We start from the raw sequence: 72,089 nt of genomic DNA, 5'->3' as shown, positions 1-72,089 counted from the left end.
GAAAAGGACAAAACAGGGAAATGGACTAAAAGTGAATAATGTCGAAAAACGAAAAATGTGGAAATGACTCGGTCCTCAAAGGAAGTTGTCAATCCAAAGGAAAGTGTCTCAGAAACCATTTTTGAGCACTCGAGACGACACTAAGCAACGAGAAACTGAACTCAGAAAGGAAATTTCAACGAAAAAAATTTATCCGTGAAATTCTGAGGAAAAAGAAAAGGAAGGAAATGACCAGGTCATTACACATCTTTTAAAGATATTTTATTTTAGGAGTTTTTAAGAAAATATTTTTGGTAGGTCCTCTTTGGAGTTTAATGTTCACGACGTTGTACCTGACAAAACCCCAAAGTATTGTCGGATTCGGAGCCATTTCATTTTGGTGGCTTTTGAGATTTTCATCTCAAATTGAGGTAGGGGATGTTTTAGGATTATGTATGTGTTGTATTGAGTATTTTCCATGATTATACAACTTGTTTGCATGCCTTGTATCAAATCTAGAAAATTAGTAATATTTATTTCTTTATGTAAGATTTAATTTACAAGGATGTATATAGCTTAGAATTGAATTGTGGTATGATGATAAATTAGGCCTTAACATGTTTGTTAACATATATTAAATTGAGATTAATTGAATAAGAATTGCATTTTTTATTTAATAATTATCTTTGGTAAAAGTTTAATTCTCATGGCCGCACTTTGCATGGAAATAACTTGTGATATGCTTTTAAATTGAGTCTTGGCATGTTCTTTAACATACTTTAATTTGAGAGCATTTGGATAAGTTTGAAAATCTAGAGATTTTAATTAAAAGAATTAATTAAAATATATCTAAAGGTTCCATTAGCTTAATTGAGTTTTTAACTTGATATTTGTGATGACTACGACTTGTATACTAGCATATATTAAATTGGGACCATTTGAAATTACTTTAGAAGTTAGGGATTTAATTATGATGATTTAATTAAATTCCACTTTATTGTTTCATGTAATACCCCAAATTTTAAAAGGATAGTCCTAGTATTTTATTTAATTGTTTAATTACATTTTTTAATTTATTTATTTGGCCATTTGCTTTATTGTTTTAGTTATTGTTAATTAGTTAAGGTAATTGTAGTATTTATTAATTAATTTATTTGTTTTATTTAATTGTTATTATTTATTTGTGTATTGGTTTACTTATTTTCTTCCATTGGTGTATGCTTATGTGGAAAATGAATTGAGTGTATTATTTATTTTATTTGAATTAACTGGTATGTTTAATTAAATTAGTTTTGTTTATTGCAATTTTTTAATTAGAGATCTTTTAGAAGTCACGGTTGTTAGCCGACATAGATTTTTAAAAAGGTTTTCTATGGGCCGACTAGGATTCATGTGACGGCCCAAGGTTTTTTAACACTGTGTGTCAGTGATGAACCGAAAGATGACCCAATAACGGATCTGAATTGCAGAAGCAAAAGATGAAATGACATCCCTAGTGACACAACATGTCTCTAGGACACCAAAGAGACCCTCAATGAGATCACGGAACCCAAAGAAACAAATGCGGAAACAAGATTACAAAAATAGACAAAAAGGAACCCAAGGGTAAAATGGTCATTTCCATCCTAAAAGCAAGTACTACCAGACACGCCGTTGGAAATACAACAAAAAATAAATAAATTTAGACTCAAGAATCACTTGATTCGGAGCCTGGACGACAAAGATATCAAGTCTTGAAGTCGAAGGAAGAAAAACCCTATCCCGGTTCGAGCCAAAAACTGACACCCCTCCACTAAAACTTGAATAACTTGAGCTACCAAAGGAATCTAAAACTCTAATTAGTACCATTGGAAATCTTATTTCGATGCTGTCAGTTTAAACTCAAGAACGGACCAATTCGGAGTTTAAACAAGGAAGATATGACAATTTGAAGTCGGAGGTACAGTGTTGAACCAAGACACATAAACACACCTATGGACAGTACTTCGAGAGCTTGAACTAGTACTTCAAGTGCTTGAATAGTACATGCCCAAGGCCAAAACTTTCTGCCCAAACTTCGAGAACTCGAACTCCCCTTTAGAGCGCTCGAACTCCTGTAGCTGCACCTGAAATGTAACCTTAAAATGCCATTTTGAGGACTTTCTGGGCTTTTTTTGGAAAAAAGTTGTGAAGTAACCCCCCTTAAAATCATGTTTTCTAGTCAACCATGTCAAGTCCAACATTTATTTTTCAAGTAAAATACCAAAAATGCCCTTGAGGTCTCATTTAGCAAAAATATGTAAATGAATGCTACTCTAAGTGTTCATTTCTTCAAGAATGGTGTTATATGCCAAAGTAAACATGCACACATATGTAAAATGAGTAATTTCATGTGTTCCAATAGCTCATGGTCACATGACATGTCATATACAAAATACAACCTGTCAAACCTCGAATTCTCATCATTTCATAAGACAACTATGGGATTAAACTAGCATACATGTGATAGAAATGTACATGGCACTTGGCCTTATGTTATGCATACAAAATAGACATCTTCAAGTGTTCTTAGATATACATTACACATCAAGGAAGCCATTTTAGCTTCTACAATACCATACATCCATGGTATACAAAATTAACATCCAAAAAGGAAGGCATGCTAAACAAGTGCATGTCAATATACAAAAATGCTTCAAATAACTCAAAATCTTCTAAGGATGATGAGCATCCAAGAACATGGTCTCTTTACCTGAAAAACAACCCAAACCACTAAGGTGAGTAATCAAGTTACTCGTAGGAGGAGCATATGCGTATACCCTAAAGTTTCAATATCATTGCAAGATTAATATAGACGAATACAAGGGAGCATTCCACTTAACGTCTATATTCAAGGTGTTCTAAGGGATCATCTTAAGCTAACTTAAATGTTTCTTAGCAACACAATATCAAAATGGATGTACTTAGCAACATCAAACCGCATATAACAAAATTTACAAGTTACAAATAGCATTGATTGTCAACTTGGAAATGAATGCGAAATCAAAAAAAGTAGAATCCTTGGACACCTAAGCTCGGAATTCTGCCGAGACCTCAACGGTTATTCCGGGCATTAACCCGCAGGGAAGACCACCCTAAGTGTGCATTATCTCGATTGGGGAAAACTCATACCTCCCGCACTAGAGCCAAACTCTAGCCATGTTACTAGTAACCATATCCCAAGAGAATCTAAAATATATATCAAGTTCAAAACTTATATATAGATAACAAGGCATATAAACCACCTTCCATCCACAAGTACTTTGAAACCATACAAACCATGTCTTAGGGTTCCAAGTCTAGAATGGCATGATAGATGACAAGTTCTTAACATGATATAATGCACAAAACAATATCATTAACTTATCAATTTAAGCATGCCTCAACAATAAGCCATATATACTAAATTTTTGCATTTTAGCAAATAGCTTCTAAAACAATCATGATTATCAATAGTAATATTCTAGAATGTAGGATTTCCATCACAATAGCATAGTAACTCAAATCATTAATAATTCTATACAACTTCAACAATCCTACTCAAGATATATACACAGCATTCATGCTTGATCAATGAAATCCTAAGTCAATCATAAGGATTTCCTATAGTATGCAATACCACAATTCTAAAAGCATGTATACAATATATATTAAACCCCAAAGGATTTTAAAACACTTAGAAAATAAATATACTACCACCCTTACCTCAATAGAGAATTGTATCTCTGTAATCTAAGCTATCAAGCACAAAATGGAAAACAAGTTTAGGGTTCTTGAAGAGGAAAATGAGAGGAAACTTTTCTCTCCCAAGGTTTTTAGTCTAAGGTGTATGGAAGTGAGCCAAATTGAAGGGGTAAGCTATAAACTAAGCTTTCCTCCAATGGTGGATTTGTTAGGGTTCATGTGAGATAATGAAATGAAGAAGTAAAGTGTAAAAATGGTGAGTGGAAGGGCTAGAGATCCTCCACTCACTATGTGCTCTTGCACTACCTCTCACACACACACAATGCAAGACTACATCATGGCTTTACACTTGTCACTAATCCAATGCCTCTTCCAAGACTTAATCCTAAGCTTACACTTGTCAACAATCCAATGCCTCTTCCAAGACTTAATCCTAAGCTTACACTTGTCAACAATCAAATGGTTACATGTGCACCAATCTAAGGCCAACACATGGATGAATCTCCACCCACCAAATGTCAAGAGGTCATGGTGCCAAGTCTCTTCACCTAAATGCCAACAAATGGCCCCATGAGAGTGTGACACTTGTCACACTTTTCAAAAATTGCAAAATGGTCCTTTTTTAAAATATCTTCTAAAATAAATTGCAAAAAGGTCCCCCAAACGAAAAATAATAATTTTGCAAAATTACACTAAAATCCCAAAAGTTATGAATAATTACACTAAAGTAAGCATCCATGCCCGTTATGAAAAATAAAAGCAACTAGCATGCTTTTCAACAAAAGTGAAAATACCAATGTCATGAAAATCAAGTATCATGAATGCATGCAAAACTGGAATCAAATCCGAACACCCGAAGTGAGGTTAAGCGGGGAAAAACGATAAACGAGTAAAAGACGAAATAAGAAAAAGACGAAAAAAAGAAAATCACCAAAAATGAATAAGGTGGAAAAAGTCAAAAAAGTCCGGGTTATTACAATTCATGGTAGGGTTTGGATTGAACTTAGGTTTTGTATAAACCTATAAATATATGTATTAAGTTTTGCCTAGGGTTTTAGAACCCTATGCACGACAGTGGAGACAGAGAAAGAACAGAGGAGGATTACAGTAGGAATTGCAGATGAACTTAGGAAGACGGCGTTGGGATTTTGAACCGAAATCTCAAAGGTAAGTTCTAATCCTAGCTCTTTTCCTTTGGCTCGTGTTCTTTTCATGTCTAACACAACTCCAGGATTTCATAAGGATTAAGATTAAACTGGGTTGCATGTTTAGATGCTTAAAACTGGACGTGTTTACAAGTTGTTTATTGTTTGTTTAAAATTCTTCCTTGCGTAACTTTTGCTTTAATTCATGTAAATTGATGAATAATGAATATAATTAGTCCTTTTAACATGTTGGGAAACACTGGAAGTAATTTGGTTTTCAAGTTTGATTTGCTAAAACAGTTGATGTTCAGGAATGCTTAAATTGCTCGTGTTAAATTCTTCTTGCAATAATTCATGTTTTAACTGATGTCAGTAATTGAATAAAGAATTTAATGGATTCTAAAACACATTGGAACCTAATTTAAACATGTAAGAACCATAGGAATGGAAGTCAGTTCATCAGAAACACGCCTAACGTGGAAGGGATGAAGGAACAGAGGAGAGACGGCTCGCGTTTACAAATAGCAAGCTCTTTGGAACAAAGAGCAAGCTCCATGGGATCATGGAGCAAGCTCTAGGGGTCTTGGAGTAGGCACCAAGCTTAGTAGAGCCAACTCCAAGCTTAAAAGAGCAGGTTCCCTCTTTGAGGGAACAGGCTCTTTCGTCGAGTTTTCGTTTTTTCATTTTTCGGCGATTGTTTTGGCTACGATACTTGGAATTTGGAGTTTTCAGATTCTGCTAGAAGCTATATTAGAGTGTTTAGAGATGTTCTAATTCTTGTTAAAATTTCAGAGAGTAGGGTGATACAAAAATAAATAAATCAACTGGAGTTTACACTTGAACCGTAGACAATGTTTAAATAAGCTAGTTTACTGTTCTTGGTTGTAAAGGATTTTAAATTTTGCTTAACTTGGAAGAGCAATTCTCCGTGATATATTAAGGATAATATACTTCAATAATCTCAAATAAGCATGCGAATTTACAGACAACTATTGGTTTTGATGTTTGAATTTGCACAGTAGATAATTTTAATAAATTAGGTTACTATTTCTAGAATGAAAGGATTTTAAATTGCTCAATCTTAGTTCCAGTATTATAAAACTAAGCATGTGAAATTATATATCCTTCCGTGCTTACTTTGATTTAATTGATTTACATGTATGGCATGTAGTGTCAATTATTGGATTTTGCGGAGTAGTGTTGAATAAGCCTGTTAATATACAAAATTTTATCATGCTTAATATGAAACAGTTGACGCTTATGTTTAATATTTCTATTATTAATTTTGGAAATTATGGAACTATTGATATTTACATTTATAGACTGTATTATCAACTGCTTGATATTTAGATTGTATGCACCGGTATGGGACGGTGGCATACTAGGTTTGGATTAGCTCAAATTGCTAAGTCTTACCTATTTTAGAATAAAGGTACGGATTATAATAAATAGAGTCCTCCTTATATGTTAGTCTGTACGGCTGATTACACTGAACGACTAACTGGATTTCTTACAGATGGATAGGAACGGATTTTAAATATATTTTTATGGTACCGTGATTTGAGCTTGAGTCTCAGAGTCGACGGTTAGGGAGCGTATATGCAGTAGGACGCATAGCTAGCTATGTTGGTTGAGGTATACCCTGTTAGGCTTAGGTAGTCATGCCCCCTCAGGTGCGTTTTGCATGTTGCCTTCTATTCAGGTTGAGACCCGCATCATAGTCCAGTGAGAGTCTATAGTGTGGATATATATATATATATATATATATATATATATATATATATACGGATTATATAGTTATTATTGAGTTGGTTAGAATGTAGATGCGTATCGAGTCTCTGCATGAATTATAGTAGGATAGAACTTGTTCATGGGCCTGACCAACTCCTATTTTTCAGGTGTACGTCTGTTCCAGGCTTGAGCTTGTTCGTGCTGAACAGAGACGGTCACTCATTCTTCCAACAACGTAGGATCTCTCTTCATGACTTAGTTATGGATTTCTTTTAATTTTGCAGTTCAGTTGGGATTTTCTTATTTAGGGGTCCACTGGATGGATTCTCGAGTTGTTAAACAATTGAAGGTTTTGGATTTTAAGTATTTAATTTTAAAGGATTATATTTTAGATTTCATTCAGCTTAAATTTTATTTCTTAAATTTCATTTTTGTATTCCGTGTTCGTTTTAAAATATTATTTGTCTGATATTTCCCTCGGGTTTAAGCCTAGGCCTGATCAACCCATGTCTCGGATCCGAGGGGTATCATAGTTGGTATCAGAGCACTCTAGGTTTAAATGTCTCTTGGATGTTTCGTATTAAGACTTCCGCGTAGCGTTTTCTCTTTATTAAAGCTTAAGATTAGGATTCGTTGTATTCCTTTACGGTCCAGTTAGAAAGTGCTAATGTCAATCTTAGTCTGTAATTACAGAATATTTGGCACTAGGAAAAGGATGTGGTCCACAATGAAAGCAAAGAAGAACCCACAGAAGAAGAAGGTTACTCCGATGATTCTCCTACGAAGGCCGACCAAGAAGGCAGAGTTGCAGACTAAGGAATTGATTCCAATGGGTGTTGCTTCGAAGTACAAGGCAAGGAAGGTTTCTGCTGTGCGAGATTGGCCACCATAGTGTAGACCTAACACAACTTCGGTGGTACTCGAAGCTGAGCCAAGCGAAGAGGAAGACCCCAAAGAAGATCAGAATGGAGGAGATACCGGAGCATCTAAGATAGAGGGCACCGGTGTTCGAGGATGAATGCTTTTTTAAGAGTACTTTTAATTACTAGTAGTAGAGGAGGCATTAGTAAGTGTAGTATGGATTTAACCACGTACACTAGGATTATGTTAAAGAATATTTTATGGTTATTCGTTTAACAGTTTATGGTTTGGAAAAGTTCTTAATAAAGTGAACTAGCAATTTTTTGTTATCTTTACTGTATTTTGTGATAGCATTTTTGTATATATACACATGTGGTTTTATCATACTGTATTGGGATGTGTATGTTGTGATAATTGATGATTATCACAGTGGAGTGATTGGGTTTTTGAACAGGCAAACAGATAATTGCTTATAAGTACATTGTGTTGAGATAGGATGATTACCAATGAGTTTATAAAAGAACTTGTGTAAGTCAATATGGTAGGTTTGGTTTAGATGGAGGAATTCCTATAATAGAACAATAATCTAAGAATGGGAAGATTGTGGAGCATTTTTGTTTTACCTTATGGGTTTTGCTCTACGGAGTATTCAGAAACATGGGATTTTCATGGATTGGTTGGTGACACACATATGAAATAGACCTTAGGATAGGATTGGTTGGTGACACACATATGCAATAAACGTCAGGATATTTTTACACTGTTAGGCAATACTGCCATTTTTCATGAGAGTGATGTGCCTGTGACACTAGATATTGGTAGACTTAGATTTCTAGTCAATCTTTTGGTCCTAGACATGCACATTTATGACGTGATACTTGGGATGGGTTGGTTATCACTACCATGCTCAAGTTATTTATTTTAGACAAGTCTATTGTGTTCACCATACCTGGTCAGGATATTTATGTCGTTGCTATGCCAAGCTTTAACGAGGACACTAGCACTTATTTGTTTCGTATAGAGGAGGAGACGAAGGAGGGGATTACTGTATCATTGGATAGCATGCCAATTGTACAGGATTTTTCGAATGTATTTCAGGAGATTCTAGGGTTGCCATCAAGTCGCGAGATCGACTTTGTAATTGACTTAGCTCCAGGAACTACGCCTATTGTTAGGGCACCGTATAGGATGGCACCAGTGGAGATGCAAGAGCTGAGGGATTAGATTCAGTAATTACTCAGCCAGGGTTTTATTCGCAGGACTACTTCACCCAGGGGAGAACCGTCTCTGTTTGTGAAGAAGAAGGATGGTTCACTTTGGCTGTGTATAGATTACATGGAGTTGAACAAGGTTACTATTCGTAACAAGTATCTGTTACCCAGGATTGATGATCTTTTTGATCAGTTGAGGGAGCTACGTACTTCTCTAAAATTGATCTGCGGTTTAGATATCATCAACATCGGATTCGGGAGTAGGATGTTCTGAGGACAGCGTTTCTCACTAGATATGGATCTTATGAGTTTCGGGTGATGTTGTTCGAGTTAACTAATGCACCAGCGATTTTCATGGATTTAATGAACAGAGTCTTCAGGGCTTACTTAGATCAATTTGTCATTGTCTTCATGGATGACATTTTGATTTACTCAAGGTCAGAGGACGATCATGCTAGACATCTTCGGATAGTCTTATAGACACTTCGTGAGCACCAGTTGTATGCCAAGTTTGAGAAATATGAATTTTGGCAGCGGGAGATGAAGTTTCTAGGTCACATGGTGTCAGAAAGAGGAATAGTGGTGGATCCAACTAAGGTTTCAACAGTGGTTGAGTGGGGACAGCCTACTTCACCTACTAAGATTCGGAGTTTTCTCGGGTTGGCAGGATACTATCATAGGTTCATCCAGTGGTTCTTCAAGATAGCGGGACCACTCACTCATTTGACTAAGAAGGGTGTATGATTCGTGTGGGATGAACATTATCAGAAAGCTTTTGATGAGCTGAAGACTAAATTGACTTCTGTACCAGTTTTGTCTACCCCACAGAGCGGGATAGAGTATCTTGTGTATACAGATGCTTCATTACAGGGTCTTAGATGTGTGTTGATGCAGGAGGAGCGACCGATTTCGTATGGATCTCGGAAGCTTAAGCCTCACGAGCTTAATTATCCAACACATGACTTGGAGTTGGCAGCTGTGGTCTTTACCTTACGTTCTTGGAGGCATTATCTGTTGGGTGAGTCCTTCAGATTGTTCAGCAATCACAGGAGTCTACAGTATTTGTTCACTTAGCGGGAGCTGAATATGAGACAGCGCAGATGGTTGGAGTTTGTAAAAGACTATCACTTTTCTATACAGTACCATCCCGGGAAAATGAATATGGTGGCAGATGCGCTTAGTCGCCGACCTGTTGGTAGTCTTTCCGCTCTATTCACTACTGAGTGGAATGCATTGAAGAAGGTGGATGAATTGTTGGATGTTTTCATGGCTTGCATGGTAGTTACACCTTCTATCATTCACAAAGTTTTGAAGGTGCAACTCACGAATCAGCAGTGCGTTGACAAAGTTGCAGAGACAACTTCCGGTGAGGTCCTATTTTACTATGTTAGGACTGATGGAGGTTTAAGGTACAAAGGACGGTTAGTGGTACCTTCTGCTGATGATTTGAGGAAGGATGTGATAACTGAGACTCTGTCTCTGAGTTCTCTGTTCATCCAGGAGGAGACAAGATGTATCAGGATATGAAGTGGCAGTTTTGGTGGGCAGGTATGAAAAAGGACATTGTTATTTTTGTCTCTCGATGTAGTACTTGTCAGATGGTCAAGATTGATCATCAGAGGCTGCCAGGAGCTCTATAGCCACTGCCGATATCGGAGTGGAAATGGGAGAGCATTTCTAGATTTCGTAGAGGGATTGCCTAATTCCTTTAAGGATCACAATTCCATTTGGGTTATTGTGGACAGATTGACGATATCAGCTCATTTCTTGCCTATTCGCACTGACTTCACTTCGGAGCAGTTGGTGAGACTTTACATTACAGAGATTGTAAAGCTGCATGGAATTCTGTTGTCTATTATATCGGATAGGGATTTGAGCTTTGTGTCAGAATTCTGGAAGATTTTTCAGCAGGCTTTGGGTACAGAGTTACATCTTAGCACTGCGTATCATCCTCAAACTGATGGTCAGACTGAGAGGATTAATCAGATCTTGGAGGATATGCTTCGGTCATGTGTTCTTGATTTCAAGGGCTATTGGGAGGATTACTTGCCACTTGTGGAGTTTGCATATAACAATAGTTTCCAGAAGACTATTGGTATGGCACCATTTGAGACATTGCATGGTCGACCATGTCGATCGCCTGTTTGTTGGATGGAGGTTGGTGAGAGTAGATTATTAGGTCTTGAGTTCATTAAGGATACTTCTAAGAAGATTGCTCTTATTTGGGATCGCATGTGCACTGCTCAGAGTAGGCAGAATAGTTATGCCGATCATCATACTCGTGCTTTGGAGTTTCAGGTTGGAGATCAGGTTCTACTCAAAGTGTCTCCTATGAAAGGTGTGACGACCCTGAATTTTTCAACCCAGTGTGTCCTGTGATGACCCAAAACGGATCCAAAATGCGGAAGCAAAAGATAGAAAAATGGTCTTTAGAGATACAACACTCCTCTAAGACACCAATGTGACCCTCGACGAGGTCACAAAACCCAAAGGAAGAAAATGCGGAAGCAACGTTTCAAAAATGGAAAAGAATGAACCTAGGGGCAAAATGGTTATTCTATACTAAAATGGGTGCCACCGTGCACACCATTGGAGAGACAATGAAAAATTAATAACGATAAACTCAAGAATCACTTTATTCGGGGTCCGGACGACAAAGATATCAAGTTTTGAAGTCGAAGGAAGGGATACCCTATCCCGGTTCGAACCAAAAACAGACACTACCTTACTAAAACTTGAATAACTTGAGGCACAAGAAGAAGCTTAAGCTCTAATTAGTACTATTGGAAAGCTTATTTCAATGCGATCAATTTAGACTCAAAAATCGACCAATTCGGAGTTAAAACGAAGAAGTTATGATGATTTAAAGTCAGATGTGCAGTGCTGAACCAAAGCACACACACCCGTGAATAGTACTTCGAGGGCTCGAACAAGGACTTCGAGAGCTCAAAAATTGTCCTAAGAGATCTGCCCAAAGTTTGAGAGCTCGAACTCCCCATTTAGAGCGCTCGAACTCCTGTAGGCTGCTCCTGAAATGCTAACTTGAAATGCAATTTTGAGGACTTTCTGGGCCTTTTTGAGAAAAACACAAAGCAACAACATAGGAGCATGCTTACACAAAGCAACAACATATAGATTCTCAAGGTAATCAACTTGAAGTCTAAAATGCAACATCAATTAAATATAACAATTTAGCATAATTAGAATATCTAATACCACACATCAAGACATAGGTTCTCTAGGTTATCAACTAGAAATCTAAAAGTGTGAAATCAACTAAATATATCAATTTAGTATGGATGTACTTAACAACATCAAAATCACCAATAACTAAAACCACAAGTTACAATATAAACATGATTGTTAACTTGGAATTGAATGCGAAAACAAATAATGGAAGACTTGGACATCTACGCTCAGAATTCTGCCGAGACCTCAATGGTTATTCCGGGCACTAACCCGTAGGGAAGACCACCCTAAGTGCGCACTATCTCAATGACTTAGAGGACTCATGTCCCCGTACTAGAGCCAAACCCTAGCCATCTCAACTCAACAATGTTCCAAGATTCCAAAATTAAACCAAATAAGTTCACAACTTATACATAACTTATATAATGCATGAAAACACCTTCCATGCACAAGTAGGTTGAAACCACACAATCCATACCTTAGAGTTTCAATTCTAAAATGACATACATAATGTCAATTACAAAGTGTGCAATTCACTACACATGGCATCAACATATTCTATAAAGAAAACATGTTCTCATGAATATAAATATAACAACAAAGTTGTCCAATGCTCAAAACACAATCAAGTGAATACATAACAAGTTCATGTCCATGATTTGAATATAGAAACAACTTCTAAAATAACAATAAATCCATGGAGCCATTAGATAGAATTTAATTAAACAAGGTGATTAAATTCTCTAGATTTCAAATAACCTCAAATTAATATATGTTAAGCAACATATCATGGTCTTCACATATATCAAATCAAAAGTGCAAGATAAGCAAGATATCATCAAATAGAATTTAATTAATTTAAATCAATTAAATCTCTAGATTTCAAAAGTTGTCCAAATGATCTCAAATTAATTTATATCAAGCACTAAGTCATGGTCATACCATATATCAAGTCTAAGATAGATTACAAGCAAAACACAATTTACTATAATTTAACCCAAATTAAATCCATTTAATCTCTAGATTTGAAAACTTATCTAAATCAACCCAAATTAATATATATCAAAGATCAACTCATGGCCATGCCATTTACCAAGTCTAAAATGAGTTATAAGCAAACTACCATTAATCATGATTTCTTAAATTAATACACTACATGCATACAAGTTGTATAAGCATTAAAAACATACAAGACAACAAACATATAACCCTATAACATTCCCTACCTCACTAGAGAAGTGTCTCTCTAGAATCTAAGGCAAAATCAACACAAAATGGCAAACCCTTCTAGGGTTATGAAGAGGAAGATGAGGGGAACAAAATGTATTCCCAAGTTCAAGCTTGGAAATCAATGGAAGGCTCTCAAAAATCAAGGTCAAAGCTTAAGGCTTTAGGCTCCATCCATGGAGGCTAGGGTTTTCTTTACAAAAGAAGAAGGGAATGAAAAATGATGAAGATGAAATGTGAGTGGAGGGGATAGAGATCCTCCACTAACTATGTGCTCTTACACTACTTCTCACACACACACTAATGCAAGATCAAATTGTGAGCCTACACTTGTCACAAATCCAAGGCTCCATCCTAGGCTAAATCTCAAGCCTACACATGTTAACCATCCAAGCCAACAAGTGCACCAATCCTAGGCCAACAAGTGGTTAAATCTCCACCCTCCACATGTCCTCATCCAAGGCCTCAAAGTGTTTCCACACACATCACAACAAGTGGACCAATGAGAGTGTGACACTTGTCACACTTTCCGAAAATTGCAAAAAAATCCTTTTTGAAAATATCTTTCAAATTAAATTACAAAATGGTCCCTAAGACGAAAAATAATTACTTTACAGTAATTACACAAAAACCCCTAAAGTTTAGAAAATTATAAAAAAAAATCATGCATCTATACCCCTTACAAAAAAAGTAAGCACTTAGCATGCTTTTCTACAAAAGTGAAAATACACATAGCATGGAATTTAAATATCTTGGATGCATGCAAAACTGGAATCGAATCCGAACACAAAAAGTGAGGTTATGCCAACAAAGTGACAACCGAGAAAAAGACGAAAGTGAATAGTGTCACAAAAGTGAAAATATAAAAATGACTCGGTCCTCAAAGGAAGTCGTCAATCCAAGGAAAAGAGTCTCGGAAACCATCCTCGAGCACTCAAGATGACACTAAGTGATGAGAAACTGAACTCAGAAAAGAAAAGATCAACGGAAAAAAAAAAATATCCATGAAAATCTGAGAAAATGAAAGGAAGGAAATTGGCCGGGTCATTACAAAAGGAGTAATGTGCTTTGGGAAGAAAGGAAAGTTGTCACCATGGTTTGTCGGTCCGTTTATGATTACGGATCGAGTTAGAGCTGTAACTTATCGGTTGGCACTTCCAGATAATTTGGATCGAGTGCACAACATGTTTCATGTTTCCATGTTGCGAAAATTTTCGCGAGATGAGAATCGATATCAGCATATCGATGTTGGGGAGATTGAGTTACAGCCGGATGTAACTTATTTGGAGTCACCATGTCGTATTGTCGACCGTCGGAATCAAATCCTTCTTAATAAGCTAATTTCTTTGGTTCGTGTTCAGTGGAGTCATCACAATGAGGCTGAGTCTACTTGGGAACGGGAGGATGTCATTCTCTTGCAGTTTCCTGAATTATGAGAAGAAGGTCAGAGCGAATTCCGAGGACGGAATTCATTTTATTAGGGGCGAAGAATGTAATACCCCTAATTTTAAAAGGATAGTCCTGATATTTTATTTAATTGTTTAATTGCATTTTTTAATTTATTTATTTGGCCATTTGCTTTATTGTTTTAGTTATTGTTATTTAGTTAAGGTAATTGCAGTATTTATTTATTTATTTATTTTGTTTTATTTAAGTGTTATTATTTATTTGTGTATTGGTTTACTTATTTTCTTCCATTGGTGTATGCTTATGTGGAAAATGAATTGCGTGTATTATTTATTTTATTTGAATTAACTGGTATGTTTAATTAAATTAGTTTTATTTATTGCAATTGTTTAATTAAGGTTCTTTTAGAAGTCACGGTTGTTAGCCGACGTAGATTTTCAATAGGATTTTCTATGGGCCGACTAGGATTCATGGTAGGGTTTGGATTGAACTTAGGTTTTGTATAAACCTATAAATATATGTATTAAGTTCTGCCTAGGGTTTTAGAACCCTATTCACGACAGTGGAGGCAGAGAAAGAACAGAAGAGGATTACAGTAGGAATTGCTGGAGAACTTAGGAAGACGGCGTTGGGATTTTGAACCGATATCTCAAAGGCAAGTTCTAATCCTAGCTATTTTCCTTTGGCTCGTGTTCTTTGCATGTCTAACACAACTCCAGGATTTCATAAGGATTAAGATTAAACTGGGTTGCATGTCTAGATGCTTAAAACTGAACGTGTTTACAAGTTGTTTATTGTTTATTTTAAATTGTTCCTTGCATAACTTTTGTTTTAATTCATGTAAATTGATGAATAATGAATTTAATTAGTTCTTTAATATGTTACGAAACACTGGAATTAATTTGGTTTGCAAGTTTGATTTGCTAAAACAGTTGATGTTCAGGAATGCTTAAATTGCTCATGTTAAATTCTTCTTGCAATAATTCATGTTTTAACTGATGTCGGTAATTGAACAAAGAATTTAATGGATTCTAAAACATGTTGGAACCTAATTTAAACATGTAAGAACCATAGGAATGGAAGTCAGTTCATCAGAAACACGCCGGACGTGGAAGGGATGAAGGAACAAAGGAGAGACGGCTCGCGTTTACAAAGAGTAGGCTCTCTGGAACAAAGAGCAAGCGCCATGGGATAATGGAGTAGGCTTTGGGGGTCTTGGATCCAGCTCCAAGCTTAGTAAAGCCAGCTCCAAGCTTAAAAGAGCAGGCTCACTCTTTGAGGGAGCAGGCCCTTTCGTCGGGTTTTCGTTTTTTCGTTTTTTGGCAACTGTTTTGGCTACGTTGCTTGGAATTTGGAGTTTTTAGATTCTGTTAGAAGCTATATTAGAGTGTTTAGAGATTTTCTAAGTCTTGTTAAACTTTTAGAGAGTAGGGTGATACAAAAAAAATAAATTAACTGGAGTTTACACTTGAACCGTAGACAATGTTTAAATAAGCCAATTTACTGTTCTTGGTTGTAAAGGATTTTAAATTTTGCTTAACTTGGAAGAGCAATTCTCCGTGATATATTACGGATAATATACTTCAATAATCTCAAATAAGCATGCGAATTTACAGACAACTACTGGTTTTGATGTTTGAATTTGCACAGTAGATAATTTTAATAAATTAGGTTACTGTTTCTGGAATGAAAGGATTTTAAATTGCTTAATCTTAGTTCCAGTATTATAAAACTAAGCATGTGAAATTATATATCCTTCCGTGCTTACTTTGATTTAATTGATTTACATGTATGGCCTGTAGTATCAATTATTGAATTTTGCGAAGTAGTGTTAAATAAGCCTGTTAATATACAAAATGTTATCATGCTTAATATGAAATAGTTGACACTTATGTTTAATATTTCTACTATCAATTTTGGAAATTATGGAACTGTTGATATTTACATTTTTAGACTATATTATCAACTGCTGGATATTTGGATTGTATGCACCGGTATGGGACGGTGGCATACTAGGTTTGGATTAACTCATATTGCTAAGTCCTACCTATTTTGGAATAAGGGTACGGATTATAATAAATAAAGTCCTCCTTATATGTTAGTCTGTGCGGCTGATTACGCTGAGGGACTAACTGGATTTCTTACGGATGGATAGGAATGGATTTTAAATATATTTTTATGGTACCGTGATTTGAGCTTTAGTCTCGGAGTCGACGGTTAGGGAGCGTATATGCAGTAGGATGCATAGCTAGCTATGTTAGTTGAGGTATACCCTGTTAGGCTTAGGTAGTCATGCCCACTCAGGTGCGTTTTGCATGTTGCCTTCTATTCAGGTTGAGACCCGCATCATAGTCCAGTGAGAGTCCATAGTGTGGATATATATTATATACCGATTATATAGTTATTGTTGAGTTGGTTAGAATGTAGATGCGTATCGAGTCTCTGCTTGAATTGTAGTAGGATAGAACTTGTTCGTGGGCCTGACCAACTCCTATTTATCAGGTGTACGTCAGTTCCAGGCTTGAGCTTATTCGTGCTAAGCAGAGACGGTCACTCATTCTTCCGACGACATAGGATCTCTCTTCATGACTTAGTTATGGATTTCTTTTAATTTTGCAGTTCAATTGGGATTTTCTTATTTAGTGGTCCACTGGATGGATTCTCGAGTTATTAAACAGTTGAAGGTTTTGGATTTTAAGTATTTAATTTTAAAGGATTATATTTTAGATTTCATTCAACTTAAATTTTATTTCTTAAATTTCATTTTTGTATTCCGTGTTCATTTTAAAATATTAATTATCTGATATTTCCCTCGGGTTTGGGCCTGGGCCTGATCAACCCGTGTCTCTGATCCGAGGGGTATCACATTTCAATGACCTAACTATGTTTTTGATGTGGTATATGTAATAACCATGTTATGTTGTTTAACATGTGTTAATTAAGGGGTTATCTAATTGAGATTTGAAACTTAGAAAAATTAATTAGGTTATGTAAGTAATTTCCGTTTCTATTGGGTTAATGATTTAATCATGTGTTTGACATTGATTGTATATTTAAATCATGATTTTGGACTTGTAGTAGATTCTTCAGTTTATGTTTTCAATATTGAATTATATTGTTATAGCCTGTAACGAATCGCACACTGAAGATTCGACATGTGATGTTATTATAGCGCGTAACGAATCGCGCTCTGAAGATTCGACATTTGTCATGCTATAGTAGTTGTGGATTTAGAGCATGAGCTGTGTGGTTACAACCTACTTGTGCATGGAATGTAGTTTCGTGCTTTATATATATTTCATATATAAGTTGTTAACTTATTTATTTTGGAGTCACTTGGGATATTGTTACAGAGACATGGCTAGAGTTTGGCTCTTATGCGGGAGGTATGACTTCTCCCCATTTATAGTGCGCACTTAGGGTGGTATTCCCAGCGGGTTAGTACCCGGAATAACCATAGGTCTTGGCTTTATCCAGGATTTGATGTCCAAGTATTCCACTACTTGATTTCGCATTCAATTCCAAGTTGGCAACCAATGTTTAATTGTGACTTGTGGTTTTGGTTATTGGCGATTTAATGTTGTTAAGTACATTTAGGTATTATGATTTCTAATGAGTCATTGCAGGTTTTGATGTTGTTAACTACATTCAGGCATTATGATTTCTAATGAATCATTGTAGGTTTTTAATGTCGTTAAGTACATCTATGCTATATTGTTCAAATGCAACTTAGGAATAATCCTATAGATTCATTTGGAACATAGACGTTAGGTGGCATGACCCACTTTAGTTGTTTTCGCATTTTAGATTTCAAGTCAATGGCTTTGAATATCTATATATTGTTGCTTTGTATAGCATGTTTCTATGTTATTTGAATTGCATAAATGATATGATTTATGCTAGAAATGTTTTAAGGTTGCTTAGGATGCTCCCTGAGTCTCACCTTGGATACAGACGTTAGGTGGCATGACCCTTTTGAATTGTTTTAAGTTAATGTAATAACTTTGTAAAACGTTAGGTCGATGCATGTTCATTTCCTATGAGTAGCTTTATGTTACTCACGCACGTAATGGGGACATTTTTCAGGTACAGAAATCAAGGTTGAGATTCTCGTATTCTTGGATGATTTGTGGACTTGAAGGTTCCATTCTTGTAAAGGTTGGCTTGAAAAGCCATTTGTAGCCTTATTTGTCAAATGTGTATATTTGATTCTAAACTTGTAATGTGTGCCTAAGCACACTTTTTGATTCTCATTTTACGTATATGATATGAGGCCAAGGGCCAAACCATATTTGAAATTCATGTATATTCATAAATGTTGAAATCTTGCCTTTAATGAGAATATATGAGAAATTAGGGTTTTAGCATGACATTTTTGCACCGGAGTATGCATCGGGTATGAAATTCATTACCTACCATTCACTTAATATGTATGAGGTATGGCCAAGGGCCAATCACCATTTTGTTTTCATTTTTGCATTTTAGTTTCATACTTTGCATTTTGGGCTAAAATAGTAAAATCCAAGCCTTTAAGGGTTCATTTCCAAATCGGGTGATGCAAAGTGTGCATAAGCACATTCATTAGGACTTACTTAATATGCATGAAGTGTGGCCAAGGGCCAAATGGTAATTTGAAATCATTTGTTAATTTTAGTTTTCAAATTTTCCATTTCTAGTTCATTTTTGCCTTTTTGGCCGTAGGGGGGTCGAATTTTGCATCGGCATTATTTTTAAGCCGTGGACCATTGTAGCACATCCTAATGCCTAAGTTACGTTTGTGTGCATGATCTTTTTCAAGAAAAACCTCATCCTTGGTGATTTGAGCCTCGAATGGACTCATTTTACATTTTTATTGCATAATCTGATTTTAGGGCATTTTGGGGTTTTCCTTCGAGAAATGAATTCCAGTCTTCATATGGTCACTTAGAAAATGTGATTTTTGGTGGGGTTTTTTCTTCGTGTTTTTTCAGAAAATGTCATCTCGGACCCGAAAACCCCGCGTCAAATCTGATTTCCTATGCCCATCTGCACTATTTGAAAAAGTCTGTTGTAAGGGTTTTTTGGAGATTTCACGTCAAAAATATAATTTTGTTTTGACATGGTCAGCTTGGAAAAATTATTTTGAGGGGAGTTTCTTCTTCGTGTTTTTCCAGAAAACATCATTTAGTGCCTTAAAATGGCACACGAATTTCAGCATTTTGCCCAGGTTACTATTCACGGCAGCGGCGACGTTAAAACTTTGTTTTGACTTTTCTCTTCTATCCGGACTCTGAATCAAGTGATTCTTGAGTCTAACTTGATTAATATTTCGCTGTCTTCCCAGTGGTGTGCTCGGTAGTACCCGATTTTATATTTTCAGAAATAACCATTTTGCCCTTGGGGCTATTTTTGTCTGGTTTTCTTGTAATTCACTTTTGCTACTTTCTTTTAAGTTCCGTGACTTCACGGAAAGTCATGAATATGTCTCAGGAATAATATACATTCTAGGGACGTCATTTCCATGTAAAATGACTATTTTGCCCCTGAGGGCTTATTTGTCATATTTCCGATCTTTTACTTCCGCGTCAGTTCTCATTGAGTTCCACGACCTCATGGAAGGTCATCAAAGTGTATTAGAGGTGTGTTGTGCCTTAGAAGACCGTTGACTTGTTTCTTGCTTCCGCATCTGGATCCGCTATCGGGTCAACCTTCAGTTCATCACAGGATGCGCTGGCCCAAAAACTAGGGCCGTCACAAGACTTATTAGCCAGCCCATATATGTATCAGCAAGCCATATCCTGACAATGGTGCTGCTAAGACCATATCCTAACAATGGTCTTCCACTACACACATATATACAATTATGTATACTTAAAAAATCACCTACATTAATATTAGAATTTATCTGAGTATTTTATGTGATGGTATATGCTTCTATACTTACCATGCTATTAACTTATAATATAAGTAAGATTAGTTATGTTAACTCTTTCATGATCAATTGTCATAGTAACAGGCTATAGAAATAAATATAACAATTCGAGCTATTTAAAAAAAATAGCACAACAGTACTTTAACATGCAAGTAAGGTCATGTATCGTTGCACGTACGATTTACATCATAATATCCTCTAAGATAATTTCTATGACAAGGTAACCATCAATCAATATAAAAAAAAAATAACTTGCAACTTAAGCAAATTCCATTATATTACACCATATCCGTATAGTAGTTAATATATAATTAAACCACATTAATTAACTTATAATGAATTCAAAGTCTGGCAATAATAGTAGCATAATAATAAAAATAGTCACATGGTATAAAAACTGTGCAAACAACCAGTGTAAATGCCCAATCCACAGACCTGACCACGTCTAGTTGAGTTTTCAGTAACCAGCATCTTTTTCTCTAATTAGATTACTGTTTTCTAAATTAAAGTACACATGCTCTCACTAAACTCGAATTATATATATATATATATATATCAGATGGGTCTTGACAGAGCAATGACAAAAAGAACTCCATACCTCTTCTTTATAATAGACCATAACAGATTACTTAGAAAGAAAAAAAAAATTAACAAATAGTTAAGAAAGAAACAACCTATATAAATATAACCTATGTAATGGCTGGTAGTAATCTCGCAAGACCCACCAGAAAACCAAGAAATAAAAATATACATATAAATATACAAATATCAAATCACCATAACCCATCACTGAATTTCCAAAATAAACCCCTTTAGACATTAGATTTCAGCATATCAACTATATATATATATATCATGAATATATACACATTAATTTCACCCAATAAAGACCCGATTGAAACATGCAATTAAAGACTTTATTTTATGTAATTACACCCTATAATCATTCTAGATATGCACCGCATACCAAGTCTAAGGGAAAGAATAAAAGAAGACTTGCCTTTTAGAGTTTTGGGTTGAAACTCTACACCGTTCTTCTCCGATTTTCCTTGACGCCGGTGACTTTCAGGTCGCCGTTAACTACTCTTACTGCTCCGGTCTCACAAATCTCCCTTTTCTTTCTCCCTTTTTCCTCTCTTTCTTTCCTCTCTTTTCTCCTTCTTTCTCTCGGCTTTCTTTCACTGCCCTCACTACTATTGTTTTCCTTCAGTCCAGAACCTTAACTATAAATATAAATAATATAATAGTAGGCAAAACCTAATTCTATTATGATACCCACCTCCTACCAGCCCACTAACCCACAAACATCAATGTTATATATTTATATTACTATAACATTCTAATAATCCAATATCTTACAACAAAATAATAATAATAATAATAATAATAACATTAGTATTTCTATTATATACCTTTATATATAAAACTACCTATATATATATATATATATATATATATATATATATATATATATATATATCCGTACAACTAACTTTAAAAAATATAAACTAACACCGATGAAAAAAAAAATACAATTAACTAAAGAAACTCTACTAAATAATTGACATTTAAATAACAAATAAATAAACACCTCACAAACAATTCAACTAGCCATAAAAATAACAATAATAAAAATAAAATAAAATGAACACTAAATAATTTGCATTTAAATGACAAACAAAAAAAAAAATCTAAAACCAATGGACAAACAAATCAAATAGTCACGTAGATAAAAATGAAATAAAATAATTAAATAAAAGCCTTGAAAATTTAAGGATATTACAACGCCCCTCCCCAAAAATGGCAAAATTGGGAGAAGTTCCCGAGCCTAAAAGTCATCCCAACTTCGAAAAACTCTAAAAATAATCCTGTCAATTGTAATTGGCTTAAAATAATTGAAAATGCATTTCTAAAACTCTCGGGTCAAGAAAATAACCTAAACAGTCCTCGGGGCCCGCGTGCCACGGAAAACAATGTACGAAAAATAAATAATAGAAATTTTTTTAAAACATTCAAAAAAAAATCAGGACATTACAATCTACCCTCCTTAAAAGAATTTTATTCTTGAAATCTATCCTCCTTAAGAAGAAGATCCACAACCATTCACTTTCCTTGATTAAAACTTCATAAAACCCGCAAGAATGCCGGCTCACGAACCTTATCACCTATGACACCGGATGTCCATAGGCAATCACACGCCACTGCTACTAGCAATACAATGCTCACCACCCTCTGTGGGTACTCATTACGCAACACCCTACCACATAAACCATTGGATTTTATACCTGATTTAAAATCAACATCGGCACACTCTACATATCTGATGCCGATAATTGAGAGCATTTTGGAAATAAATGAGAGCATTTTGGAAATAAATTGAATAAAAAGGTTCATTCTTTGTCTTGATGATTAGTACTTGATTTGTATGCTAGTTTGAGACCGGTTGTGCCCATTTCATTGATTTGCTAATATAGCAACATATTTGATGTCGGATCACTCAAAAATGATGTTAGACTTGATTTGATTTGCATGGTCATCTTGCTTAACATGTGGAGGACTGATAAGCGCCGAATATTGTATATTCAAGCGCCCTAAATTGCATTAGTTAAGTCCATCGTTTGATTATTTAAGTAGATTATCTTCATTTGTGTGTATGTATATATTTTCAGGTCCATTTGCCAAAAAAGGAGCAAAATCAAGGCTTTGTGGAGTTTTGGCCATCAAAAGGCACAATTCTGAATTTCTGGCAGCAGTGGAGTCAGGACTTTGCTCACCATTTTGACCTTGCAAACTCGAGAACTGGACTTCCATTATAAAATGGCATATTTAGAGCTCTGAATCAGCTTTCCAAATCTTCAAGCAGTTCGTCATTCGGAGCTCGGACCAGAGAGTTATGGCCTTGTTACCAGAGGTGCGCAGAACTGCCTGGCAGCAATGAAATTCTGCCTTGATCTTCATTTTCGACCAATCATCCTTGAGAATTGGATCTCCACCAAAACATGAAGTTTTTAGAGTTCTGAATTAGCTTTCCAAATCTTCAAACGGTTCATCATTTGGAGTTTAGAGCACAAAGTTATGGCCGTTTTACCAAAGTAGGTCCGGGATGAGCAAACCAAGCATAGGGCATTCTGGCCAATTTTCGAGTGCTCGAGGCCTAATTTCGAGTGCTCGAAATTAGGGCAGATTGCTTCACGAGATCAGCAGTGGAGTTAGGACTTTGCTCGCCATTTTGACCCAGAAAGCTCGAGAACTGGACTTCCATCATAACATGAAAGATTTAGAGCTCTGAATTAGCTTTCTAAATCTTCAAACGGTTCATCATTCGGAGCTCGGAGCAGAGAGCTATGGCCTTGTTACCAGAGGTGCGCAGAACTGCCTGGCAGCACTGAAGTACTGCCTTTCTCCCCATTTTCGACCAACCAGACTTGAGATTTGGGTCTTCATCAAAACATGAAGTTTTTAAAGCTCTGAATCAGCTCTCCAAATCTTTAAACGGTTCGTCATTCGGAGTTCGGAGCATAAAGTTATGGCTGTTTAACCAAAGTAGGTCTGGGCGGAGCAAGTGAAGCATGGGCATTTTTACACTAAATTCGAGCGCTCGAGGCCTTGCTTAGAGTGCTCGAATTTGGGGCAGAATTGCCTTCGGGAATTCTCATTTTGGCAGCCACTTGTGCATTGGTTTCCTCATTTTCTACTTACTTCTTTATGAGGTGGTTGGGGATGTTTTTTGGAGGAGAGAGAGAGCTTTGTTGAAGGAGATAAGACAAGGAAGGCCACACATATCATTATCCCATATTCTACAAGATTAGAGGAGAGAGAAGAGAGCAAAGGAAGGTGTTCTTGGAGCTAGAAGAGGGGAGCTCGAAAATGGAGGTCAAGGTTTTGCTTCCTCCTTCCTCTAGTGCATCAATGGGTAACTAAACCTCCATCTAGGGAGGTGATGAAGCCTCCCCTTTTGCTTATGTTCTAGATTAGGATCTATTTTGGGGATTAAGATGTATCATTTTTGGTCTTTTCATAATCTAGAGCATATTACTTCTTGTAATGAATTCTAATGTTTATAAATGATTGTTGTAAGTGATTTATCTTGTCTTAGATGGTTTCTTGTAGTAATCATAATGCTTGCTTCTTCATGGTGACAATGGAGATAGGATTATGAATAGCTTTCAAGGCATGTTGATAGAGAAAATGGATAGTCCATTGCTTAGGAACTTCCTTTGATGGGTTATGCTAGTTTCCTACCTCATGTGCTTTATCATTTGATTACAAACTTGATAGTTCTTGCTTGAGTGAGTATGTTGAAGGCTACACTTTAGTTTAGGTAGCTCAAATGTATTAATTTTTGAGGGATTATTCTTGTTTAATGATTTAATGAACTTCTCTAAGGGTATATGGTAATCTAGTGTTGCTATATATTCCGTGACCATTTTATACATTGTACTTCCCCAATTTAGCCTTAATCTAGCATGTAATTAGGGTGTAGTGTGGATTCATCTCCCTAGTCTTTTCTACTTGTATCTCACTCCTTTAATTTCCTTGCAATTTATTGTTTTATACACTTCAATTACTAGCTTAAGTGACATCCAACAAAACCTCTATACACCTTATCATTCTTAAATAACTCTAGATACTTAGGTTGCCTTAAGACTAGCGCAGTCCCAGTGGTTCGACTTACCCGACCAATAGCCCTATTTTATAATGATTCGTGCTATTGCGAAGGTTGATATTAATTGACCAACCGATCAAGGACCATATTTGCTTGCTTGTTATTAGAAGTTTGGAAATTGCTTAGAGATTGTTGAAAAATGGCATACTTGAGGTAGTTTTCTTTTAAATGATTGTTTTGAGGTGCCTCTTAAGTGAAAAAGAACTTGATGTTTATGGGTATCATTTCTAGAAACCCCTCACGAGACTTCACTCGTCCACTAGGGGTAACCGAAGGGTTTAAAAGGCTTGTTGCATATATTAAATACAACCGTGATCCCTACGAAAATGGCGTTATCCTTTTATTGTTTTCTAGTTCATTGTTGTATAGCTGTTCATTTCTTCCTTTTCATTCTGTAGTTCATTGCTAGGGACTAATGAGAAGTGCTCAAATGTTGCACATTTTAACACATAAGTTAGGGTATTTTAGTCCATTCATCTATCTTACTTTCCCGTTTTAGTTCTAATTTATATTTTTGTCTATTTTAAGTCCATAAGGTTCAAACGGGCTAAAAACAGTCCATTAAGCCCTTTTTGGAGTCAAGCTAGAAAAATCAGAAAAAGTTCACAAAATTACCCCGAAACATTCACGATCGATCGCAGATCCTTCACGATCGATTGCAGGCTACGTCATCGTTCACAGCCACGTTAACATTAGATAAGGCTACCACATCATCGTTCGTTCAATTCACGATCGATCGCAGACAAAATGCGATCGTTCGTAGTGCCACGTCAGCGCTAGTTCAGCAGATAAGATAGCCAGTTGTCAAAATAAGACTGCCACGTCAGATACAATTGATCGCAAATATTCACGACCGATCACAGAATCCCATGTTCAATCGTAACTCCCCTGGCAGTAAGTTGCTTTATTCTCGGCTTCGCCCGAACTTCACCTATAAAATGGCTGCGAGATTAAATGATTTTGGGGATTGTTTCTGACCTATTTTGACCTTCAAAGATCTTGTATAAAAAGGGAATTGAACCATTTTGTAGGGAGTCTTTCTTTTTTTTACATTAAAAACTTTATATTTTGTTAGTTTTCTCTAGAAAAGTTAGAGATTAGAGTTAGAAGAAAAGAGGAGAGTGGAGGCACCAAGAACACATCTCAAGATCTACACACTCTCTCTATAGAATTCAACAAAGAGGAAGAAGATGGAACCATGTTTGAAGATTTCCCTTGAGGGTTCCATGACCATATCTACCTCCTCCATGATTGGCTAGACTTCTCATTGGGGTTTGGATGAGCCCCAAGCTTGTAATCTAAACACTTATTTTTTATCTTTTTGGGAATTTATCTTATGATTAGTTTTATAGACTTGTGTATATATGAATCTTAGTTTTGCCTATGATTTCTATGGTTAAATTCTTCCTATTGATTCTTTATGTGATTACATATTGTCTTATGTGTGCTTACTTGAGAATTGATCTCTACACTAGATTCTCTATGTTGATTGCATGTCTATGTGTGATTAATTAAGGATTTAGTGATGCCTATGCATGGTTTTCATTGAATGGATTTGTCAATTAATTTGATGGATTATGCTTAGACTTGATAGGTTGTGTTACACATTAGTTTATTTGTTGTTAGGTAGACAAATTATGCTTGAATTTGATACTCCATGGCTTATTATTACAAATTCCATGATTCTGTAGATTGATGTGTGCTACAATTGTTACTAGTTTGATGGGTCATGCTTAAACTTGATGGGTTGTGCTACACTTAGTTTATTTGTTGGTTAGGTAGACAATTCATGCTTGGATTTGATAGTTCATTCTTAATATCGCAATTGGTAGTTGTATTTTGTTCACAAGAATGTTTTCCGTAATTAGTTGAAAGTATATGGATTAATGAACAAGCTTGGCGGTGATTCCTATACCCTGAGCCTCTCTTCTCATCTCTTAAACCCCTAGCTCACTTAGTTTAATTTACTTGCATTTCCTAATCAACCAACCAAACCTCTCTTTGCAATCTTGTGAATCACTAGAGTCGAAGTTAGATTCCAACTACGTGTTTAATCCCTGCGGACAATCCTTACTTGCTATACTTCCTTAGTAGTAGTGGTGGTTTTATAAATATAAATTTCACTTTTTAAGCTTCAAAAACCACATTCATATTTTGACATTGTGAAGCAACCTCTTACATTAAAAGTTCTTGTTCTTATCTCGCATAGAACAGGACCCGTCACTCCCAAACACAGCATTAGTGAAGTCTTTTGGTTAAACTAGAATTCAAAGGGTCTTTGCTTTTGTCATGCTTTATGTGTAATACCCCTAGTTTTCTAAAGGATAAAATTGGAATTTAAATTTTATTTTCTGTGAAATTTTAAATTGTTTTTGTGGCTAGGTGTTTATGTGTCAAATTGGTTATTTGTTTGATTTTATTTTAATTAATTGTTGGTTTTATTTTATTGGTTGATTTAAATAGATTGTTTTCTTTACTTGTATTTTTTTTAATTAAATTAATTGGCTTGTGTGTTTAAATGGATTAATTTAGTAATTATTAATTTTGATATAAATAAGTTAAATGAGTTTTTGGTTTTACGTTAGTTAACTAGGGTCTCTAGGAAGACAGTGTGTTTAACCTACATGGATACATCTTGGTTGCTTTATGGGCCGACTTGGGGTAATATTAGGGCTCTGTCTCTATTATTACAAGGATTAGGATTTTAGAATTTAAGTCTATAAATACAACCATTATGCTATAGTCTAGGGTTTACGCTCATAACTCATAACACAAAAACGGGGAGATAATTCTATAAAAACAGAGGGTAGAAGGAACAGAACACTGTATGGGTGGCAAAGACAAGAACAGAGGGGACCAAGGTGGGATTTTGGTGGACTATTCCAGAGCACTAGGAGGCTTTACAGAGGTTCATGTTGCCGGAACAGTGGACACGGCGCCGAGATTTCATAATTGAAATCACAGGCAAATTTTATTCTCTCTCTATCCCTTTGTCCTGTGTTCTATGCATACCTAGATGTCTCTAGGATTTTAATTGAATTTTAATCTAATCTGGCATGCAAAATATATGTCAAGTTGATTATCAGTATGTATATAGTTGTTTAAAACAATTCTTGAATGACTTGTGTTTGGTTTATTTTAAGCTTACAGATTGGTTCTGTTTTAATGAATGATTTAATTTGTATTGTTATAAACAAGTGATTAGGATGTCAGGGAATATATATAGGATGGTTAAGATTAGTTTTGATTATCTGTATATGTTCTAGTATTACCTGTAGTTATGTCTGCAAATCGAAGATCAAGTTGTATGTTAACGCATAAGGAATCGGTAGAGGTTTTAAATCACTGTAATAAATTTCAATTGTCAAACCAAACCATTGGGATGCTACTGGATATATATTAGACTGTTAAGATCAGTTGTAGGAAAGAACAGAGGGGTAGAAAGAGGCTGGAGTTGAAGCAGAGGTCAGAAAATAGCCGGCGTCGGAAAAGACGGAGGCTGGGGCGGCTCCATTGAATTGGAACCAGCTCCACACTTATTTGGAGGTGGCTCCAAGAGGTTAGAGGCAGCTCCAAATGTTTTTGGAGCCGGCTCCATGTTTAAAAAGGAGCCTGCTCTTTTATTTTTAGAGCAGGCTCTCTCCATTTGCGCATTCTGAATTTTTTTTTAGAACTGTTGGATGTTTGGGCTGTACCGATTAATTTTGGGACTTTATTAGGGGATTTAATAATTAACTCTAGGGGTTACCAAGGCCTCTAGTTGCAGAAATTACTCCAGGTTATGAATGGAATCAACAATGCGCAATTTAACAACTTCGCATGCTGTTAACGGATTGGAAGGAAATTAATTGCCTAATTGTAATTCGGTGACTTAAGGGAGTATAATATAATTTTAAATCATGTTTTAGATGCACAGTAAGGTCTTTTATTTAATAGAGTGGACTTGTGCCTGCTTTGGATTTTAGTTGCTAAACTACTCTTTATAATTCTGTAGTTTACATAGTTTTGAACTAGATTATATTTTAGATGTATAATTGTTGTACTATTAAACACTATTCTGCAATTATTTGGATTATAGTTTGGACTTAGATTGCTGAACTAATACTTAGGTTCTGTTAATCTAATTGGATGTTGGTCTAGAATTAATTGAAGAATTAATTATTTATATTCTCTGTCAATTACTTGGATGGATGCTGGATAATTAACTTGATGAACTATTAAACCTTGTTTTGTTAGTTACATGGATGGATTCTGGATTATAGATGATGAACTGTTTAGATTCTATTTATTATCTATTTGGATTATATGGATGTGTTTGATGTACTGTATAAAATGTTGCATCATTTGTGGATCATTTACATTATATGTACCAGTATGGGACAGTGACATATCAAGGATGGATTAGATCAAAAAGTTAAGTCCTACCCCTTCATACATACGGAATGGATTAACTAAAACAGTTAATTCCTACATGGATGCATGTCCTGTCAACTAAAACAGTTGAACGACATAACGGATGGTTGTTTATATTTTCTGTTAGTAAAATGGATAGGGATTTAATTAAAATACTTAAATCCTAATTTTATGTTGTGTCATGGCAACGAACTGTTAAGCGGCACTACATTGGTTTGGATGGAATTTATATATATAAACTATGGTACCGTGGTCTGAGCTTGAGTCTCATAGTCGACGGTTAGGAAGTGTATATGCAGTAGGATGCGTAGCTAGCTATGCTGGTTGAGGTATACCCTGTTAGGCTTAGGTAGTCATGCCCACTCAGGTGCGTTTTTGCATGTTGCCTTCTATTCAGGTTGAGACCCTTAGCATAGCCTAGTGAGAGTCCTATAGTGTGGTTATATGTATATATTTATTTACGGACTATATAAATATGGTTGAGACATCTAGGATGTATCTGCGTATTGGGTCTCTGTTTGGATTATAGTTAGGATAGAACTTGTTCGTGGCCCTGACCCACTATTATTTTTCAGGTAACGGACGATATCAGGTCTTAGAGCTTGTTCGTGCTGAGCAGAGACGACTACTCACTCTGCCATTGACGTAGGTGGTTCCTGTATGGTTTAGCGTTGGATTCCTTTCCGATGGTTCATTTCTCAGTGTTGGTTTTATTAGGGGTCCACTAGATGGATTCCCGAGTTGTATTATAATTGGAGAAATTGGATGTATCAGATTAATACTTTCTTTATAAACATTTTATTCTGAGGTTTTCAGTTTTGGTTTACTATTCTAGTTTCTTTTCAGCAATTTATTTATTCCTGTTTTCTTAATTATATTCTGTGTTCGTTTATTGCTAATTGGTTTGATATCCTCAGGTAATCGGGCGTGGACCTGGCCAACCCGCATCCGGAAATCCGAGGGTATCACATTATGCCTAAAAAATCTTTACCTTATGTCATTTGTCAAAATGCACAAATTAATAAGTGCACCGCCAAAAATGTATGTGACAATATACCTCCTGTTCAATTTAGACTTAACAAGTACCTCGTGTTATATCACAAGTCCTATCCTGTGCCATTGTATTTGTGCATTTCAAATATATAGTATATTATCATATAATAATGTATATAACATTATTTTATTATGTCTCAATTATTAGTTAGTATAATCTCTACTTGTTTATATCTTAAATAGAAGCATATAATAAAATCTATGCAAGGATTAAATTGTCTTAAGATTGTTAGAAATTATATACTTCAAATGACATTTAAGATATAACTAAACTTATACTAATATGCCATGAGATAATTAATAATATGCTAAAAAATAATTAATTAAATATTCAACTCGATATTTAATTAAACATGCAAATTAAAGTAATAAAATAATAATAATAAATAAAGAACCTAGACCGAGACTAGTATTAGATATTATGTCCTTAAGACAATTTACGTCTCACATGGTGCTAATGCACTCATTGCGCTTGTCTCCCAGGATATAACGGTCTACATTCACCAGTAACAACACTACAAACTCGTAAATACGACGAACCTCCTTTGTATAATACTATCTCAGACTTAAAATTGCATCTATACATATAGCTCACTATTTTTGGTTTACTTTGTGTTCAATAGCCTCTTATATGTATCTCCCCCATGGAGACTAGTCTTCAATTACTAATTAACGTATCCCCAATCTGACATTACCCACATGCATACCCACACAAACATGACACATATACACTTAGTAGGTGTTTGGGATTGCTTCTCTACTACTGAAAAGCACATCTATTTTAAAAAACTGCGGTACAATGTGCTTGGTGGGAGAAAAAAAGCTCTTATAGTTGGTAGAGGTTATGTCTAAAAAGCTCGTTTAAATGAAATTAGAAATCGTAACTTTTAAAATTGCGTTAAGGTAGATGTCCATGTTTTTAGGTAACTAATTTTCTTTTAGGCAATTTAATCCCTTTATATTTTTTATAAATACAATTGTATCCCTTCTACAAACAAATAGCAAACAATATGGACTGTGTAACAAACTAAAATCCTAATTTATTTTAGGACTCTCCAACCTTCCAATCTCAGTTTATTTTGGGACTCTCAATTATATAATTGTTAGATGTTTAATTTTTAATAAATTATGATTTATAATTTGTTTTTAAAATAACTATAATACATTTATACTATTATCTTATATAACGAGTAATAAGATTATTAATTGTAGTTAAAGTGCTTAGTTTTATTTTATGAAATGTTGTCTATATTGCAAAATATTATATTATTAAATTTCATTATTCGATAGCATATGAACAAATTTGCTTATTTTATTACTAGAAGATCCCAAATTAAATACAAATTAATCATCATTAAAATATGTTTAACTCATTTATATTATTAGTACTCAATACAAATTCAATATCATAAACAAAATATGTGATATTAAAAAATAAAATAAATAAAAAATAAATAAGAAAAAAGTTGATCTTTATAAATTATTCAACTCAGTGAAATTTTACAATATTTAATATTAGAAAATTAATATATGTTTATTGTAAGGGTAATATAGTAAAATTAGTAATAAAAGTGTTTTAAGCAACATTATTACCAAACAAATTTAAAAATACTTTAAATATATATATATAAAATAATAATAAAAAAAATAAAAAAATATTTTATACAATGTATCACCAAACGCTTAACTTATTGATAATACTTTTATAACAGCTTTATTATTAAAAATATTTTTAACATTCTAACGATAACCCCAAACCGGCTCTTAATCCCCTTTCTTTCCTTTACAGATATGATACATATGGGCAGCCTAATTAATTAACAAAGCTTCCTTTGGAAGCTTCCCAGTGCAATCATTTGACACTAATAAGTGTCAGCAAATATCTTTAACCTACACCTCCAATTTCGTTTAGGTACCACCAAGCACGTGCAAGTTTTTCAATCCTACACTTCAACCCAAGAATATTGAAAAATATACCAGGCTAAAGTTATTACTCCACTTTCATTAATGAAATCCGACTAAAGTTACACTATCAACCTTAATCATTTAGAATGATAAAGAAACGATTTCATTAATGGAAGTGGAGTAATATCTTTAGCCTGGTATATTTTCCAATATTCTTGGGTTGAAGTGTAGGATTGAATAACTTGCACGTGCTTGGTGGTGCCTAAGCGAAAAATAACCCATCAACTAAATATGCAACCCAAATTCTAATTAAAATAGGCTCATAATAGCAAAAAGAGAATTAAATAAAACTAAATAAAAATTCGGGATCTTACAATAGGGCTCATATATTGGTAGGCTAACTTTAGCGAGAAACCACAGAGGCCTTCTCTAAGGGCCTGTTCGGTTAGTGTTCTACTGTGTTTGTAATGTTCCAGGCCTGCTACAGTAACCCATTTTAAGAACAAAACATGTTTGGGCCGGCCTGCGTTGGTTTCAACAATGCCAGAATATTTTTTAAAAATGGGCCAAAAGTTGGAACACCAAATTTGGTGTTCTGGCTTGTTCCAAAAATCCAACCGGCCCAAAAATCACTGTAGCGGGTGCAATAAATGCACCCACTTGTTCTGATTTGAGAACATGTATAAAGAGAAAATTGAGTACATGTTCTAGGGCTAAGGTTCTCATGCAGCTGAGGCGATTCGCGGCGACTCCAGTACGGCTGACGTCTTCTACAAATTGATGGCCCTAAATTCATGGCGAGCTCCTCTGGATCTTCGTATTTCATGTGCAACATACTTTAATCCTTCTTCTGTCTCTAAAATTTCAACTATGTGTGAAGATTGGGCTTCAAACCGACAACTGTGTATGAAGATCTGAAAAGCTCTCTCTTCATCGCGTCTCTCTCCACTCTCGAATTCTCTTCTCTGTTTCTCCGGCCGATTTACGCCAACGAGAAACGCCGGCAACCGTCTGCAACTTCCAACTAGCTCCAGTCTTCTTCTCCGACAATGGTTTGGCAAGAAAAGCTCCGGTCTTCTTTTCCCCAAGCTCTCTATCTCTATTTCCTCATCTCTCTCATCTCGCGTATGTTTTAGTTTTTTTAGGTTTGCTTTATGCTTTCAAATCATACTTAATAACAATAATGTTGAAGCATTTTATCAATCAACCAAGATGATTCCTCATCTCAACAAATAGGCATGAAAATGAGATTCACATTGAAGAAGGTAAACAGATTTAGGAAATATAACAGAGAAATAAATTTCAGTTTTCTATAATCGGCAGTATTTAGGAAATATAATTTGTTTTTAATTTTTTTGAGATTCACATTAAAGAAGGTAACAGATTTAGGAAATATAATTTTGTTTTTAATTTTTTTGAATTTTTAATCAATATATGCATGTTTGAAATTGGTATTTGCAATCAATCCAATAAAAAGAGTTCTGCAAAAATCTGATAGGCCCACTCTGATAGCACATATCAGAATTAAATAATGTGATAAGATTTTGTTATCTTATCAAGCCATTATATTTTGAATTTTAATATTGTTGATGCTCCACGGGTTGTGATAGGGACCTCTGAAGCACGAACACTCCTCGTAGGAGTTTTGTGCCAGTGTCGGACACTTTTTGAACACCGACACCCGTGTTCGAGGCTCGGATACGTGTCTGACATTTTTTTCAGAAATTATTTTTTATTAGACATGGCTCGGACACGCGGAGGACATGGCTCGAACACGCGGGAGACACGGCGGGGTATATTTTGTAATTTTTTTTTAAAGATAAATGGAGTATCTAATGTAATTTATTAATTTAAAAAGTTTAAAAGTAAAATTTTGAAAAAATAAAAAAACAACTACAGACAATAGAGTATTACACAGGAAATTTATTTTCTCACTTCCTCTCAGTCTCTCCTCTTTTTCAATTATCTCTTTACATGAAGTCTCTCCTCTTTTTCAATTATCTCTTTACATGAACAAGATTTTTTTTTTTTTAAGTTACATGAACAAGACTTGGTAAAAAACTGAAAGTATATATGTTTATTCATATATATATTTAGCTCATTATAGCTATGTCTCTTCTATACATCTTCCTTTGGAATTTGGATTAACTTTATTTTTCATTTATTTTCTGTTTTGTCTTGTCTATATTTTTCTTATAACAGAGATGAAATTATTAAAATTAGTCTTGTTATTTGTTATTGTTTTATTTGTAATTTTGTATTTATATATACCTGTTCTAGTAATTGTATTTTGAATATATATATATATATATATATATATAGGCGTATTCCCACCGTGTCCGTGTTCTATTTTTTTGAAATTTGCCGTGTCACCGTATCCGTGTCGTATCGTACCCATGTCCCGTATCCGTGTCCGTGCTTCATAAATAAGGACAAACCTGACCCATAATCCAACACTATGGACCCAGCACTTAAAAATTCGAAACCTTCCCAAAGCACAAGGATCTTGGAATCATCGGTTAGATCTAAGGTGGGTGCATATTAGCGTTACAACTCGGGCGAGTTGAGAGGGTTCGAGGTATAACTTGAACCTAACACACTATATGAAATGCTAAATCTAAGTCCAACCCTAACCATATTCTCAACATTAACTACTCAACCCCAGTCCAACCCATCCTTCTACTTTTAAATTCTAGATTGCAACTCGAGCTTAGATTCCGACTAAAAATTTCGAATTAATTCGGATTACTCATATGGCTAATCTTTAGACCAAAAATTTAATATCATCTTGAATTAGTTTTAGATTTAGTTACTCTTAAACAAGAAAAAAGTTTAAAAACTTTCTGTAAATTTTTAATAAATTGCAAACAAATGTTTAGAAAATTTACCTTATGTCATATGCTTAAATGTGCTTAAATGCTCCGTGTAACACTTGCCTCCCTGTTTTTTTAAATGTGCTTAAATGCTTTAGATTTGAAATTGAAAAAAATTCAGTTTAAATTTTATACTAAATTTCTTCCTATTCTAAATTCAAAGTACCAATTTAATACTCCCAAGCATAGTAAAGTCTTTTGGTTAAATTAGAATTCAAAGGGTCTTTGCTGTTGTCGTGCTTGAGCCTAAAAAATCTTTACCTTATGTCATTTGTCAAAATGCAAAAATTAATAAGTGCACCGCCAAAAATGCATGTGACAATATATTCAATTTAGACTTAACAAGTACTTCGTGTTATATCACAAGTCCTATCCTGTGCCATTGTATTTGTGCATTTCTAATTATTTTCAGAATACTTAAAAAGTGTGCAAGTAAGACTTCGGGTATAAGAAACCCTACTTTGCCAAATAATTTTCTTGATTAAAAAAACTATATACAATACTCTTTGTTCTATGAAAACTACTTTTATTTTTTATTATAATTTTGCTTCAATTTACTTCTCTCCAAAATACTTGCCAACTGAGAAGCTGAGCAGTTGCCTATAACTAATTGAGGCTTCAACCTGAATATTTTAAAAACAATTTCCAACTTAGTTTACAAATCCTAATTCTTATTAATAAATAAAAAGACACAACAAAACAAATCAACCCTCAAAAACATCCAATTGAAAATGAATTAAACAAACAAAGGTTTTGCTATAATATTAGAATGGAGATATTTGTAACCTTAGTAAAAAGCGCACAGACGATATAATAGAAGAACTAGAAAAGTTCAATTTTGGTCAATCTCCATACAAGACTTTCATGTTTAGAAACAATCAGTGCGAGGTAACGACGGTCAAGTCCTCTTCGGTTATAATCGGTTGCCTCACTGGGTGATTAGCTCTGCAAAAGACAGCCTAGCACAAACCCTGAAACTAAAAATAACACTGAATATGAAGAGTTTCCCACAGCAACTGCTTAACCAAATGTCAGAAATAGTATATTCAACGCTAATAAGAAGCTACACAATCAAATTACAAGAAAATATGATGAGGGTCAAAATATTACTCCAGCATCAATTACGAAATGCCCGCAAAATGGGTACAAAGTTCACAACCTGCCAGCAAAAGCTGATATTCTGTGGAGCAAGGACTTCGTTCTAACGTGATGGTCGATACCCAGGTGCAGTTGGTGAGGAGAACAAATTATGCTCGCCTCATGACTGCTTACTCCCGTCATCCTTGTTGCTCATCTGTGGAGTGTACTGACTGGTAGATGATGGCGAATACCCGGGTGCACTTGGCGAATACCCTGCACTTGGACTGTGGAACAACCACAAGAAAATAAATGAAATAAGGAAACAAGGGCTCTATTATCTCAAACCAATATGTTTTATATTACAATCAGAACCAAAATATAAAATAATGGAAAATCAAAAGATATCAAAAACTGAATCCTGAAGAAGTTTCACCCACCTATATTGTGGTGAACTCGGGCTGTAGTCTGGGCTCACGCCAGAATTGTAAGGGCTGCAAAAAAATGGAACATATATAATTATTCAAGGACAAAAAGTAAAATTAAGACGTCACTACTCACGGACAAGACTTGCCTACTCACTGGTGAGTAGGTCATTCCTACTGACCGCTAATGTGGTCCAATCACAAATGCACAAGTAACTTGCAATTACAAAATCAAAAAAGTGCTAAATAAGGACATTAACTATTTTTGGAATAAATTCAGTCAACCTCTTTAATGTCCTTATTTATCACTTTCTTGATTTTGTAATTACATACTACTTGTGCATTTGTAATTAAACCACATCAGGGGTCAGTAGGAATGGCAAGTCTTGTCCATCACCTAGTGCAAGGAGAAAAGCATTGTTGACCTGATGATGTCCAATTACAAATGCACAAGTAGTATGTAATTACAAAATCAAGAAAGCTATTGCAAGTCTAATATTGCAAAATCAAAAAACAAAGGACAAAAAAGTAAAGTAAAGCAGACCCGCAAAAGTATTCTGAAAAACATTGCCTCGACAAATCAATGGCAACCTTCAAATACCGATGACAATATATTGGAAAAGCACCCTATTGGCCATCATCATCATCATCTCCGTTTGAACGCTTTCTAATACAACCTTGCTTAAAAATAAAAAAATAAAAAAATAAAAAAAATAAAAAATTGACCTTTATCCAATTATGGATGGGATCAATCATATGAATTCCCTTTTTTCATTCTTTTTTATTACAAACCACGTCTCCTGTCATATTTATTTTTTAAAAATAATTTCTAATTACTTCATTCCACACCAGTTTTGATCAACCTCTTTGTCCCCCCTTACCTTCTATGCAAATAAATTTACCTTTTCTTACGGGTGCATCCATATGTCTCCACTATATATGACCATACCACCTAAGGTCTACTTTTTCTTATTTTATCACTAACAAGCATAAATCTTACTTTCTCCCTCGCATGTTGATTATCAATCCTATATTTACTAGTCACTCATATCATTCATTTTAAAATTCTCTTGCTTTTTATTATAACCTCATAAAATGAGTGTTTTGCCAAAAACCCTTCAAGATTCCAGTTGCAATACAATGTGAACGAGTCATTATCTCTTTCCCTCATGTTGGCTCTAAACTAAAATCAGTGTACTTGAAGAAAATCGATAATTTAGAAAATGACAGGAAGAAAAATAGGGTAACAATTGTATGGGGGTGTGTTTTGTGTGTGTGTGTGTGTGTGTTGTGCAGGGGGAGGAGAGAACTAAGAGGGAAGCTATGGTTGGGAAAGTCATTCGGGGAGGTAGCAAGGCTACCTCGACTACCCACCAGTGGCAAGACTAGAGTTTTCCCACCATGAGAGACAAGAGGGCTTTGTTTTAAAGTGGAAGATGGGGGTATTTGAAGGTGCTTCAGGCATGTCTTGCAGTTGACGTTATACAAAGATGTGGATTCACTATAGAAAATAGCAAAGTGGGCATTGAAGGCGGGGTGTGTCGAGCAAAGTAGGGTTATCGCCAACTGCCGGATTCCTTGCTGCCATAGTTGTTAAAGGCGCGCCTAGGCTCCAAAAAAGCCCCAGGCTTGTCAAGGCTCAGCTAGAGCGCCTCAACCTACGTTAGGCCAGGCCCTTCAATCAGGCTCACATAAAACCCTCAGGCTCACGCTCACGCTCACGCTTTTTAGTAGGCTCCAGGCTCATAGAAGGAGCGCCTTGTATTTTTTAATCATCTATTCATATCATTTTCTTTTTTACTTGATGACTACTAAACTAAAAGGTTCTATATCATATATTGTATTGGTCAACCTTATGAAATATTTGACAAAATTCATAAATTTATGGTTCAGTACTTACAGTAACTGCAATTACTACTATTATGCATATATATAATAATATATGTTTAAATATGCATTACTATATACACGCGCCTTACTTCGATTAGGCTTGCGCCTTATACTGCGCCTTGCGCTTAGGCTCCGGAAGGCCTTTGGCGCCTTGAGCCTTTAACAACTATGCTTGTTGCTATTCCAGTTGTCACATGCAGAGGCAATAAGGGTTTTGTTGGAGGGGAGGAGAAAGTGGGGAGAAGCAATGTTTGGTGTTTCAGGGTGGGGTGCTTTTGTATATTTAAGGAAAGAAAGGAGAGAAGACTACTACTCTATGGCCTCATTAGATGTCTGCTGTCACTCTTTTCGAAACAATTGGAATCCATGTGGGGGGATTCAAAATGGCTGAGGCAAATGCGATGATTGATGCTGCGAAGGTAACCATAACCGCAAGGGATGGAGGCGGGATCGTTTGGGTGGAAGACGAACAACTATGTTACAAGGGCAATGGTGGAGGAGAGACTGCTAGAATTAGTGCCGACGTAGTACAGGTCATGCGCTTGAGACGTGTGGGGAGGGAGTGAAGGTTAGGGAGACATGTGGAGGAGTCTCCTTCAACAACCATAACTTATGGAGGGTAGCTGGTGGGATGCATGGCAATCAAGGAGTGGTGAAAAAGGGGAATCGATCACGTGATGAGGTGATATCCGATTTGAAATTTGTTGGGTTGGGCAGAGTTAACTAGAGAACAAGTGGCAATCATTGGGCTCACCCTTGAATAAATGAAAATTGTTCATGGGATAAATAAAAAATAATTAAAAAAAGGCCCATTGCAGCGTACCCAGTGGGAGTTAAAGAATGGCCCAATCACCAAATGAACACCAATTGTTCCAACTCTCACACTTCTACCTCTCTAGGGACTCGGGGATCCCAAGGTGGAGAAGTAGTGAGCGTTGGACACTATCAACAGTGGAGGGGGTTGGACTTGGAGTAGGAGGACAAGGGAAGAGGGGGAGAACAAGCAAGCCATAAACATTAAGGAAAATAAGGAGGGAGGACTAACCCTATGTGTAGGGAAAGGTATTTAGTTGAGACTGGAGAGGGATTTACCAAAATCTTTGTTGGCAGAATTGAGGTTTCACAGAGGTTTCTGAGAGCTGAAAAAATAGTGATATAAATTCAGTTATAGTGGGGACTCATTTATAGCACTCCCGACAAGAAATATTCCGGGGTGTGGTGTGAGATCTATCCCGCTATCGTACTTGGGCTTGCCTTTGGAGACTCATTTCAGTAGGGTTGCTTCATGGGACCCTATGGTAGAGCGGTTTGAGAGGAGGCTAGGGTGGAAGCAGCAGTATTTTTCAAAGGGGGGTCGCAAAATCAAGTCTTCCACAACCTACTTATCCTTATTTCAGGATCACTCCTTGGTGGTGAAGAAACTTCAGAAGCTCGAAACATTTTATGGGTTGGTATAGGTGAAAGGTTCAAGTTTCACTTGGTCAGAAGGTATGTAATCCCATTCAGATGAAGGGATGGGATGTTAGGAGAATTAGCTTATTCAACAAAGCTTTGTTGGAAAAATGGATTCGGAGGATTATTGTTTGCAAATTTGGAGAGGATTGGGGTGGGTGGAGATCTGGGGAGGTGAGGATTCCAACAAGGTGGGGGTTTAGAAGTTCGTCCAAAACGAGTGGGATGAGTTTTCAAAACATATTCAATTTAGGGTAAAAAGTGGGAGACTTGTGCAGTTTTGGATTGATATGTGGTGTGGTGATGGATCTCTACCATGCACTTTCCAAAGATTGTTTAGGATTGTTGCGGATAAACAGACTTCGATCGCAATTGTTATCAACTCAATAACAGGAGGACAACTTGGGATGTGCAGATGGTGAGAAATATTAATGATTGAGAGGTAATTGATTTCAAAGAGTTGTTGGCTATGCTTACCGCCAAGAGGTGGGGATGGAGTGGATGAGCATATTTGGATGGGTGATAGTCAAGCAAGCCAGATTTGATGTTTGATTATTCTATCAGAGACTGTAGGAATTTTGAGAGCATTCTTTTTCCTAAAAGGCGGTTTGGGGCACCAAAGCCCCTCCAAAAGTGGCGCTCTTTGGGTGGATAACAACTCTAGAAAGGATCTTAGACGATTGACAATTTATGCTTCTTTTGGTACAAGGATGAGGGAAAGAGGAGAGACAGGAGGGACGGAACAAGGCTCCATTATTTGGTAGGAGAGAGAATTGAAGGGAACTAGGGAAGTGATGGATGAAGGGTTGAGCCATCCCTCCTAGCCCACCATTTTGCTTCCATCCGAATATAAGAGGAAGAGAACAGAGAAAAATAAAGTGTCTTACAAATTTTAAAAAAGCATCCACATCCTTATTTTTATTTATATATTTATATATTTAAGGGTATATTACCAAAAAAAAAAAAAAAAATTCTATTAACCCCCTTCTATCCAATCAAATAAAATAAGTGATGACCAATATCCCTTTCCTAGGAATGCTCATTCATCCCATCCCCCCCCAATCTCCCTTCCATCCAATTTTCCATCCCTCCCACCAAACAGAGCATTGAGGAGGAGACGGAAACTAGTGAATTGGTGTTGCATGTGCAAAGGGGATGATTTAAGGAGGCAATGAATCATCTCCTTTTGCATTGTTGCGTGGCTAGGAATGGGTGGGGTATTGATTTTAGCTTTATTTGGCATTACTATGGTTATGCCAAATTCCACAAACAGATCACTTGAGGCCTGGAAGGAGATGCTTGGAGAGCAGCCCCCCTTCACTTGCGGTGGGGTTTAGAGCAAAAGCGAAGTAGGAGGTGCTTTGATGGAAATAAGGCACCTTTTTCGGGTGCTTAAATTCTCAATTCTGTGTTTTTTATTCTTTTGGGTTCATAGGTAGAATTGTAAATTCATATAGGCTGTGTTCGGCTGCATGGAATTGGATCCTTGAAATTGGAATTGGAGAAAATTTTAGTTCAATTTACTAGATCTCTTTTCTCCAAAGCTCCAATTCCATGCAGCCAAACATAGCCATGAGAATTTGTGAATTTTGTGGATGCTTTGAGTATAGAGGGCTTTTATTTTTGTGCAATTGTAATTAGAACGCGCTCCCCTTTAGAGGGCTCTTTAATGAATCTTTACTTATCCCAAGAAAAAAAAAAATCTCATTTCAACTACATAAATGTGCAGTTCTTGTTTCTTTTTTCACACCCTACATTCCGCTCTATGTATTATAGTTGGCCTAATAATCAACCTATAAAAATTTTCTTGTTAATTATTTCATATTCGTATATCAGATTGAATGCCACTAGCTTGTCTCTATTTTGTCTTCAATTTTCTAAGTCACTTTTCTCCAATTCCAATTTCAAATCTCCAATTCCATGCAGCCGAACATAGCCATAAGAATTTGTGAATTTTGTGGATGCTTTGAGAGTATAGAGGGCTTTTATTTTTGTGCAATTGTAATTAGAATGCACTCCCCTTTAGAGCGCTCTTTAATTAATCTTTACTTATCCCAAGAAAAAAAAAATCTCATTTCAACTACATAAATGTGCCGTTCTTGTTTCCTTTTTCACACCCTACATTCCGCTCTATGTATTATAGTTGGCCTAATAATCAACCTATAAAATTTTTCTTGTTAATTATTTCATATTCTTATATTAGATAGAATGCCACTAGCTTGTCTCCATTTTGTCCACCCTACTCCAATCCTATTTATTACAACGTCATCTCTCTCCAACATGTTGTATCATGGAGTCATAGACCCTAAAAATGAAAATGGTTATTTTTAGTGACCTTTTTGTCTTGAATTGTGATAATTATGTTGTCGTACTCTACTACCTTTTTAAACTTAAGTCATGCATTCTGATTTAGTCCTACTAATTTTTATCGCTTCAAAGACATTTTTCCATGCTTCTAATTTTTATTGCCAGGGCTTCCTTACAAATATCCAATAGAACTTTTATTTGCCAACAGGTATAGCCAACCTAAGTCTTCACAAGTTTAGCAACCAACGAAATTTATTTTATAGCCATAAACAACAAGGTATCACAAAAACTTGTAGACACAAAGGCACAGTTTTGGAACTAAATAATCACATCGCACAAATGTTTATTCTCATAATCCGGTTTAGGTGGATTTTTTTTTGATAAGTAACCCTGTTTGGGTAGATTTCACACTAAAAAGATAAAACATTTTGGCATCATGCTCTCAAGAAAGGAATAAGAAAATAAAAGATGTACTACATGGGTCACAATGGAAATCCATAAAATTAAAAAGAAAAAAAGAAAAAAGAAAGAAAAAAAAACGTAAATAAAATTTTTAAAGACTTGTGAGTTATGAGAGATGCATTTACCTGCTGGGACTGTATGTTGGACTTGAAGGGGAATAAGACGGGGATGTTGGTGAATACGATGGTGATGTTGGGCTGCAAGTGGAAAAATGAAAAATTGTACAATCAAATGTAAGAAGATTAAACCAAAAAATCTAAGTGATGCTCCAACTCTTCCAAAATACACCACCAACATGACCAACAATTATAAAATAAAAGCAACAGATCTAAGATGAGCATTTTAACATCTAAATGCAGCTAGGCATCTCAGTTGGCTGTGATTGTGATTGCTAGCCTGTAGTCCTTTGACTGCATAAAGCTGAGACCAAGCAGGGAAAAGTAAAGCAGGCATTTAACTCCAGAGGTAAGAAATTATCGCATACCTGTAATTAGGAGATGTTGGACTGTATGGACTGGAAGGCGACAGTCTTGGACTGCTGGGAGAATAAGCCAGGGACGGGCTGTATTTTGCTGATGAAGGATTATAACTTGGAGATGTAGGGCTGTAGCTTGGAGAAGTTGGACTATAGCTTGGAGATGTAGGACTGTAACCCGGAGAAGTCGGGCTATAGGCAGGAGACGTGGGGCTGTAGGACGGAGAAGTAGGGCTGTAGGACGGTGAAGTGGGGCTGTAGGACGGTGAAGTGGGGCTGTAAGAAGGTGAAGTGGGGCTGTAGGATGGAGATGTTGGACTATATGACGGTGAACTGGGGCTATACGCAGGAGAAGTGGGGCTATATGCAGGAGAAGTGGGGCTGTATGCAGGAGAAGTGGGACTGTAGCTAGGAGAAGTGGGGCTGTAACTTGGAGATGTGGGGCTGTAACTTGGTGAAGTAGGGCTGTAGCTGGGGGAGGTTGGACTATAACTTGGTGAGGTTGGGGAGTAAGATGGACTTGTAGGGGAATATGTAGGACTTGTGGGACTATACCCTGGAGAGCTTGGACTATATGTTGGAGAAGTTGGGCTGTAACCAGGTGATGTAGGGCTATATCCAGGGGAGGTTGGGCTATAACCAGGTGAGGTAGGACTGTATCCAGGAGATGAGGGACTGTATCCAGGAGATGAGGGGCTATATCCTGGAGATGATGCAGGAGAGAAACCCATACCACCAACATATGGAGAAAATTGTGCATCTGTAATGGGTGACAAGCGAAGATTTGGGCTCAGCAAGTAATTAGGTGACATCATGCCATCATGGTAAGGTGTACCCGTGATTGGTGAACGGGAAGGCGTCATGCCAAATTCAAGACCTTCCATGTAACTAGGGAGCTGGATGTCAATAGCTTGCTGCAGCATCTGCTCATTCAGATAGAGTGCACAATCTCCTGTACCAATAGGGGCAAGCTGACCCAACATAATATTTTCAGTTACTCCCCGGAGGTAATCTGTCTCAGCATACACAGCAGCATCAAGAAGTATGTCCACCGTTTCCTCAAACGAGCATCTCATCATCGGCCCAGTGTCATTTCGATTAATGCCATGACGAGTGATTGCCATCAAGTGACCACGGTATGTCATCGTGTCACACAATATAGCCAGATGCCTATAATTCACATATGATCCATCAAAAGATATGACCACACGCAATTCATCCAGCAAGGACCGACGAACTGCTTCAATTCCAAGAACTTCAATTACTTCAATCAAGTGATTGCTAGTTGTTCTCCTAGCATCAACATCCTCATGACATATAACAGCTAAAAGATTGACACCTTCAGTATCAAGCATCCACTCATTCTCTGGCTTGAATCCTTCATTTTCATCAAATTTATTTACTTTGCCTGATTTGATAAACACCTTGTTAATATCTGGAATACCTCGAAGGGCCATTTCTGTCAGCATGTTACTTTCAATCTTCTTGAGGAAAACATCATCTTCTGCAGATTCATCATTCAACTCTCCTTTAGGAGCCTCATCATTCATAATGCGAATACGCAAAATCAATTTTTCAGCATTGTCATCATTGAATATGCAGGTTAAATCATCATCAAACTCAAGATTGATCTTCTCAGCAATATCAGCCATGCTCAACTTCTTATCAACCATCATCTCACGATTTAATTCTATACGAAGTAGCCAGGGAGAAATTTTCTCAGGGGCAATTTCTTCATCCGGCATTTCATAGTAAGACTTGACAAAATCAACATCCTCTTCTATGATGGTGCTCATCGGGTCTGGATCATACCATACTTCAGTGGCTTGAGTTACACTGCGCAGGGTAGTGTATTCCAGAGCACACTGGACATTCTTAGCCCTCTCTTTTGTCTTGCTGACTTCAGGCTTCAGGTAGACAGAAAGAGAAGGGGTTTTTATTTTTTTTGCCACGTTGATAATTTCCCTTAACCTAGGAACACCAAGAGTTACATTCTTGGCACTCACACCAGCATAGTGGAAGGTGTTCAGAGTCATTTGAGTGGCAGGCTCACCAATGGACTGGGCAGCAACACATCCAATCATTTCTCCAGGTGCTACAAGTGACTGTAGAAAACGAGATTCTATCTCACCAATAACCCACTCAAATGCTTCGCGAGTAAGTCTGTACTCATTCAACACTCTCTTACTGGCAAATGTGCTTCGGAGAAGTATGTTGAAGAAAAGGGTGGCATTTTTCTGAGCTTCCATGCTCATCAAATCGTCACCAGGGACAACCTTCAGCCTCTCCTGAAGCTTATCAACAGCTTCCACAATTTCCATTGGATGCATATCAGATGGTCTTCTCAAGTCAACCTTAAACGTCTTTTGCGCATTCCAAATAAGCCTCTTCAAGTTCACAGGCATAGGCCAAGAATTATCACCAGTTGTAGCAATCTCTGTTCCAAGCTGAAATCGATCTGCTTCAAGTTTCTGGACTTCAGCATCAAACACATTGCGAAATTCTCGAATTGTTTTCAGATCCTCCACATGTTCGGGCAACATGTAACTTGGATTCCAGTTCTCATCATCAATCTCATATCTAAAAACCTTATTAAACTCGAACTTCTTCATTTTAAGGGAGTCCAGCTTTTGTGATTCGATCCAAACAGCATCCATGCCATCTTCACCATATAAAAACTGGATAACATCCCCCAATGAGTTCCTAACAGTACCATCATATTTGACCATAATATCCTCCATAGCTTTCACTAGACGCCTCTGGATATATCCAGTCTCAGAAGTTTTCACTGCTGTATCAATCAAACCTTCCCTACCACCCATAGCATGGAAAAAGAACTCTTGAGGAGTCAACCCTCGTAGATAAGAGTTCTCCACAAACCCACGACTTTCAGGTCCATAGTCATCCTTGGTGAAATGGGGCAGTGTCCGATCTATGAAGCCATATGGAATTCGCTTCCCCTCAACATTCTGCTGCCCGACGCAAGCTGTCATTTGGGAAATGTTGATGAAACTTCCCTTCGAGCCAGCAGTAACCATAGCCTTGAGATTGTTACTCTCTGACAAGCTCTTTTGGGCACTACTGCCAGCATCATCACGAGCCTTGTTCAATACCTGTACAGGAAAAAAGTGTGTCAAGAAAAGCTAGAGGAAGTGACCTTTCAAGAAAAGGTTTCATATTATTCTTGAACCTGGTTCACTCTGTTTTCAAAAGATTCCATCATAGTCCGACCAGGCTCAGCCTCCAGCTGCCTATCTTGGGCCGCCCTAATAAGTTCTTTGACCTCATTCTTGGCTTTAGAAATAGTTTCATTAATTTTTTCCATAGTTGATGCATCTGCAATAGTGTCTCCAATACCGATACTAAATCCATTTTGTAGAAGCCAATAGTTAACAAGCCACTGGGTATGTCCCAGGAACTTGCGAGCAGCATCTGGACCAACCTCCTCCCTGCACATATCCATACTATTATTAAAAGTACAAAGAGTTTTAGCACAATATTGTGTTTCAGTACATATATTAATTTATTGTGTAATTAGATTTCCTTTTTAATTTTAACTACTTTAAACATATAATATTAAAAAATTAAACTACTGAAGAAAATCTAATTAGAAAAGGATTCAATAAAAGGAATATTTAGTCTCAAGAAAATCTAATTTAGAAAATTAAATATATAATATTAAAAAATTAAACTACTGAAGAAAATCTAATTAGAAAATGATACAATAAAAGGAATATTTAGTCTCAAGAAAATCTAATTTGAAAAGGATTCAATAAAAGGAATATTTAGTAATAATTATAAATAAACCAATTTTATTGTATATCTACGTCTTTCCTAAATAGCAATTTTACAATAATATATTTATTCTTCGCCCTTTTGATTTTGGTTCCAGGGTTTTTCCTTTTAATTTTTAATAATATATTTCTTCTTTGTCCTTTTGATTTTGTTTCTAGGGTTTTTTATTTTAATTTTTAATGTCTCTTATTATCAATTTCTTCTCTTTGTTTTGCTTCTAGGGACTTTTCTTTTAATTTTTAATGTCTCTTATTTTCAATTCATTTTCTCTGTTTTGCTTCTAAATTTGTTGTTGTTTTGCTTCTCAGGTTTGCAGCAGAAGAAGAATCAAGAGAAAATTGTAAGTGCTTGTGAATTTTTTTCAATTCATTTTAGTCGATTACCTTTTTTCTATTGTGAATTTTTTCAATTCATTTTCTGTGTTTTGATTTTTTTTTTTTTTTTTCCCCAATAATTGATTAGTAACCTTTTCTCTATCATGAATTTTTTCAGTTAACAAATTTAATTTTTTTCAATTAACAAATTTAATTTTTCTTTTAATTTAAAATTTCTCTTATTTTCAATTCATTTCTTTGTTTTGCTTCTAGAGGAGTTGTTTTGCTTCTAGGGTTTCAAGAGAGAGAAGAATAAGTAAAAGTTGGTTCTTGTTACCTTTCTATTCCATACAAAGTGTGGATTTTTAATTTTTTCAATTCTTTTTCTCTATTTTTAATATTTTTCAATTCTCTTTTTCTGAGAATTTTTGTAATTAAATAGCAACTTAATAACAAATTAATTTTTTCAAGTAATTTGAATTTTTCTTTTAAGTTTTAATTTCTCTTATTTCTTTTTAATTCGGTTTCTGGTACCTTCTATTTGTTATGAATTTTTTGAATAATGGATTAGCAACTTGGGAACAAATTAAATTTTTTTAGTAAATTGAATTTTTTGTTTAATTTTTAATTGCTCTCATCTTTTTTTATTTTGATTAGAACCTTGATAAATTTCTGCAAGTACAATTAAGTTTTTCCACACATATAGAAGCTATATTACTTCCGCTTGATAATTGTTTTGTTTAGTTTTGGATCACAATTAGTTTTTTACATACGATCACAACTAATTTTTTACAAATAGAAGTTATATTATTTTTCTTGATTGTTGTTTAGTTAGTTTTGGATCACAATTAATTTTTTGCTATCTGTACTTGATTATTGTTTACAAAAATTTTTATTAAAAGAAATAATAAAACTGCAATTCTAATTAATTATTTATAAAAACAATTTTTTGTTATAAAAGTTATAAACTAAACTTTAAGTTTTGACCACGTGCATCGCACGTAATTTTTACTAGTAAACATAAATGACCGTTGTCCAGAAATAACATCCACATATCATTTTCTGGTTATTGGCTTTTGTATACATACCAGATGACATGAATAAGACTTCCAGTGGATGTCCCAAGGGTTTTTTTGCAAAGAGTACCAGAAATGACTTCCCCTTTTTCTATTCTAACTTGAGTGTCTCCTGGGGTTATATGGCCTTTTTCGGATTCTGAATGCCAGGCTGACGTCCTCATGAGATTTATCTGCTTTGGAATGATAAGATTAAACACTTGTTTTCCTGTCCAAAGAGGTCTAGGCTTCAAAATAGCCGGCGCCGGTATTTTCCCATCAAAATCCTCCCACCACATCAGGATGTTCATGAAAACATCCTACAAGAAATAAATGAACAAGTAAATAAAATCAAAGGACGATGCTTGAAACATGAATAGGTCAGCTTGTTTAAACGTGTGTGTATATATATGTAACTTAACAAACAAATATAACAGAAAACCCTTATCACCTTCTCGATAAATGTATCTCTCTTAGTGATCTTACGGCAACCCAAAAGTGTGTCCTGCACAATACCCATAACTGGTCGATTTGATTGAGGTGACACAACACATTTAGGTACCATCATCAGCTCCAAAACCTCTGCCCTGGTTTCAAATGACTGAGGCACATGCATGTTCATTTCATCTCCATCGAAATCTGCATTATATGGGGAAGTAACAGATAAATTCAAACGGAATGTGGAGTATGGCATAATCTTGATTCTATGTCCCATGATGGACATCTTATGCAGACTCGGTTGTCTATTAAAGAGAACAAAATCTCCATCATTTAAGTGCCGCTCCACCTGCAAAACCAATGTAACATATTCAAAGGTCATTATACAGTAGGAACCTAATTAACAATTATTTAAAACAAGATGATGGTTGCCTTGTATCCAAGCTCCAAATGGTGATCACTGCTTTTCTTTAAATAACGGAGATCAAGCCTCTGACCATCTTCCCTAATAATGTACTTGGCTCCTGTTTTGCCTGGGGGAGGATGAGGGCCATATTCAACAAGTTCCTTTAGCCTAACCAGAAAGGATGATAGTTATTTACAACAATAAAACCTAGCACATAAAAGAGTATAACCCCTTAATGCCTCTAAAAAGAGCAGAAACCTTTCAATGTTATAAGGAGTGACAGTTTCTGGATATGTTAAGTTTAAAGCAATACTCCATGGTACTCCCAGTTGATCAATGTTGATGGTGGGATCTGGTGTAATGACAGTCCGTGCTGAAAAATCAACTCGTTTACCCATCAAGTTGCCTCTAATCCTACCCTCCTTAGCCTTGAGCCTACTGCATATTGACTTGATAGGACGGCCTGACCGCTGTGTAGCCTGAAAAGTATAGAGGAACTTCACATGATACCCCAAATAAAATCTAAATATGTAACCGTAAGCATGTATAGATGCAAGCATACCCTTGGCTGTCCCGGAAGTTCATTGTCAAAATATGTAGCAACATGGAATTGCAATAACTGCGCAAATTCAGAAATTATGTGTGCTGGAGCCCCATTTCTCTCCTGCCTCCTCAGATTCTCATTATGTCTAATGATCATGGCCAATTGATGAGTTAAATCATCCTGATTCAAAGGGAAAAGAGAAAAAGAAAGAATAAACAACTACGATATTGAAGTTTAGCTTTGAATTTGTATAAAAAATCAGGTTGCCATCAATAATAATGTGACCTTCCCTTTAATAGGTTTGACCAACAAATCACCATGTTGGAAAATATAACCTATCAGTTTACTAAAAACTCCATCCAGCGGAATGCCAAAAAACCCACAAAGAAGTCATAGATTTCAGTTGCAGGACCCCCTTCATAAGAGAGTTCAAGAGAGCAAGAAAGACTTGCCTCGCTCCGTGCAGAAGTATCCATCATCACAGAAGGTCTAACTGGAGGGGGAGGTATTGGAAGGACTTGCAGTATCATCCAATCTGGACGAGCATACTTAGGATTCAAGCCCAACAAAAAGCAGTCTTCATCACTTATCCGCTTCAGGACATTTAGAACCTGGGAATCATCACATGCCATTAATTTTAAGCAGATACACACGTGCGCACACACAAACACGTATATATACGTATAAAAGTATAAGCATTTCCGTAAAGGGTTACCCTTTCGGCTGAGAGCTGTTGTTTCCTTTCAACAGGTTCAGGAAGCTGCTCTGGGTCATCGCTTTTCTTCTTCTGAATCTTGTATTCAGCAATAATTTTCATACCTTCAATACTGAGCTTTGGCTGCTGTGCACCGCAACCCCCTCTACTCTTTTTAACTGGTTCATCAGCATCTTGACCTTGGCCATCAATTTCATCACCACCTTCACATTTGGTTTTGCTCTTGCAGGCATCCAAAATCTTTTTAAGCCTATTTTTCGGATTTCTGATTTTCTGAGCTTGCTTAAATTTGTGATCCTCCTAAAGAAGTAGGAACTGAATAAGAAAAGCAATCTCCAACAGTATATGCTCAGAAATTTAGGGGAAAGAACAAGGGAAACAATCAAAGAACGGTCAAATCATATATCAAATAGGTAGAAAATATGAAAACAAAGGAATTGATAGAATAAGTACGGAAAAGAATTAGTCAACAGGATCGAAAGTGACATATAAAGCTCCAATTTGAGAAGGAAAAAAAAAAATTTGGAAGTTCAAGGAAGAACTAGATCCAAAACTGGGCAAAATTAGAATAAAGAAAAATTTAACACTTGGTAATTAAAGACAGCAGGAGCACTAAGGCATCAAGGGTTCCCTGGAGCATAAGGTGTTCAATAAAGCTAAAAATTAAGCGTTGGAAATTTTAAGTTATACAGTTTTAATTACTACTTGTAATTTTTTTTTTTTATAAGCAAAGTATTATAAATAAGTGCTGTTTGTTAATTAAAAACCTCCACCATAGTTGTTTAAATTGCAAGTGTTTAGTATTAAGGGACAAGTGAAATCTCTCACTTAAAAATTTAATCCTACTTAATGGAACTCAATCTTTTAAGCGATGGTAAAATTATTTTGTCACACGCATTTAATCAGATAATTATTTGATAATGAATTATTGACTGAGCTATCAAACCCTAAACAAGCATAAGGCGCAACGTAAGACCAGATCCTAATCGAAGTAATGCAAATGTGTGATAAAAAATATATATATAGATATAGGTACAGAAAAAAATAAATAAATAAAACTAGTCAAGATCAAAATAAAGGAATTTTTCAATATATTAATTCAATCAATAAGTTGAAATAATAAAATATATATATATATATATATATATATATATATATATATATTACTTGTACATCAATTCAGTATAATCAATGTAAAATCGGAACAACTCAATTTATGCAAAGCAACTCATCAAACTTTCTTCAAAAATGGAATTTTCAACCTATCAACCAAGAGGATCATGTAAATCAACGTGCATAAATTCTTTCAATATGCATATGCATTAACTAAATCAAATGCCATTGCAAACGTGAAACAATAATAAATAATTAAAAAAAAAAAAACTGCAGTAATCAGTAATAGACTTTAACATATATTATATCAGCAAAAGTATTCGGAATGAAGCACTAGACGAAATTAAAGTGAGTAGTCACATATAAACTTATGAATTCGATCAAATATTTGATAAGATTAAACAATATGACCCATTGGATAAAATTGTGATTGGATATCCAGCATGCTAATTTAATGGACATTAAAAGAAAAAATGAAAACAATATGACCGAAATATTTAAAAAAAGAAAAGAAAAAAGAAAGGCCCAATTGGTTTTCAGTCTGGCCTATAGTAGGTTGAGGCGCTCAAGAGTCTGCGACATTTTTGGGGGCTTAAACACGCCATTAACAACTACCGTGTAGTACCCGAGAGGGGGGAACAAAAGTAAACAACCAGTGAAGGAGGGAGGGGAAAAAACTTTTTGCCTTGGAGGCTGGAATACAGATGGGACTCAAAGAAATCCTGAAAATTTTCCTGAGCTCAACCAACCTCTTAACCAATAAATGCTACTTGGGGTGGCCAGCCCCATTCTATGTAAGTCTGTAAATCACAGACTTATTAATGTAACTTGAACTGCTGCATAGCCTGTATGATTTAAGACGAAACATGGAGAAATCAAGTGAACCAAAAGTAGCATAGCAATTATGCGGTAAAATAAACATCCATCAAGAAAAATTACTAAATTTGCTCAGATTCACTTTAGAATCCCTTAGTCCTTTCACAATCACAATAAAGTTTTATAGATGAATATTTCATACCCTACTTACAACTACAAAGATAATAAATCCAACTCCAATTTCCAATATACAAACATCATATATAAATAGTAATCCAGTGGAATCAAAAAGGAAAAATGAAAAATACCTTAAAAACATTTCAATATGCAAGAACAAATTACGGTACATTAGGTAAGATAGCTAGCACCAATTCTACATAAAATAAAAAATAAAACTAATTAAAAGTGTTTGGCCACGTGCAACATAAAACAACAACTCGATCAATAACAAAGAGCAGTGAGGTCCACATTAAGGAAAGATAATGCTAAAAGGAGGCGGAGAAGACCAAAACTAACATGGGTTGAGATAATAAGGAAAAATATGAAAGCATATGGTTTCACCAAGGCCTTTAATAGAGCGAATAAAGAAACAGTATACATGTATGTAGTTCACACCAAACAATTGGGAAGAAGATTTAACGAGTTAATTTTTTTTTTTTTTTGTTTTAGCAAGATTTGTATAAAAGACACTCAAAAGGGGAGCGTTCCCAAAGAAGACAACAGCCGACCAAAATCAACACTATAGCTTTAAGCTATCCACAAAATCCAAAAGACAATCCATTAATGAGTTACGTTGAATCGAGCGTCTATATATTTATCTACGTGTAAACTCTACTCCTTAATGATGTTCAGTAGAAAAACTCCGCCAAAAGAGAGATTATTTCTAATATATTGATTGGTATAAAGATGAAAGGCCCATCAAACAAATGAAAAAAGTTAACGTAAAACAAACACGCCACAGATAGAGGAAATTGAAGGCATTGACTTCTTTAGATTTAAAGGAACTAGAAAGGAATTCGGGTGGTTCTCATACTTCGCAATTATCAAAGAATAAAACCTCAGTACAAACATACATGAGAAGGGTCAATCAAATACACATGCAACTTGCAACACATAAGTACTATTTGTTGTGGTATACATATGGACACATACAACATAGACACCAAAATAGATACACCTGCGAGAAAGGAAAGATTATTTATATAGAAGGCAATAGACAGATAAAGTTATTCTCTCTTTTGTACTTATCAAAAAAAGAGACAGAGAGGTTGACAAAAACTAACTTGGAATGAAATAATTACAAAATGAATTAAGAAAAATTAAATATAAGAGGAAACATGATGTGTAATAGAACAGAATGAAAAAAAAGAGTTCATGGGACCAACCCATTCAATTGATGTAAAGGTAAAGATGACGATGATGATACACACGCCACGTACATAAGCCATTACCTTCTATTTTCTTTCTTTTTTTCTAATTAAGTATGAAGCATTCATTATGCTCCAAATGTTATATTCAGTTTGAGTATTAAACACTAGCAAAGACACATTTTATGCCCATTTAACAAGCTAGATTGATCATCTCGGATAAGTACAGATTTTTAGGGTTTAAAAACTAGCACTCTCTTGATCCTTCGTATCTTGGACTCTCACACTCAGCAATTTTTTTAATTTCCCTTACGCAGACATGCTAGAGTTGCTAATATTATAGCCAATTCACATTGGTCCTGGCCCCCCCATAATGTTTTAATGGATGATATTAGACTTCGTATGCCCCCCTTTCCCGATCCTTCTTCATCTTATAAGGTTAACTAGTCCACCTCCCCTGCAGGTCCAAATCTAAATCTGCTTGAGAGAAACTTAGACCTAAATCTGATGCAGTTCCTAGGGTTGCTCTGATTTTGTTTGTAAAATCTGCTCTTAGGATCAAGTTCATCCTTCTGGCTAGCCATAGATGTGAAGCTTAACACCAAGGACAAAAGTTGTATTTTCAATCCCAATACCAGCATTATTTACATTCTTGGAAATTCAGCTGATGAAACCCACTGGCACTCATTCTTCTCTTCCTCTTTATCCATCAAAGTTTGGAAGTTCATGTCAGAATTATGAAGTGATATGCTATTTGTTCCTCTTGAACATATCTCATTTAAGATTTATCCAACAAAAGGACGGGCAAAGGAATTTCCAAGGTTGATAGATGATCTTCTTGGCTACTTATGTCCACTAAATTTGGTAAGAAAGAAATCTTTTAGTCCCAGACCAGGATTTAGGATGCCATTCAACTAATTACTGTTTCCTTATTCAGGGTAACTAAAGTCACGCCCCGACATTGGAGGTTATGCTGCGCAAGCGACGCGCGCGCTAAGTAGGATGCTGCATGGCGTCTACATGTCATGGAAGGTTTGAGTTCTACAGAGTTGTGTGGAGTAGTCTGGAGAGTTCTACAATGTTGTAGATATGTGTAGAATAATGTACATTGTAGTAGAAGTGTAGAGAAGATGGAAGAAAGTTCTAGAGGAACGATCTCCACCGTAGATTGGAGTGCATCTTAGCCGTCCATTAGGGAGTGAGTTTCATTTGTAAGGTAGGAGCTCCAAGAGTAGAAACTCCAAGTGTGGAGTAAGGAGCCAACAAAAGTGAGTCTTGTATAAAGTCTTCTTTGAGTAGTAATAGAAACATTCTTTTCTTGCCAACCAATTGTGCCTATACGTGTGTTTGAGTGTGCAAGCCAAGCCAGGAGAGGGAGAGAGCCACTACAACATTAGTGAGTGCATACGCGAGGAGTGTGTTGGCGAGGTGGCACACAGGAGTTAGGCTAACCAAGACCTTGCACGAGAAAAAATGGCGCCTTGGGGCCCACGGGAGTGACTAGAGTGGTGCTGAAACTCTGGGCCCGTGACATTAAGCTCCTTAAGGCTTAAAGATAGCCTAAGAGAAAATTTATTGCAAATGTCTAAGGGAAGATCTTCTTTCAAATAACTAATGTTCTTCCTGTCTTGTCTTAGCCCCTACTGTTCTAGGTTCTCCTAATGCTCTTGGGTTTATTTGGTGTTTGTTCTATCAACCTACATCTTGCGGATCCTTAATTTTGTCATTTTATTTCTTTTTCTGTTATGACTGATTGTTATCTTTCTCTTAGGGCATGTCCCTAGCAAATTTGCGAAGTTTTACTTTCTTAATTTCAATCTTATATACAAGATTCATCGACACTCATGCAAATGCCATGTCAAACAGCCATGTCACACAGTTTACCTTCGGTATTTACAAGTCAACTTCTAAAACTTAATCGAATACAAGATTGAACTCCCAAACCATCAATGGATGTCCCTATGCAGTATGCCAATCATCTAATACTCTTGAAAATTTAACTCAGAAACTAACGAAAGACTGAAAACTTGATATAAGCCGGTGAAGAATTTAGAGTAATTAGTTATCTTTTGAACTAATTAAAGCAAAAAGGTACCTCATCAGCAAGGATTTTGGAGCAATTGAAGCAAACACACCGCATAGTACTTAGTACTGTTTTCAAAAACCCTATATGGAACATGGGTTTGGCGAGCTCGAGATGCCCGAAATGCCCCGGACACTCAGCCATGTTGGCCATGCAGGTCTCACACTTCATCTTCCGGTCAATTGTACCCAATCGAGGGTCACTGAGTCCCCCCGGTTTCGGCTTGCCTCGCTCCGTTGTCTCACTGTGCTCGATCTGCACCACAGACATTTGCCTCTGCAAAAAGAAATAATAGATACAAGGTTAAACTAGACAAACCCTAACCATCAGTCGGTTACAGACAAATTGTTAAAAGAAAAGAGAAAGGAGAATGAGAATTTGGGTTTTCCAAAACTGTTGAACTACAATTTTCCCAACTTCTCTGTGCTTTCAATTTTCTCAGCAACCAAATATAGAACTTGAAAAAAAGTGGAGAATATTACGATCTCATCTGGGCTAAGTATGCCGAACTGGACCATGCGGACTTTGGCTACCTCCGCGGGAGAGAATGGAAATCGCATATCCATGGCTACCACAGATCGATGGTAAAGATTTCAATAATTAGGGTTTCAAAACTATTCATGAAAACGCACCGTCGATCGATGAGGATTCCAAAAATTAGGGTTCCAAACTATTCAACTAAACTTGGATTTTGATTGCAATCAGAGTAAACAGTTGTGAAATTTACTATATTTTTCAAATTTAACGGATTTTTTAAAGTGGTTTTTGAAGAGAAGTGGATAAATCTATCGTACTGTTTGAGAACTAGGCTCTCTCTCGCTCTCGCTCAGAGATCGCGAGAACTATATGGATGAAACGGCGGTGTCATATGAGGAATATATATAATGAAATGATGATATTTTTATTACGTAGTATAATCCGAAATAAGCACGCATGGTGCGCTTTCCATTATCAAAATACCCTCTTTCTTTTTCTTTTCTTATTTCCTTTTTTTTTTTTTTTTTTTTTTTCCAAGGTAAATGATTTTATAGATGAGAATAGATACAAATTTACAAAGGGCCATGCAAGACCGAGTGAGTTCACTAGCTGGGCGAAGCAATATTCAACAAATAACGACAACAAATTACGAGGGCCTACTTGATCGGTAATTCTGAAAATAATTTTTTATTTTTTAAAAATTAAAAGATAAAACTATATAAAAAAATTTTACTTTGTTTAATTTTATGAAAATTCAGTTATAAAAATATCTGTTTTTATATAATTAGCTTTTATTATTGTCTTAAAATTATTTTCTATTATTTGAATTCTTAAAAAACTATTTTCAAAGTTTTAAACCAAACATGCCCCAAGCATTCACTAGGCCGAGGGCAAAGCCTACAAAGACATTGCTAGTATAGAGTTATCTAGATTATTCATGTCAAAGTCGTAACACCTTTGATGTAATACAGAGCTAGGGCGTGCATATGATACCTTAATTGATCAATCTAGTGGTTCCGTCAGTGGGCGAATGAACGACGAGGGCAGACTCCAATCCCGCATGAGGCGACAAGCAAAAGGTGAGTCCTTTCCGTTTCAAGTGAGCAATTTATGTCTTACCAGAATGGTGATTTGCCTCAAGATCCCCATTTGTGTGCACTTCTGATTCTTGAAAATTCTGTTATTGCGCTCCATCCAGATTATATTGATAGCAGTGGAGTGCTGCAATGATCGGTTTAACCAATGATGTGTAGCCCAAACCACCAGAGTGTTCCATGTTGATGGCGAGACATGAAACCTGCACATGTTCTGAAGAGAAATCCAGAAAGGTCTTGTGAAAAAGCAGGCAAAAAAGAGAAGATTGTGAGTTTCATCCACGATGTTGCAGAGATGGCAAGCTCTCAAACCAGGGACTTCTGTAATACCAATAATTTTTAATATGATATATTTGGGATTTAATTATTTATTTTATTTCATTTTTATTAATTATGTGGCTATGTGAATTATGTATTAATTTGATTTAATTATTTATGTGATTTATTGGTGTACATTTAATTATTTGTTTGTCTTGTTTAAATGATGTGTGCTTATTTGTAATTAATTGTTAGGATTAAATGTTTTATTTGTTATTTTTATTATATTTTATTTTAAAGGATGGATTTAGATAGTAGTAATAAACCAACCAAATGGGTCACATGGACTACTTGGATAGGAGGCCTAGATGGGTAAGAATTACGACCCATGGATATTGGTTATATAATACATTTATATTGATGTGTGTGTGTGTGTGTATATATATATGATTAATAATAATCATACTAATAATAATATCTATATATATATATTGTAATGATCCGGTTATTTTCCTTCCTTTCCTTTTTCTCAGATTTTTACGAATAAATTTTTTCCGTTGATTTTTCTTTTCTGAGTACGGTTGCTCGTCAGTTAGTGTCGTCTTGAGTGCCCGAATATGGTTTCCGAGACTCTTTCATTTGGATTGATAACTTCCTTAAAGGATTGCGTCATTTCTACATTTTTCGTTTTTCAACACTATGCACTTTTCATCATTTTTCCCCGTTTGTCACTTTGTTGGCATAACCTCACTTTTCATGTTCAGAGTTGAGTTTTGACTTCACGAGTTTTTATTTACTTTTGGAGAAAAGCTTGCCGATTGTTTTATTCTCCCGTAGAGGCATAGATGAAAGGATTCTTCAGAAACATTAATGTTCTTGGGGTGTTTTTCATAAATATCTTTTGGGCAGTTTTGTAGTTACCCTTTCTTGGAGGGGTCATTGTGCAATTAACAAAAGTTATTGCAAAATACCTCATTTTGAGCTTAGATCCTCGTATGGGATTCATTTTCAAATTTCGTCGAGTCGTGTACTCTTAGAATTTTCTCACGGTTGTTTTCCCTAGTTTTAGGGTTTTCGGCCCAAGTTAACGCTGAACTTGTTCGGAGCATATCTTCCTGCACGGGACTCAATTTTCGACCCTATTTCTTTCGTTGTTTTTTTTTTTTTTGGTTCTTTTTCATTCACGATATTTTATCGTTTGAGCGCGTCTGCACAAATTCCACTTTTTTTGACCCGGTAGGGCACTTTTAGGGTTTTACTATAAATAGGGGGTTATAAAATTAAAACATTTGATTTTCTCTTCTTCTCCTACATTCAGCAATAGCCATGGCGGCCCAAGGGGCTACCACCTTCTTTTCTTCTTTTGCACCTTCTTTCCTCGTGTAAAATGTCGTAGTGTCTTAGCGTTTATCGTAGGCCTTGGCGAGGTGGACCTTTCCCCCTTATTAGAAGCCGATTCCAACCATTTTTGAGTTCAGGTTTAAATTTTATGGTGCCTCAAAGGTTAAAGTTGCTTCCCTCATGGTCCCCGACATAACCTAGGAATATCGTCGGATTCGGAGCGTTTTCGTTTCGGTGGGGATTTGTGATTTCATCACAAAATAAGGTAGAGGATGTTTTAGGTTTATATATGTGTTGTGTTGATGGTTTTATGAGCATATACAACTTGTAGGCATGCTTTTGTATTAATTCTAGAATTTAATTTAATTATTTTCTTTGTTTAAGATTTAATTCTTATGGTTGTATATAACTTGGAATTAAATTGTAGCATACTATTAAATTAAGCCTTGATATGCTTGTTAACATATATTAAATTGTGTTGATTCATGTTTGATCAAGTGTTTTGCACTTTCAATGTCAAGAGTATTCTACGTTCTGAGGTTCAGTAGCTCACGGTTCAACACAAGGTAATGAAGCTTTAGCAAAACTTATGGTTCAGCACTTACAAGGCTCAGCCATACACATGGTTCAGCACTTACAAGGCTCAGCCATACACATGGTTCAACAGTTACAGGGTTCAACATTTAATAGTTCAGCACTTACAGGGTTCAGCATTTAATAGTTCAGCACTTACAGGGTTCAGCACTTACATGGTTCTGCACTTATAGGGTAATGAAGCTCATGGTTCATCACAAGCAAAGTTTTGATAATGGCCCGAGGGTATCTTAGCCAATCCAAATTATTAAGACAATTTGAAACCCTGTAGTAAAGGTGCATTGCAAAAATAGCCTTTGTATTCATACTGGAAGTTATCATTTTATTACATTCAACAAGGCTTGTGTATAAAGTGTGCTATGAATGTGCTTAGAATATACCTGTGACACGTGGCTGTGGTCCATGAAAATAGTGTCCTCCAATGATGTTGCGGAACTCAGAGGCTAAGCAAAGATAAAAGTCATTGTGGTCTCACCTGTATGAACTAATTTTACTGATGCACAAGGTGTCATTATATGGTGAGAATAGTGACAAAACAGTTGAGGTGGCTGGCCAGCATTGGTGTATTGCTTTGAAAAATATCTGAATCATTCTTGTCAATGATTGGTGGAAGGTGACAGGTGTATTGGAGCTACTGTAATAGGGCTGCTGTGTGTGTACTGATATATATATATATATATATATATATATATATATGCTGTTATAAGGCCTTTTAGGGTGTGCCTCTTATGAAAAGAAAAGGGGCTGAAAATTGAGCTAAAATGAAGAACACTCGAGAGACTAAAAGAAAGATATTTTTCGGAGTGTTTAATCTGCCAAGAGAAATGAATTTGATCTGAGAACGGCACTAGCATGTGTGTACAATTTGAAGATCAAGAGTGGTGCTAATTGGTGCTGATTTTCTTAAGAAGAGAGAGGTCGAGGTGATTCAAATTCTACTGTGGACACTTTTAAAGGTTGAACAAGGTCTGAGCACACATAACTTGATGATTTACAACTGTTGAAGGTGCTGAGGACTTCATATAGCAGTTGGTACAATCTTCCATACCTCAAACCTTAAGTTTTATTTGATTTTCTGGCTTAAGCTTCATAAATTGAACTTTATATGTCATTGTCATGCTATACCTTGAATGTCCATCATCTGAGCATATTTATATAGTTGAAATACACTTGAGATAACCAAAATCCAGGAGTTAGTAGTGATAAAATACCAAGTTTACCCTTATAACAGAGTTACTGCAGAAATTGACAAGTGAAGCTTATTTTGATCAGTGATTTGGTATTTACTTACTGTAATATGCAAAATGGAAATTGGAGCATGCTTTATATGTTGATTGAATATTGTGAGAACTGAAATCAAGAAGGGCCATTCACGGATTTACAGAATTACCCCTCAAAACAGAAAGTTACAGTACAACTAAATATACTTGTTGTAACCTGATATTTAGCTGTTGTTTATGCTGCATTGTTGAGCCTTAGTTAATTTATCTTGTCCCAGCTTCAAACCAAGTGTGATTCATCGTTTTAAAGCTATGAGAACCTTTGGTTGCTGAGAATATGAACAATACTAATGTTGTGTGTAGCATTTGCTGAGAATTAGCTTTATAACCTTAATATTGCTGTTGTTCACTTAAACTGAGCTATACATTGCTGTGTTGAATGAGTTCATTGTGTGAGAAAGTGTATATGACATACTGAAGACTAGGGGAGTAAGGTTTGGGGTGTCCTTAAGGCTGATTTACAGAATTGCCCTTGAAATCAGGCTGCTGCTATTTTCAGTTTAAAATAGCCTGTTGTGTGCTGTCAACTACTGAAATTTGTATTGAACCTTTATAACTTGCTTGGTTCTTGAATCTAATATGTTGAGCAAGTGTAAAATAAAGCTTAGGAGTAGAGATTGCTGAGGTTTGATCTGGACGAAAAGGCTACATTGTTGAGTATTTGTGCTGCTGCCTGTTAAAGCTTATTTGTTGAACACAAACTGCTTTGGGGCTGACATTGTGTTATCTTGCTGTGATTAATGTATCTTTCATTTGTGTAAGCGTGTTTTAAGATTATAAAACTGTGAAGACAGAAAAAGGGGTCCTTGAAGAAGATACTCTATGAGTTGACTGATTTACCCTTTGAAGAGGGTTTGAAGACTAATTGAGCTGAATTGTTGAAGGAACTTGCTATTCACTGTCTAATACTTAATTGAGCAAGTCTGCTGAGCTGAATCAAGACTGAGGGATCCTAGCATGAGTATAAGTTGAAGTAGCATTGTGTCATTGAAGAAGTATCCATTGATTGCAAAAGAAAGTTAGCTAAGGTTTCATATTGTTCCACTTAAGGCTATGTTTTACATTTCTACATTGTGTTACAGCTTTGCATTTTTTATATTGACGCTTCATTGTATATTGTAGTGAGGTTTTACATCCTCACTCCATTGTTGATTAAGCTATTAAAAGCTTTGTGTGTCCAAGCATCGGGGCTGTGGACTGGGGGAGTGCCAGTGTGCACATTGTTTGATCTTGTGTATGTGTAGGTGGAATGAAAGTCAGTGTCCTAGTGTAACGGGTGGATGCTTGCCCATTTACCCAAAAGCTTGAACTATTAGGTAGTGCTGCATACCCACCCATTTATACTCATGTCACTTCCTATCCGGATCCGATGTGAGACAAGTTTCTCCTTATAACATTCTCCCCCACCCGAACTCGCAACGCCCTCGTTACGGTCGGGCCATCCTGCCTACCCAGGGTGGCTCACCCGGACGCCTTCCGGGCTGGGCGCTTGGCGTGGCATCGGATCGAGGACTGGGTCTAGCTCTGATACCAACTGTAACGGGTGGGCGCTTGCCCATTTACCCAAAAGCTCGAACTATTAGGTAGTGCTGCATACCCACCCATTTATACCCATATCACTTCCCATCCAGATCCGATGTGGGACAAGTTTACCCTTGTAACACCTAGTGAGTACAAGGTGTTTGGAAAGTGGGGCAGTTGAGTGAGCAACTACTTGCATGCAGCAAGTGAAGATGGTGAGCTAGTGAGTGTGAATTGGTTGTGAAAGCTAGTATCTATTCTAGTGCCTAGGTGTGTACAGAGAGTGAGACGACTGAATGTGTAACAAGATTCATATTACTAGTGGAGGCATTTATTGGCTGAATCCAAGAACCAAAGTTTTTCCCTATTGATAGGGTTTCCTTGTATATCTTGTGTCCATGTGATTTGCTTGATTACATTGGTTTGTATCTTTTATGTTAAGTATGTTTATCCTCAAGTGAAAAAGGAAGAAACTACCTAGGACCAATTCAACCCCCCCTTCTTAGTCCAACAATTGGTATCAGAGCCTTGGTCTGCATTACCAAGGAATTAACAAGCCTACTATAAAGATTCTTGGAGCATGATGGAGCGTCAGTGCATTGATTATGCACCATATCTTGACAGTACAAACTTTGAAGACTGGAAAATTAGAATGAAAGCCTATCTTATGTTCAAGTCATATAAGATGTGGTATGCTACCACCAAAGGAGTATCTAGGCTTAATGAAGACGATATGTTAATTGATTCAAGGGCAAAACAGACTATACTCAGTGGTCTTACTCATCAGGATCTTATAAAGGTTAAGGGCTGTAAATTATCCAAGGAAGTGTGGGACTTGCTTAAGACATAATATACAATTCAGGAAGAAGAAGCTGAAGATGGTACTTATGTTGAAGACTTCAAGTCTAAGCTCTCAGTCTTAATCTCTTTTTCACTTGTTGTTTGTAACATAGTGAAGCTCAGATCAAAGAAAGTATTGTGGAAAAACAGCATTGTTAAAGAGAGGGTTACAACCTTTTTTAACAGATAAATGCAAGGCTGAACAAGGTTCTAGCGTTGAGGTTGGTTACATTACAAAAGATCTCTTCAATCTCAGGCTCAAGAAGAAATGTCAAGCTGGGAATGAGGTCTATTACAGATTTAGAAGATGGATCTTTGAAAAGAGCTGGTTATAAAAGTTTAACAATAAGAAAAAGGGCTCAATGTTGTAGAGGGTCAAGAAAAAGAAGGGTCTAAAGGACTATCCAGTGCTTTTTGTATATGTGCTCACAACATGTCTAAATATGAGAAGCTTAATAACTATACTCAGATTACATCTATGAAAGTCCAGGAAACTCTAGTCTGAGTTGTCCAAAGAGAGCTCTAATCCCTAAATGGAAATCTAATCCTGGAAAATTATTGAAGCAACAAGTAAAAATGAAGAGTGAAGATGTACCCACAGCAAAAAGTGTTACACTTGAAGATGTTGGTGACAAACATAATTCATATTGGCAGCTTTCAAGAAGTGTATCTCTCGATCAATTCAAAGCCAGTCTATCTATCATGTGCTCCTTCTCATTTGCAGCCTACTACCTAACAGATTTCAGATCGAAAGTCTCATTAAGAAGACTTGGAAAATGCAAAAAATTGCATTTGTGGTGTCCTACTTCTTATACTCCTGAAGAAAAGGTTCACAGTCCCTCATTTAGTAATCTCTTCAACAATCCTAAGCAACCATGCTCAATAAACTAGTTAAAGCATTCAAATTTCAGGATCAGCACAGTTCTCTCAGGATCAAAAACTAATTGCTGTTTCAAAGAAAATAATCTTCTAGCCTTAGAGATGATTGTTCTCACAACTACAAATCTGTCAAGAAAAGGTAAACTTGCCTCCATAAGCCTATCAAAGTTGAAATTCAGAAATAAGAGAAATCTTAAGTCCCTTGAAGAAGAAAAGGATCAAGAAGATAATCATTCTACAATTCAACTCTCAAATGAATCCAAAATTCAGTATGGAACTAAGGGTGCTGCAAAGTATTTTGAATCAAATCTGGTATCAAGTCACTCCTCATTTACCTTTATAGCCAAGCTTTCTGTTCCTTCACAAGCCTGTTCTCAACATAGTTGGATGAAGATGAAATGTTAAACATAGAGTCTTGATCTCAAAGCTTATTAAGTTCACTTATCCCTTTAAGACCTCCTTCACTGAGAGACAAGAACTTGAAAATTGATCTTGAAGGTGTATTGATCAACTTGGCAGCCCATTCAACTTTTTGTGCTCCTTCAAAAGCTATTTTACAGCATGGTTTGATCAAGAAGACAATGTCAGACATAAGGCCTCTAATTCAAAGAGCACCAAGTTTAATTAACACTTCAAAGCATCCTTCTCTTAGAGACAAAGACCTGTAAATTCATACTGCAGGTATGGTAATCAGTGTAACAGCTTAATCAATCCATTGTGTCCCTTCAAAGCTTATTCTTAGTTGGAGCTGCAGACAACCAACATTTGTTAAAGCCCTTAAACATCACACTTTATTTTTACCAATCTCGGGGGTGGATAATCTCAGGCCTCCTCCGCTCAGAGACAAGGATTTACAAATTAATACAGCAGGTATAGTATCCAATTTGGCAGCTCCTTGTTCAGAATGCTTCTGTATCTTGCTTCAAAGTTTGTACCTTATCTCATCTGATACTTCCCAATTGAAAAGTTTCTGGCCTTCAATTCTTCATTTTGACATCTATTCACCTTTTGAATTCCAATGTCAAAAAGGGGGAGAAACGAACTAATAGGTTTTTAACATTGAAAGTGCAAAAGGGGGAGATTGTTAATTCATGTTTGATCAAACGTTTTGCACTTTCAATGTCAAGAGTATTCTACATTCTCAAGTTCAGTGGCTCACGATTCAGCATAGGGAAATGAAGCTTTAGCAAAACTTATGGTTCAGCACTTACAAGGCTCAGCCACACACATGGTTCAGCACTTATATGGTTTAGCACTTACAGGGTTCAGCACTTACATGGTTCAACACTTATAGGGTTCAACACTTATATGGTTTAGCATTTAATGGTTTAGCACTTACATGGTTCAGCACATATAAAGTTCTGCATTTACATGGTTCTGCACCTACAGGGTAATAAAGCTTATGGTTTAACACAAGCAAAGTTTTGCCAATGGTCCGAGGGTATCTTGGCCAATCCAAAATATTGAGACAATTTGAAACTCTGTAATGAAGGTGCATTACAAAAATAGCCCTTGTATTCATACTGGAAGTTATCATTTTATTACATTCAACAAGGGGCATTTGTGGAAGGCTTGTGTATAAAGTGTGTTGTGACTGTGCTTAGAATATACCTGTGACACGTGGCTGTGGTCCATGAAAATATTGTCCTCCAATGATGTTACGGAACTTAGAGGCTAAGCAAAGATAAAAGTCATTGTGGTCTCACCTGTATGAACTAATTTTACTGATGCACAAGGTGTCATTATATGGTGAGAATAGTGACAAAACAGCTAAGGTGGCAGGCCAACATTGGTGCATTGCTCTGAAAAATATCTAAATCATTCTTGTCAATGATTGGTAGAAGGTGACAGGTGTATTAGAGCTACTGTAATAGGGCTACTGTGTGTGTACTGATATATATATATATATATATATATATATATATATATATGCTGTTATAAAGCCTTTTAGGGTGTGCCTCTTATAAAAAGAAAAAGGGTTGAAAAGTGAGCTGAAATGAAGAACACTCGAGAGACTAAAAGAAAGATATTTTTTTGAGTGTTTAATCTACCAAGAGAAATGAATTTGATCTGAGAATGGCACTAGCATATGTGTACAATTTGAAGATGAAAAGTGGTGCTGATTGGTGTTGATTTTCTTAAGAACAGAAAGGCCGAGGTGATTCAAATTTTGCTGTAGACACTTCTAAAGGTTGAACAAGGTCTGAGCACACATAACTTGATGATTTACAACTGTTGAAGGTGTTGAGGACTTCATATAGCAGCTGGTACAATCTTCTATACCTCAAACCTTAAGTTTTATTTGATTTTCTAGCTTAAGCTTCATAAACTGAACTTTATATGTCATTATCATGCTATACCTTGAACGTCCATCATCTGAGCATATTCATATAGTTGAAATACACTTGAGAGAACCAAAATCCAGGAGTTAGTAGTGATAAAATACCAAGTTTACCCTTATAACAAAGTTATTGCAGAAATTGACAAGTGAAGCTTATTTTGATCTGTGATTTGGTATTTAATTACTGTAATATGAAAAATGGAAATTGGAGCATGCTTTATATGTTGATTGAATATTGTGAGAACTGAAATCAAGAAGGGCCATTCACGGATTTACAGAATTACCCCTCAAAACAGAAAGTTACAGTGCAACTAAATATACCTATTGTAAGCTGATATTTAGCTGTTGTTTATGTTGCATTGTTGAGCCTTAGTTGATTTATCTTGTCCCAGCTTCAAACCAAGTGTGATTCATCATTTTAAAGCTGTGAGAACCTTTGGCTGCTGAGAATATGAACAATACTAATGTTGTGTGTAGCATTTGCTGAGAATCAGCTTTATAACCTTAATATTGTTGCTGTTCACTTAAACTGAGCTATACATTGCTGTGTTGAATGAGTTCATTGTGTGAAAAGTGTATATGACATATTAAAGACTGGGGGAGTAAGGTTTGGGGTGTCTTTAAGGCTGATTTATAGAATTGCCCTTAAAATTAGGCTGCCGCTATCTTTAGTTTAAAATAGCCTGCTGTGTGCTGTCAACTATTGAAATTTGTATTGAACCTTTATGGCTTGCTTGGTTCTTGAATCTAATATGTTGAGCAAGTGTAAAATGAAGCTTGGGAGTAGAGATTGCTGAGGTTTGATCTGGACGAAGGGGCTACATTGTTGAGTATCTGTGCTGCTGCCTATTGAAGCTTATTTGCTGAACACAAACTGCTTTGGGGTTGACATTGTGTTATCTTGCTATGATTAATGTATCTTTCATTTATGCAAGTGTGTTTTAAGATTATAAAGTTGTGAAGATAGAAAAAGGGGTCCTTGAAGAAGATACTCTTAAAGTTGACTGATTTACCCTTTTAAGAGGGTTTGAAGACTAATTGAGCTGAATTGTTGAAGGAACTTGCTATTCACTGTCTAATACTTAATTGAGCAAGTTTGCTGAGATGAATCAAGACTATGGGATCCTAGCATGAGTATAAGTTGAAGCTGCATTGTGTCATGGAAGAAGTATCCATTGATTGCAAAAGAAAGTTAGCTAAGTTTCACATTGTTCCACTTAAGGCTATGTTTTACATTTCTACATTGTGTTGTAGTTTAAAAGTATTGTATTTTATGTACACTTCATTGTATATGGTAGTGAGGCTTTACATCATCACTCCATTGTTGATTAAGCTATCGATAGCTTTGTGTGTCCAAGCATAGGGGTTGTGGACTGGGGGAGTGCCAGTGTGCACATTATTTAATCTTGTGTGTGTGTAGGTGGAGTGAAAGTCAGTGTCTTAGTGTGTACAAGGTGGTTGGAAAGTGGGGCAGTTGAGTGAGTAACTACTTGCATACAACAAATGAAGATGGTAAACTAGTGAGTGTGAATTGGTTGTGAAAGCTAGTGTCTATTCTGGTGTCTGGGTGTGTGCAGAGAGTGAGACAGCTGAGTGTGTAAGAAGATTCATACTACTAGTGGATGAATTTATTGGCTGAGGCCAAGAACCAAGGTTTTTCCCTATTGATAGGGTTTCCTTGTATATCTTGTGTCCATGTGATTTGCTTTTTTGTATTGGTTTGTATCTTCTATGTTAAGTATGTTTATCCTCAACTGAAAAAGGAAAAAACTACCTAGGACCAATTCAACCCCCCCTTCTTGGTCTAACAAATTAGGAGGATTTGAATAAATATTGCAACTTTTAATCAATCTTTCACTTGAATGAAAATTTACTTCACATGGTTGTAACTAACATGGAATCAACTTGTAATGTGATATTAAATTAGGCCATAGTATGTTCTTTAACATATGTGAATTTGAGAACATTTGGAGTTATTTTAAAATCTAGATAAAATTAATTAATTAGATTAATTAATTTTATTTTAAGTGTCCTATTTACTTAATTGGATTTTTGACTTGATATTATTGATGAGTTTGGCATGTTCTATCATATATATTGAAAACTTTATTTATTTATTTTCTTGGCATTAAGTTTAATTTACCCTGTTGTAATTAGTGTATAATTAGCTTGTAATATGATTTTAAAGTGGGCCTTGATATGTTCATTAATATGCCTTGAATTGAGAATATTTGAATGAGTCTTGAATACTTTGTTTAATTATTTCCTTTTATAAAATTTAATTCACCTAGTGATGCCAACTGTAGAATTAACTTGTATCATGAAATTAAAATAGGCCTTGATATGACCTTTGACATATATGATTTGTAGAATTTTTGGAATTACTTTGAAATCTTGAGAATTAAATTACTTAAGTTAATTAGATTCCCCTTTATGCTCCCATTGAGGTAATTAAGCATTGATGTTGTATTCTTACTTAATTTGTGGTTTGGAATTTGTTATATGGTTATATGATAGTAGTCCATAAGTTGAAGTTATGATTTAACTTGTAAGTATTCACATTTTATTTATATGACATTTAATATGCCATTATAGCTTGAATGCCTAGGGCATGGCTTGTGTGTATTCCATGACTTGGTTGTGCGTGGTAATTGATTTTGGTGCATTGTGTATATGTGATATACTTGTTGCACAACTTGATAATTTTTGGAAAGCTTGTATGGACATTGGAAATTGTTACGGTTAGGGAATGGCTCTAGTATGGGGGATGAGAGCTCCCTCTATTTCATATAGTGCGCATCGAGTGGTGCCCTGAGGGTTAGTAACCCAAAATCACCAATATAATGGTTTTATTCCGGGTTTAGTTGCGCATTAGGTAGTACTTAGGGGCTAGTAACCCGGAACCACTTGTTTAGTCATTGAGACCTTATGTCCTTTGTCTTTCTGCTATTAGCTGATTTCGCATTCAATTCCTAGTTGTAATCGTGGATTACTTTTAACTTGTACTTAGGAGCATGATACTTCATTTCTTGCTTAGTATAAGTGGATTTGTATACTTGTATGCCTTGTATATCAAAAATGCTTAGTATACTTGGATTTGTATACTTGTATGTTATGTATGTCAACATTGCATTTAGAAATGTAATGACTCGGTCATTTTCTTTCCTTTCCTTTTTCTCAAATTTCACAGATAAATTTTTTTCATTTAATTTTCTTTTCCGAGTACTGTTTCTCGACGCTTAGTGTCATCTTAAGTGCTCAGAAATAGTTTCCGAGACTCTTTCCCTTGAATTGACAACTTTCTTTAAGGACCGAGTCATTTCTACATTTTCCCTTTTTGGACATTATTTACTTTTCGTCCTTTTCCCTATTTTGTTTTTTCCCTATTTGTCACTTTTTGGCACAACCTCACATTCCGTGCTTGGAATTGGTTTCTGACTTTATGTATCTTCATTATAAGTGGTTTCCACGAAATACGTATTTTTACTTTTGCAGTAAAGTACTCTGGTTGCTTCCGGTGTCCATAGGGGTATGGATGCATAATTTTTCAGAATCTTTTTCTTTTCTTGGGGTGTTTTCCATAAATATCTTTTGAAGATATTTTATTTTAGGGGTTTTTAAGAAAACATTTTTGGAAGATATTTTCATTCTGGGTCATTAGTGCAGTTTTCACTTTTTGGAAGGGCCATTGTGTAATTAATGAAAGTTATTACAAAAATGCCTCGTTTTGAGCCTGGATCCTCGTACGGGATTCATTTTCATATTTCGTCGAGTTGTGTGCTCTTAGAATTTCCTTCTGGTCTTTTTTCTCCAGTTTCAGGGTTTTTGGCCCCAATTGTCGCCGAACTTGTTTGGGGCATATCTATCTGCTCGGGACTTTGTTTTTGACGCCGTTTCTTCTGTTATTCATATTTTCTCATTTCGGTTCTTTTTCGTTCACGGAGTTTTGCCGTTTGAGCGCGTCTGCTCAAATTTCACTTTTCCAGACCCGGCGGGGCCCTTTTGGGGCACTTTTAGGGTTTTCCTATAAATAGGGGGTTATAAAATTAAAAAGTCATCTTCCCCTCTCTTCATGCATGACCAGAAAGTTGCCATGGCAGCCCAAGGGGGGCTGCCACCCTTTTTCTCTCAATTAAACCTTCTTCCCTTTGTTAAAAAGTCGTAGTGCCTTTGCGTTTATGTTTGTCTTGACTACACGCATCTTTCTCCCTTATTAGAACCCGTTTTTGGCCAATTTTTGAGTTCGGGTTTGAGGTCAAGTAAGGACCCATTTTGGTAGGTCCTCTTTGGAGTTTAATGTTCACGACGTTGTCCCCAACAAAACCCCGAAGTATTATCAGATTCGGAGCCGTTTCATTTTGGTGGCTTTTGAGATTTTCATCTCAAATTGAGGTAGGGGATGTCTCAGGCTTTTATTTATGTTGTATTGATGATTTTATAAGCTTATACCACTTGCATGCATGTTTTGTATTAATCCTAGAATTTAATTTAATTATTTTCCTTGTATAAGATTTAATTCTCTAGAATGTGTATAACTTAGAATTAAAGTATAGCATACTAGTAAATTTGGCCTTGGTATGGTTGTTGACATATATTAAATTTGGGTCATTTGAATAAAAATTGTAACTTTTATTTAATATTTTTCTTTTGTGAAAGATTGATTTACATGGCCATAACTTGTATGAAATTAACTTGTGATTGTCTATTAAATTAAGTCTTGGCATGCTCTTTAACATACTTTAATTTTGGAGCATTTGGATGAGTATAAAAATCTAGAAATTTTAATTAAATGAATTAATTAAAATCGATTTAAGGGTTCCATTGGCTTAATTGAGTTTTAAACTTGATATTTGAAATGACTAGGACTTGTTTACTAGCATATTTAATTTGGGGCTATTTGAAGTTGCTTTAGAAGTTAGAGATTTAATTATCATGATTTAATAAAATTCTACTTTGTTGTTCCATTGGCTTAATTAAGATTTTGAATGGATGTATGTAATGGCCATGCAATGTTGTTTAACATATGTTAATTAGGGATTATTTGATTGAGATTTGAAACTTAGAGAAATCAATTAGTTTATTTAATTAATTTTCGTTTTTATAGCGTTAATGATTTAATCATGTGTTTGACATTAGTTATATGTTTAAATCATGATTTTGGACTTGTATTAGATTCATGAGTTTATGATTTTAATGTTGAAATATATTGTTATAGTGTGTAATGAATCGCAATTTGAAGATTCGACATTTGTCATGCCTTAGTAGTTGTGGACTTAGAGTATATATTGTATGTGTTTCCAAATTCGGTTGTGCATGGTAGATAGTTGATTATCTTGTATATATATGTTAATATAAACGTTGTTGCATAACTTGTTGATTTTGGAAACTTGAGGATGTCGTTGTTTGACTACAGCTAGGACATGGTTCTAGTACGGGGGATTGTCCCTCTACAATCTA

The 72,089-nt window shown here is 35.8% G+C and overlaps 1 protein-coding gene across 5 annotated transcripts; it reads right to left on the bottom strand.

Moving 5' to 3' along the window:
- Positions 1 to 36,009: 36,009 nt before the first annotated feature.
- LOC132275960 (DNA-directed RNA polymerase II subunit RPB1) lies at positions 36,010 to 56,891 on the bottom strand. Of its 5 annotated transcripts, none has more exons than XR_009470804.1 (15): positions 56,490 to 56,891; positions 56,020 to 56,283; positions 50,629 to 50,928; positions 50,366 to 50,524; positions 49,932 to 50,093; positions 49,628 to 49,848; positions 49,396 to 49,537; positions 48,977 to 49,312; positions 48,559 to 48,845; positions 46,552 to 46,810; positions 43,371 to 46,474; positions 43,012 to 43,083; positions 36,791 to 36,844; positions 36,384 to 36,637; positions 36,010 to 36,250 (listed from the first exon to the last, which is right to left on the bottom strand). XR_009470804.1 is itself a non-coding variant. In XM_059777182.1 (14 exons), exons 1-14 carry the CDS (start codon positions 56,571 to 56,573, stop codon positions 36,532 to 36,534), a joined length of 5,550 nt encoding a protein of 1,849 aa, XP_059633165.1. In that variant the 5' UTR covers positions 56,574 to 56,891; the 3' UTR covers positions 36,010 to 36,531. The 5 variants fall into 5 exon arrangements, 1 of the variants encoding a protein (XP_059633165.1); XR_009470805.1 differs by having other exon boundaries at positions 36,010 to 36,244; XR_009470807.1 differs by having other exon boundaries at positions 36,433 to 36,637.
- Between the last annotated feature and the right edge of the window lie 15,198 nt (positions 56,892 to 72,089).

The sequence above is a fragment of the Cornus florida genome, unplaced genomic scaffold, assembly GCF_030987335.1.
Source record: "Cornus florida cultivar Cherokee Brave unplaced genomic scaffold, ASM3098733v1 CherokeeBrave_3.0.0_Hap2_Chr10, whole genome shotgun sequence".
Classification (NCBI taxonomy): Eukaryota; Viridiplantae; Streptophyta; class Magnoliopsida; order Cornales; family Cornaceae; genus Cornus; species Cornus florida.
Note: the sequence above shows the minus strand (reverse complement) of the source record. Positions and strands in the feature narration are given on the sequence as shown.

What these genes read in the sequence shown, in the direction of transcription:
- LOC132275960 (XM_059777182.1), bottom strand. Translation starts at nt 56,573, where the DNA reads ATGGATATGCGATTTCCATTCTCTCCCGCGGAGGTAGCCAAAGTCCGC. An exon ending in CCAAAATCCTTGCTGATGAG is followed by an intron (nt 50,929 to 56,019) that starts GTACCTTTTTGC and finishes CTACTTCTTTAG; the next exon opens with GAGGATCACAAATTTAAGCA. An exon ending in GAGATACATTTATCGAGAAG is followed by an intron (nt 48,846 to 48,976) that starts GTGATAAGGGTT and finishes TATTTCTTGTAG; the next exon opens with GATGTTTTCATGAACATCCT.